Source organism: Melitaea cinxia, chromosome 15, assembly GCF_905220565.1.
Source record: "Melitaea cinxia chromosome 15, ilMelCinx1.1, whole genome shotgun sequence".
NCBI classification, from domain to species: Eukaryota; Metazoa; Arthropoda; class Insecta; order Lepidoptera; family Nymphalidae; genus Melitaea; species Melitaea cinxia.
The window spans coordinates 4,999,953-5,071,955 of NC_059408.1; the positions used below are offsets into that span (position 1 = coordinate 4,999,953).

The following is a 72,003-nucleotide window of genomic DNA, read 5'->3' on the forward strand; positions in this document are numbered from 1 at the left end:
TATTTTTTCCCTTACACCAAAACCGAGAAATTCAAGACTGGTTCCTTCGATTAAACTTTAAAACACGAATGTTTTAACACGACCTTGTGTGCAGAATCGTAGCTATTGCAAAATTTTCGCACACGTAAAGTTGACAAGTTTGTTTAATATTGCAACAATGAGGGAGTTGCGAATTGCGAACGGAAACGATCTATAGACGAACCGGGGCTCCGCGTACGTGAGATCGCGACTGAGGAGAGGCACCGACTGACGTCCTACTGCCCGCCGCGTTGTGTTGAACGGACCATGCCGGTTGAGCATGCACGATACAACGCATATGACCCAGTATATAAGTGTATAATCTATACATATGACACTGCGGTTTGTTATAAGTTTAACCAGCTCAAGATTTGCTTGCAGTGATGTCACTATGACCAATTAGTGAGTAATAAAAGACGCGTCTGTTGATTAGTCGTTAAGTACATTGTTTCTTTAATTATTCGATTAAATGTAAAGTATTAAATGTCTTTTTATTTTCGTTTTATTTTAAAAAACCTTTGAAAGGAAATAATAAAAATGTACCTCAAAAACGGTATGATATTCGACGACAATGATATTATCATTTTATACACAATCATGTGAATTAAATGTGATAATTTTAATTAGGTATGTACCTATTTAATCGTTTATCAAACAGAGTCAAGTTTAGTACAGTTAAAATTAAAAAATAAGACAATATTATTTCTTCTTAATCCATCTTAAGTAATGAAAGTTTTCTGAAACTGAAACATCTGTCGGCTAAACACAAAACGAAAGTGATAATTTAACAAGTTCGAAACACGCAAAACCACTCAGTAAGAACTAATTATAATTAATGCAATCCATTGTCCTGGATTCGAGTTTAGTGAAAGTATTTCAGCTTATTATTGTTATTCGGATAGTGTATCATGGTGAAGTTATTGTATTCTAACAAATTTGTCTAAAAAATATTATGTTGTAAATGATAGGTAATTAGTAATTTTGAATCGTTTTCTATATTAAAAATGTAACTCGTTTTATTTCGTGTTCTCCTTCGCCTTTTTAATATACTCAGTTAGTCAGTCAGTTCAGCCTATTGCAGTCCACTGCTGGACATAGACCTCTCCAAGTTCGCGCCAGACATCCCAGTTTTTACTCACACTTCGTTTCATACAAACGTATTCGACTGTTTACTCCTTGGACAATGACACTAGATCAAATATTTTTTTAACACAAAAACCTACCATGACCGTGCCCCTATGTCTTGGTTTTTTTTTTTTAATATTCTTATTATCATAGGGAGTAGGAGTCTTCAAAAACTAGAAATATTGCCTAATTTTTTATACAGCTTCAGACACACATTAAAGAAAAATTACGCGTATTTACGAAAATCCGAGAACATATAGATGAAAGTTTTTTAGTTACACATAAAATATATATGCAGATATTTTTTGACGATTAAAGGTAGGTACTGCTCGGAGCTTGGAATTTCGTACGTAGTTAGGTACAGATTCAGAATAACGCATATACTGCTATTAAGAAATAAGAAGTTAGACAGACTAAACCGGAGGCGTAATAATATAAATGTTGGATTATCGATTGATTTTTTTTTTTGTCACTGATATTATTATTCATAGTGTGTCCATTATATCAATCATATTCCTTGGAGTAAATATAATCAATATTCCTTGGAAGCAATTAAAATTGTAGAAGGCATTGAACACATTAAAAGTATTTTTTTCGCGCATAAAACAGTCTACAGGTCAAAAGTTCATTGTCCTAAAACTGGTACGTTTCAGACCGCATGATTCAACGGTACCAAGTTAAGAATCACGGTCTATATTTTTGTCTACAGGATGTGCATTGTATGAGTACAGTATATGCACGTGTCTGTTCTAATATTCTAAGGTTAAAGGGATTATTTAGCTTAACACTCTAATTTATAACTAGATGGACCATTGATCGAGGAAGGCTATTGGCTATATAAGATCATACTACGATCAATAGGAGCCATAGGACAAAGAATAATTGTGTTTGCTGGCAAACGAAAAAAAACCGACACCAATTACACCGACAAGTAATACAACGTAGGTAGATGAAAAAAATAGTCAAGTAAACACGCATTATCAAAGATTACTTCAAAAGTTGTAGTCAGATCTCGATGAAAATTAAATATGACCACATGATAAACATTGGCTTTCGATTGAATTAAAAATCATGAAAATCGATACACTCAGTAAAAAGTTATGCGGATTTTCGAGGGTTGCACTCGATTTCTCTAGGATTCCATCATCAGATCCTGGTTTCCTTATCGTGGTACTACACTTAGGATATCTCCTTTCCAACAAAAAAAAAAGAATTATCAAAATCGGTTCATAAACGACGAAGTGATCCCATATATAAATATATATATGAATATATACGGTCGAATTAAGTAACCTCCTCCTTTTTTGAAGTCGGCTAAAAATGGGGAATATTTACTCATTTCGATAACATAATATATGGAATAATATGAAAATTTTTATGCGAACGAAGTTCGTTGCAACTGCTAGTGTATTCAAATTCACTGCCAATGTCTATTTTTAATTGTTAAAAAAGTCAATTAAATGGAGTTTTCCTTTATGAAAGTCGGTCTAAAATCCTCTAAATATATATTAGGTGTTTAGTTAAAAACTTTACTTTGGCGCCGTATTTTACGCTAATTTTAATACGGCGTCTGAACAAATGTCTGAAAAATCAATGCAGAATTCTAAATAAAATGCAAAAGATGCAGGTTCGATCCCCGCTGGAACGGTTGATTTTTGATATGATATTTGTTTACGCTACAACGTTTTGATCGACGGTCTGCGGTCTGCGGAGTGCGGGGCGGGGAACGAGCCCAGCGACGCAGGTGGCGGCCACGGTGAGACACTCCCAATCTGACACCGCGGCGAGGAATAACACGAGATATTTACTCTTCTCCCAATCTATTATTACGGCGAGGAGCAACAGAAACGTTGTAGCGTAAACAATATTAAAAAATGTTTCTAAATAGAAGTTAATAATAATTAATTGCGCTGCGTGGTTACGGTAGTTAAGAATGTAGCCGCCCCTTTTCTTCCCGTGGGTGACGTAAGAGGCGACTAAGGGATAACAGTGGACACAACTGTCCACTACCACCTTGGAACTTATAAAGACGACCGATGGCGGGATAACCATCCAACTGCTGGCATTCAAATACGCAGGCTGAAGACGGGCAGCAGAGTCTTCGGTGCCACAAAGCCAGCCTGGCGGTCGCCAGCCCGCCTGCCCAGCGTAGTGACTATAGGCAAAACACATGAGTTCGCACCACTGTGTCTCGCGTGAACTTGTTGATGCCTATATACAGCAGTAGACTGCTAGTAGTAGGCTGAAGTGAATAATTAATTTGATTTAAAATTTATTTATCAAAAACTGACAAAGAAGATTTATAGTCATTCTTAAAATGTTTTTTCGTTAACAATGAATAAATGAAGACAGTGTCTTAAGACAAAACTGTCATATAATATGAAGCAATGTTTATTAAGGGGGTGATAGACGTGCGAGTAAGTTCGTTGGCGATCCGACAAGTTTGAAATTTTACTCGTAACCCGCCTCCGCTCGTGCGTGTGGCAGCACTGCGAGCCGCGAGCCGCCAATTTTAACTGACTTCCAAAAAAGGAAAAGTTTAAAGTTCTCAAATTCGATTCAGAACCTTAGAACTTTTGACTGGGTAGACCAATTTCCATGTTTTTGGTTTTAATCAAAAGGTGTTGTGTGTCGTGTGTTCCCATTTAAATTTGATTGCGATCTAATAAGTCGTTTTTGGGTTACATCATACATCATTCATCATAATTGGGGTCGGTTTTTTTTTTGTTTGCCAGCAAACACAATTATTATTTTTAAGTATTTGAAAAAAAGAAACAGTTGGGGCAAGAAATAATTTGTAACGCGCGATACCAAGGCCGATTTTCCATCATTTTTTCCAGAGAAAATCAATTCGTTATTATTGAATTTGCAGCCTGAGTGCCCAAAAGTTTGAATAAATGTATCAAAGTTCGTACTTAAAATAAAAATTATATACTTTTTTCTGAGTTGGCTCCGTGTCCCCCCCCCCCCTACAAGCACCTGTGGGGTTATCCATTAATTACTGGACATCCTGTATACTACAAACGAAAAACCTACATAACGAATATTTTAAAACAAAATTCTCTCAAGCCCAGTCAAAAGTTATGAATATAAATACATATATAAGATAAAAGAAGAAGAAAGAGTCAGTAAAAATGACTGCACACCAGCTTATTCTATTGTTTATATCTATATACATATTTATAATTATTTAAACCTGCAAAAGGTGCAATAGGCAACAGTTATTTCAATACTGTAATGAATGCTTAAGAACTCTTTGATAATAATTAATTAAAAAAATTTGCATATAACAGTACAAATAATTAGCTTTTGTATCACATGGGCTAAAATTTGTGACTGTCTTATGTTTTTTAGCACCTATTATTGCCCATATTGTACGTTATCGTTAAATATAAAAAATTACAACTCTCGAATTTATTGGTTACAATATTCAATTCAATACATTTCTATAATGAAAGCAGTACACATAATTGTAGAACAAATTACGGTCAGGTCACACTTATGTTTTATTTTACACTAGCTGCTGACCGCGACGTCGTCTGTGTGAACGCTATACAGCACCAAAAATACCTACGATTCTACCTTTTAAAATAACATTCATTTACCCGTTTCTTCTTTAGATTTCATATTTACAGAAAAGTATCATAGATGGCGCTGCTTTAAAATTGTCTTGTCTACTTATATTCATTTAATTATGTTTATCGGCTTAATTACATATATTGTGTGATTTTTCTAGTGTGAAGCTAGCTTATATAGCATGGTTATTAATGTAATAACAACAACATTCAAATATGCGTCGTTAGATTACACGTTGTTACAGAATGCGTTGAGGAAATAAAGGTTCACTGCTCGTTCTCGGTAGGTGATAGCATGATAATATGTAGCCTATGTAGTGCTGTGTGGCTACGGCACTAAAGAATTTAGCCACCCCCTCTCTTCCCGTGGGTGTCGTAAGAGACGACTAAGGGATAACCAGGTTCCACAACCACCTTGGAACTTAAGAAGCCGACTGATGGCAGGATAACCATCCAACTGCTGGCTTTGAAATACACAGGCCGAAGACGGGCAGCAGCGTCTTCGGTACGACAAAGCCAGTACTGCGGTCACCAACCCGTCTGCCCAGCGTGGTGACTATGGGCAAAACACATGAGTTCACGTTATTTTTGGCGTAAACTTGTGGAGGCCTATGTCCAGCAGTGGACTGTATAGGCTGTAATGATGTAGCCTATATGTTGACCCGACTTCTTAATAATATTCGTGCCAAATTTGAAGTAAATCCATGCAGTACCTTTTGAGTTTATCCCGGACATACATACAGACAAACAGACAAAAATTCTAAAAACTATATTTTTGGCTTCGGTATCGATTGTAAATCATACCCCAAGTATTCTTTTAAAAAAATATTCAATGTACAGTTTTGACTTTCCTACCATTTTATTATATGTATAGATTATTTGCAGATTAGAAATTGGTAAACTACTTTTGTTATTCATTTTATTAATTTTTCTAATAAAATTGTTAAAAACTGTTTAATTATTTTTAAAATATATATGCGTGACAGACACAAACATTGTTGTTGTTGTCACTTTGAAACAATTTCTTTGGAATGTGTGTTAATTGAATGCTCGCTTATCAGATTACAGAAAGCTGAAAAAAGAACTGAAAAACAATCACTAAACGAAAACGACTACAAAAATAATATTTAATTTGTCTTAACACTTCATTATGAATAAAATTTGTGTCCTCATTTGATACTAACTTTTGTAATAGGCATTACTAGAATTTTTTTAATATATAGAAATTTTACACTTCTGTTAAGTTTTTCTATATAAATATTATGGTACACTACATATACAAAAATTATATAGCTACTTTTAAATGTTAACTGAAAAATAATAATATTAATTAATTTTTATGGAAATTTTTCAAATATTGTTTGTTTCATTACAAATTGTAAGTTTATAATTAAACTAATTTTACGTTTGTACGTTTTTTTAATTATATGAAATCTTATTCCACAATGTAAACAAACCTTATTTGAGATAACTTACATATAATAAAATTAATTGTATAAAATATTTATGACATATGTGATAGAAAATTACGTACCTTTCCTCTTCTTCATCGGTTTCTTTGCTTGTACTCGGATGTTTTGCTTTATTTTTGCTATCCATCTTCAAAACACTTATTAATTAGGATTCGCCAATTTAGTATACTACACATTTAACTTACATAACTTCATACAGTCAGTTACAATAAATATTTTAAAGTAGTTTGTATAGTTTCACACAACTATTTTAATCTAAATTATTTTTGCTTTAAAAAATTTAGGTTAGATCTAACGTCTATGAAATTAAGAATCATTAGTGTCAAACGTCAATAGTGTCAACACCTGTTGTCAATGTCAACTCATGTTCACATCACGGTCTTAAATACAGGTCATGCCACTAAGTCCAATTTCAATGATGAGAGATTAGTGAGCATGGAGCTTGGAGAAAAAGAGAACGATCGCTGTAGAAAATAGTGTCCCGGAAATATCGACGAAATAACGTAGCGCTGCGATCGCTAAATTGTGTCAATAAAAACGCGGGCAATTATTATTCAAGTAACTTCATCTACTTGTATTCATAAGCACATGGCATAAACAGCTAACTACACAGACACTATTTACCAACGGCAGCGTGACTGGTGGCTGAAAAATGAACTATTCATTTTATAATTATGTACAAATTTTTAGGGACAGGTGGGCTAAGGCTTTAGTACGTAGCGATCGTTCTCCTTCTCTCCAAGCTCCATGATAGTGAGAATGTCTTTAAGACCTTGGATTGGGGGAAACGAAGCATCAACTTCTACGGCGAATACATATTTCACCTTCGTTTACACTCGTTCTTCCACAAGTTTAAAGTCGATCAACGTGCAATGGAACGGGTTATGCTTGAAGTTTTTCTCAAAGATAGGATTAGAAATAAGACTATCCGCGAGTAGAGCGCGAGCGAAAGTAACCGACATAGCCCACAGAATTAGCGAGTTGAAGTGGCAGTGAGCTGGTCATCTGTGTCGCAGGACCGATGACCGTTGGTGCAGATGTTTCCTGGAGTGGACACCGCGTCTTGGCAAACGCAGTGTGGGATGTCCTCCGACACGCTGGACCGACGAGCTACGTAAGATTGCCGGTGTAGCCTGGATGACGATTGTGGAAAATGTCTGGCGCAAACTTGGGGAGGCCTATGGAAATAGACCAGTGGACTGTAATAGGCTGAACTGTTTGACTGACTGACTGAGATTAGTACGATAGCTGTCGAGATGGGTGCAGTCACGTGGTTCGGTGCACAGTGTGCATTGCGCACTCCGGTTTAGTGACGTTTCGTTGTAATTGATTATACTAAGTGACGTTTCATTGTCATTTGTTATATTGAGTGACGTTTCATTGTAATTGATTATATTTTACGTTTAACGTTACGCGTGATAGAAAAAGTAACAGAATGATATTATGCCATTGTTGCACAGCGCACATGGTGCGATCATCATGCCCCTGGCGATATTACGCCGACGTACTCCTGGCCACTACTGTAGTTGCACGACCTGTGTATAAGACCGTGTAAGAAAAGACCATATCAAATAGTAAATAAACGAATTAAAAACGTAACGGGATTATTCGTTCAGTAGATTTTACTCCTCATATTTTTTCATACCGGGGCCTTACATGAAAATCAATCCTTAAGGAGTAAACTCCAAAAATAAATAAATATCTTATTACATACACATATGGTCGTCTGTTCCTACGGTAAGCAATTTAACGCTTGTTTTTTAGATAACAACCGACTGTTATAGCTGAATATTTTTTAATACCATATCATTGCTGATAGTGATGACTGACACTTAACTTACCCGTGCCTTTTGACTTTAGTCGTAGTTAATTAAAATGTCTTAACTTTAGGTAGGTACTGACACAGTACCTCTATTTTGATCAAACACACAAAAACATTTTAGAAGAGATTTTATTTTAACATATTTAATATTATTTACTTGTGAATTAACATTAGATTATTCAAACTTTATTTTTAACCGACTTCCAAAAAAGGAGGAGGTTCTCAATTCGACTGTATTTTTTTTTCGACAAATTTTTTTTTAATCGAAAGGTGGTGTGTGTCAATTGGTCCCATTTAAATTTATTTGAGATCTAACAACTACTTTTCGAGTTATATCTAATAATGCGTTTTTACTTGACGCTTTTTTCGTCGACCTACGTTGTATTATACCGCATAACTTTCTACTGGATGTACCGATTTTGATAATTCTTTTCTTGTTGGAAAGGGGATATCTCTAGTTTGATACCGTGATAAGGAAACCGGGATCTGATGACGGGATTCCAGAGAAATCGAGGGAAACTCTCGAAAATCCGCAATACCTTTTTACTGGGTGTACCGATTTTGATAATTTTTAATTTAATCGAAAGCTGATGTTTATAATGTGGTAACATATAAATTTTATCGAGATCTGATAACTACTTTTTGAGTAATCTTTGATAACGCGTAGTTACTTGACTATTTTTTCGTCGATCTACGTTGTATTACTCTTCGATGTAATTGAAGTCGGGTTTTTCGTTTGCGAGCAAACACAATTATTATATTGTATAGTGTTTCAAATCTGTCTATCTACTTATTACTTACTTGCTGTCGGTCAATGTGCTGATTAAGAACTGGTATTGTGTATGTTATTAAATTTTATTAAGCTTTATTATCTGCTGGTTTTTATACTACTTCATATCCAACTGAATTTAACAATCTTTCTAAATCATTATGAAATCTATATCTGTTGTTAAATGCTTCTTACAAATCATTCGGACTGAGCTTTGTAATACGGATGCGTAGAAGCTCTCTAAGTCGCAAAAGTAAGTGGTAATAGTCACTAGTGATTTAAACCAGTTCTTAGGGCTCCCGGTTCGGACGTTACCTCGACTAAAAGGCATCTCAGCACAAGGAACGTCATGTCTACATGGGTCGTGGAGCGCTGACCCTTTACCAACCAACCTGCCACAAGTCGGATGTTCTGGGGCTGCTTCAAAGTTTGTCATACCCAATTAATGTCATAGAAATTATGATCTCACAACTATATAAATACCTTTTGATTTTAGTGAGTAATCAAAGTTCAATAAAAAAATTCCAAATAACATATTTTTTGGTACCCAAACAAACGGCCAACTATTTAATAATAATAATCTGCTTCAATACGTGAAGTATCTCATTTACCTAATTATATGCGTTCTTAAGTGATAAAAACGGCCGTTTGTTTTTATTTACGTTGCGCATTTTGTGTTTTTGTTTTTCGCATAGATTTTATTGTTTTATTTATATTTATATGTCAGTATAAATGAGGAAGTTAATCAAGTTTGAGTAAAATACATAAGTAGGTATCTACCTACTTACTTAGTAACTTACATAACTTATTTTTTATGGAACTGATATTTTCAGCCTTGCTGTACAAAGACTCATAATCAAAATAGAAAAAAAAAATTGACGGTAAAGTATTACTTTTGTTGCAGCTCAAAACTATAAATAGTAAAAGAAAACGAAAAAAAAAATTTAAACAAGTTTTTTTTATGAAACAACATGGAAATTTAAGTGACGAAATATATTTTTAACTTCTACTTCCTTACTTTATTTAAAGATAGTGTTAAATTATAATGCTTGCCTGAAAGTATTATGTTTGTCCTCTATTGATAGCGGTGGATTCCTCCTCAGTGGACCTGGTGATCCACCTGGTGAGCTTTCTCTAGAGTCAGCTGCCAAAGCGCGTGCCCAAGCCAGGTCTTGTTCGTTTAACATTCTAAAATAAACAAATATTAAAAAAAATTACACAGTAATCTAAATTAAAATATTAAGTAGGTTACAGGTAGGTAGGTATAAACACAGGTAGGCTTGCCCTAAATATTGTTACAAAAAAAAAAATTTTTTCTATGGCACGTAACATTACCATTACAGTGTGTTAGTTTAAAACATTAATATAACACCATTATAAATATATAAAGCTTATTCGAAGTTGTCTGCATTGGCTTGTAATACAGTTCTTACGTTGAGGCCAGTTACCAATTGAAGCAAGTACTCTTTAGATGGGAAAATTCTTTACTGCCAGTCGTATAGATTGTTTTAGGGACTCCAAATTGACATGGCATTTAGAGCAAGTCATCTTTTAAAATACGCGACATGGTTCTAGGCAAAGTGGTTGTCTTGGTTGTGTGGATGTGAAGAAAGCAATAAATGATTTTGTTTTCCGTATCTGGTGTTTGGAGCTGGGGCCTGCAGTGGTGGTGAATCTGCATCGACGAAATGGATTTCATACACAAGTGTAGACTTTTTACTCTAGTTTTTCGGCTTTTATTTTGTGAACCCGCATCAAAAAATGTCACGACCCGTCTCTGCTTCTAGGTGCTATCTTCATCTCCCGAGAGTTTCTCTTACTGATTTTATCACCTTTTTCGTACGGACACTACGTTGACGGCGAGATCTTTTTCTGCCACAAGCAGAGGAGGTTTCATTATACCTATCAATAGCCCGGTACACAAAAATTTGACTAATACCAAGTGCATGGAGAATTTTAAAACTTGTGTTGAGCTCCATACTTACTTTGCGTTATGCAATCACAGCGATTGGGTTCTCTTTATCACCCCACTCCATTTTAATGTCACAAAATATTTTACAATCAAATGTATTGGCGCGAAAATGAGAGAACACAATGAACAATAATAAAAAAATAACAGATTCCAAATTCAAATGTAATATTTTGTTTATTTTTAATTATAACAGTATTTATGGCCAGACTATGTATATTTATTTAACAAATAATTTTTCATACTTTTTTAACCAACTTCAAAAAAGGAGGAGGTTACTCAATTCGACCATATATAAATATATACCAATATATATATATATATATATATATATAGGTATATGGTCGAATATATATATATTTTAATGTATGTTCAGAGATAACTTCGTCGTTTATGAACCGATTTTGACAATTCTTTTTTCGTTGGTAAGGAGATATTCCAAGTGTCACCAGTGTCAACCAGGATCTGATGATGGGATCCCAGAGAATTTTTTTTTACATTTTTTTTACCATTTTTTTACAATTTTTGTCTGTCTGTCTGTCTCTCTGTTTGTTCCGGCTAATCTCTGAAACGGCCAATTTTAACGGGACTTTCACTGGCTAATACCTGATGTAATACGGAGTAACTTAAGCTATTTTTAGTTTAGAAAGTTATTTTATAACTCTGCGAACTTCTCAAAAACTTTTTTTATTAAATTCGACGTGGACGAAGTCGCGGGCACAGTTATACAATAATATACTTTTCGACGATAACGACTACCTACTGATTTTGCTATCAAAATTTTGAATGAGTGAAGGCAATAATTCAATATAGTCAAATATCAAACCCCTGTTATTATACTTATTATGTTTGCCCGATAGACCGTCTCCTCTCTCCTGTTATGTGAAATGTCTCAAAGTTTAATGCAAATAAATCTTGTTGGACTCTATCACTCGACTCTATGAAATACTTTATGATTTAATACCAAAGATTGCTAAAAAATAACAAAAATTGGCAGACCTGTTTCGGAGGAGTCATAAATACCGTGACACAATTTTTTTATATATTAGTACATTTAAACTAAGGTTAAAATAGGTACTATTGTATTTTGTTATACTAATAATCACATACTTAAATCTTCTTATTTCTAACAAACTACCTGTTTCCACAATCACTACTAAATGAGAAGTGTGAAAAATGACCGTTCATACACGGAAGTTTAATTTTCATATGAATTTTTGACACGTACATCACGTATTAAGGTATTAATTTTATTTTTTGTTTTTTTGAGATGGCCGAATATGTTAGACTTGTTGAAGTAGTCTTCTCAGTCAATGGACTTGAACGCCGATAGATTAATTACACCGTAAAAGGGATAATTTTATTAAAGCATACAAAGGACTATCTTTTTATACTTTGATAACCACTAACACTTTATTTAAGATGAAACACAATTATGAATCCTTCTGGGTTTCCAATATTTTGTTACTTTCGTAAATCTTGTGGTCACCGGTACATTTTCCGTGGATATATTTACCTACGTCTTAATAAAAGAAAGCAAAAAAAGGTTCATTAATTAAGAAACCTTATATCATTTTTAAGGAGTCTTTTATCATCATATAACCCTATGTGATATACCGATTTAAAAAAGGAGGGTCTTTGTTATTCAGTACTTACGTAGGTACAAAAGCATTTTTGGACATCGTCGATAACAATGTTATTATGACAATGTTATTTACAGTTCTCCTACATACAAAAAAATCTCTTCACACTTTGGACTACATAGTCCCTAGTTGGATTTTATATTAGTTATCTTTTCAATGTCATCATTAAAATAACCGCACGTAAAGTAAACAATAGCGTACTTGCCACTTACAAAGTATTTAGCGACTTCGATGCATCTGATTTTGGACGCAAGACAAGAGAAATATTTAACAGAGACTGTCCAGTATTTAATTATATCCACAAAATAGTGACTTGAATTTTTTTGAGCTCATTTGTAGCATTTCCTTCCTTCCTTTCCTTTTTTTGTAGCGTTTTTTATACATTTTTAATAACGGAAGTATGATCACACGCTTTTCATATTAGTGGGATTAGACGATTAGTAGAATGGTAGGAAACAATGTCTAACATGAATATCACATAATCAAGTCTATGACAAACGTTTGTATTAAAAGCTATAGTCTTCTCTATACATTCAAAAACTAGGCATACCTAGATAAAAATATAGGATATACAAGTTCTAAATACTTAAATTTCTGTCTATGATCACACGAGATACATGATATAGAAGCAACAACATCCACGTGACCTCCGTGCTAGCTCCAAGCTAAATTTAGGGATGGGTAAAAGTAAATGTTATGACTTATGATATCTGATAAACCGAATCGAATACTATAATAATCCTAACCTGATACTTGCTAAACCACTAGATTATACATGCACGATTAATCGCTTACAATTTTAACATTTCGCAATGATGAATACATGTAGGTACATATGTATATATTGAACAGGTAACTGACTGGGGAACCTATTTTCTCCAATGTCAATACAAAATTACGTTGTCGGTATATTAAAAGTAACAAACTGTAAGTCGAATATGTCTTGTTGCGTGGTAATAGATATGAAATTGAATTAGCGGGTTGGTGTACATTTTAAAATTATTGGGTTCTTGTTCTCAGCCCAAGGCGAACTCGTTCAATCGTTGTAATCACGAAATGAGAGCAGCATGTGCACGGCTAACGGCTCCAGATTACCACAGACACATGCATGCAGTGTAGTCGGTTACTACTGACATTATAAAGGTAATAACTGAGGATTACCGATGCAATTATTGTGATTGGGAAACGATAATGTCTCGACACAGAAAACTTTTTAAACTATTTAGAAATTGCCAATTTAAGTATCTATTTTTTTTAAATATTTATTACCTTGATAACATATTTATTTTTTGGAAGTTTTTTTATCTTCATTTGTGACCAAAGTAGATGTGACCATTGCAATTTGACCTACTCATATTGTTTCATTGCTATTCTAAATCATGAAAAGGTAACATTTTAAAAATAAAATTATGTGGTAATATACAAAAAAAGCTACGCATGTTTAACAGGTTTTCTAACAAAACAGAATTATTTAAATCGTACCGGTGATGTGCCGGTAAATTCCGAGATTAATGCTCGATAGATTAAAAGTAAAAAAAAAACTTTAAAATAAAAACAAGCTTTTATTCAATAATTGTGTTTGCTGGCAAATGAAAAAAAACCGACTTCAATTGCATCGACAAGTAATACAACGTAGGTAGACTAAAAAATTGTCAAGTAAATTGAGTAAATACGCATATTCAAAGATTACTCCAAAAGCTGTAATCAGATCTCGATAAAATTTAAATGTGACCACATAATAAACATCGGCTTTCGATTAAATTAAAAATCATCAAAATCGGTACACTCAGTAAAAAGTTATGCGGATTTTCGAGAGTTTCTTTCGATTTCTTTGGGATCCCATCACCAGATCCTGGTTTCCTTATCATGGTACTATACTAAGGATATCTTCTTTCCAACAAAAAAAGAATTATCAAAATCGGTTCATAAACGACTGTGTTTTCCCGAACATACATAAATAAATAAAATAATATCGAAATATCATTTTTGAATAATTTTAGCAATAAAAATAACCATGTTAATTTGAAATCTAATATAAAACAAGCTTTTATTTTAAATGCGCTCAAAAATAAAATAAATTTCTCATAAAACTTTTACTATCAACGTCATTACACAATTAATATGATATAAAAGCTTTTCGCGAGATTTAAGTATTTATTTACTTAATTTTGAAAATTATAAAAATTAAAATCAATTACATCAAGTTATTAAATTTACTTGTTTATTTACATAGGTAAATCTGGCAACAAATTGTATATCATCAAGCAATCATCTCTCAGCAAGCCCTTTCATTTGATATTCATATTGTAGAAGTGCATTTGATACTCATACTGTAGAAGTGCATTAAAAATAATCGCCATGTTGGATTTAGAATGACGTCATAGAGCTGGCCCTGCATTGTCATTCGAAAACAACATGGATACAAAATTTCAGCTCAATCGGTTAAAGTTATATGCCTCAAAATTAAGTTGCAAGATTGCACCCTAACAAACATACATACATACAAACTTACATACTGACATTGCAAGGTAAATAAAAGCTCTTAAAAATACAAGCCTTTTATTTAATTATATCGATGCAAGAATAAATACATGTTTTTGTTGTTTTGTTGTAAATGTATTTTTAACTTCATTTTATAATAACAATTATTTAAAATGTAATTTTAATGTTTAGGTATTTTATTGATACCAATTTAATTTAATTGTTTAATTAAACTATACCTACTTACAGGTACATACCTATTGAAATAAAAAAAAATCTTTCCTTTTAATAAATAAGAGTTTTTAAATTTCTAAATAATTAATAAGTTATTGCTTAACGAGAAATGATATTCTAAAATTATTGAATTAGATTAAGAACTTAACTTACTTTACGAAAATGTTTTCGCTCCAAAATTAACACACCAACACAACACTAGACCGTGGGCTCTAAGAAAAGTTTTATGAATAAAAATCTTTTTATAAATAGAACGAACGATGTTCAACAGGCGTGTGCGCGTGATTGCGATTTGTATGACAATGCGCGCGCATTTTCGCTAAGGGGTCGGTGGGCTACGATCAACGATCAGCTAGAGGTGTAGCGTGCTTTTGCCGCCGGGGGCCCACTGAAAATTTGCCGACCCATTATTTATTTATTTTTGCACACTTGACTTGGGGAGTATGCTAGTGAATGCGTGAAAGAGCCTTACGAAAAGATCGGGCGAGGCAAATGAAAGTTGAGGGGGAGATGTAAGTTAGTGAGGATAGAAAATTTTACTTCAGTCGTATGGTCTAAAGCACACTCGTTTTTTTGAAGTATAATTTCTTTACGCACGCTTGAGTTGGGAGTAAGTTAGTAAATGCCTTTATAGAGCGTTTCTAAAAGTGTGATCGGGACGAACGGAAGTTGAGTGGGAGATATAAGTTAGTGAAGATAAAAAGAGAGAGAAAGTTACGTTTCGTAAGTTTTACTTCGGTCGTGTGGTCTAAAGTAAACTTAATCAGAATCAAATAAAGCTCTGTCGAAATTTTGTTATTAAAAATGTCTAGTTTTGATCGGACTATCAATATCATTTATATTATTACGAAAACTAGGACTCGGTGGCAGATTTACAAGTAGGCTATTCAATTTTTACCGCCCCTACTGACCTCGTAATTCGGCAGCTTACACAAAATAATGTTCATTTTATTAACGTTGTTAAATATATTTTACTGCACTAACAGGTAAAAATATAAATATACTATCTTTATTAAATTTTCTATTAACAATTCTGTTAATCATGACAGTGAAATCATTTAAGCTTTGAAAGTTATATGTTAGTTTTATACGTGATTTATATCCGTGAATTCATCAATTATGTTATCGTACATATAAAAAAATCTCATGAATTCTGATTCTATTTAAAGAGGAGGTAAGGTGTTTAGCTAGCTTGACTTAAAGTATATCGTTTATAGTTTTTTCCTATTTAAATTATATTTAATTTTCTTCTTAAGCTCCTCTTACCCGAACAAAATTTGTGGGCATTTTGTCGCCCCTTAAACGTGCCGCCTGGGGCCATGCACCCCCACCCACACTACGCCGCCACTGCGATCAGCATTAACGAAAATAAGTCACGGTCGTAACTCGAACCTCTCACTCAATGGCCGATGGAAAGGTTGCTAAGCAAGAGAATACTATGAACATCGCATTATTATTTTTTTACTGGTTTTCTAGCTTTGAGATAAGAATATGTGTAAGTATATGTTTTAAAATATATAATATCAGTAATAGATATTATCAGTAGTAGAGAGTAAAATGATTGTTATTGTTTTATAGTTATTACACATTCTAATGTAAAACTAGTATAATTTCAGACTATTTTATTTTATATTTTAGATATAATATAGAGAATGTAGAGACATTCATTTTATTTTACACAATTTAGTTAGTATGTGTACAGCTGTACACTTTAGAAACCTACCACCAGTGGTGCTTTATTTATGTATGTTTTTAGATTTAGATGTTTCTAGTAATAACTTCCTCGTGTTAACTAAAGTAGTAATGTTTTCAAAGATATTTTTCCTGTATACAACGCTACTTAAAAATAAAAAGTTTGTGTAGGTACTTATGTATGCACGTAAGAAGTTACACTTCTTTGGCTAGCTAATTTCACGTTGCTAACTTCTTCTTCGTCGACTAACTAACTTCAGGGAGTCGTTTTTTTTCGTGACGGTGAGCGAGCGCATCGTAAAAATCTACTCTCATAATTTTTTCCTGTCGCGCCAAAAGAAGTATAACTTCAATAAATGTTCACTGTTACATAACAGTTGTGTTAATTTAAAAACATAAGACTGTCTGTATAATAATCTAGCCTTTATATTTAGTAGTAGCTGATCGGGCAAACTTCGAACTTTCCGACGACTCGAATCACCTTTTTTTTTAATTTTCTTCTTTAGAAATTTAGTTTAGTTATGAGAATTACGACTACTGTAAAAAAATATTTTGATGTAGCTATTGATTTTTACCTACTATGTATATATATATTAATAGCTGATCGATTGATTCATATTTTTTCATGTAGGAGAAGAACATACTGCTCTACTGTGGGTTGGAGGGTTCAATACTTATCAAGGATTATTTAATACGATCATTTTAAAAAATGTTAACACATAACTAGACAACTTATTGTTTAAGATATGGGGTCGTCCATTAATCACCTGATGTTTTTAACAACTTTTTGACCCCTAGCCTTCTCACCAAATATCACCAGACATTTGGTGAGATTTTAAACTAACCCCATATTATTGTCTTTAAATACATGTATAATTTGATTAAAATTTGAAAAATTAAATATTGTGATACACTAGACAGGCATCAAGGTTGTTGATTGTTTTTTGTTTTCGAAATCGCGCGTTCAACGAAAAATAAATATACCTGATACCTCAATGTTACTCCCCTCCCTCCTTGTCATATTTCGTAATGTTTTCCGACTCCCCGTCTCTCTTCGATCATCACATGATTAATGGACGACCCCATTTTTGGTTTCATGTTCAATGAACTTTAACAAATTTTGTTGAATACATTTAAATAACAACACGTTATACGAGTATAACAATGGTTTCAACTGAAATCAGAGGTCACTATCTAATGTATCTCTGCCAAATCTAATGCGTCCTGTGTCATAGGCTATCAGGAACGTTATTTTTAAGAAAGATGATGCATTGTTATTTTTCCTTAAATTTAACAATGATGTTGTTACGTCTCTACCTAAAACGTTTTTAGAAAAATCTGTTACATTTTAACAATTTACAATAATTTAAATGATTTTCGTCGTTTAGTTTATTTTTTAACTTTTATTTTCACATAAATATACCCACTTATTAGCGAGCAGTATATGGATCGGAAATATTTTTATATTTCTAAAACAATCTGGAAATGTGAAAATGAATTTTTTTTTTACACTAAGTTCCGAAAAAAAAATTTTTTTAAAAAAAGGAACAGAAAATGTGTTAAATTTGGTATTTCGAAAGGCCATAGTTACCATAGCAGAAAATGGAGAGCAAAAGGCCAAAAGCAGGTATTATTATTTAATATATAGTTACCCGATACCCAAATTTTTCTTGTTTTTTTTGGTATCGCAGGGGTACCCATTTACGGGTGATATCCAGCACGACTGGGTTGGCAGTCCTAGACCGTATGTCAGCTTAAGCTTTTGGGGGTGCGATACCGACCAAACTCCTACGGGAGCCTTCAGCTGCTTTGATTGGAGGGTCCCGGATTGGAGACAACAGGATCCCTCCAGCGAAAGGCTGGCCTCGACGAAAAGGCCAGACTTCTCCTCCATGGGGACTGTCTGGCTCACCTCTGAACAATCCTGACGACGTCGTGTCTAATAGGACCGGGTTCCTAACCGGCCCCACACGGGTAGTAGCGCCTCCTACGCACCCCAGTTCGTCGCCTGCGGAGAGAGGCCTCGTTGGCGGCCTGCTCTCTCACCCACTCGTCATTTCTGGGACATTACTGCCTCGCAGAAGGAGACCATCGCCTTCCAGGACTCGTCGCCGAGCATCGCGGTACCCAATACCCGAATAATAAAGCTGTTGCTATAATGTGTAAAAATATACGTTCTAAACATAACTCAACATTATTATCAAGTCGTTTTCTTTCACTCCCGGTCATAGCATAATAATAAAAAAAATCTAATAAAATTTATAAAGCGTCCAGTCATACTTTTGACATAAGTGGTTAGAATAGTTTATACGTTAAATCAATGTTATAAGCAACAGAACAAAGATTACTAGCAATTATTGTTGGTAGATACAACAGTATTCACCATTAATCAGTAATTGTGTTTCCTCGTAAAAGGTTATCACGCATGTCTCAATTTTTTTTACTGGGTGAATCGATTTCCATAATTTTTGTTTTAATCGAAAGGTGCTGCTTGTCATATAGTTTCGTTACAACTGAATCGAGATCACACAAGCACTTTTTGGGTTATATCAATAATAATGCGTATTTAATTGACTGTTTTTTCGTTATTTACCTTATCACTTTTTACTGGGCGATTTGATTTTTTTTAAAACCTAATAGTTGCCATGTAGTCTCATTTAAATATAATCGAAATATAATATGAGTATTTTTTGCGTAATCTTTGATGACACGTATTTACTTGACGATGCGATGGCGTAGGTACCTGTGTTCATGTTAACATCGGCTCTGTTACATAACTGTGTTTTTTAATTAATAAAAGTTTGTAAACTGAATTGAAAAAAACAAATACGGGAAATAAGCCGCGAACTAACCAGGCAGTCCACTACTGGACATAGGCTCCACAAGTCTAAGCCAAAAATAGCGTGAACTCATGTGTTTTGCCCATAGTCACCACTCTGGGCAGGCGGGTTGGTGACCGCAGAGCTGGCTTTGTCGCACAGAAGACGCTGCTGTCCGTCTTCGGCCTGTGTATTTCAAAGCCAGCAGTTGGATGGTTATCCCGCCATCGGTCGGCTTTTTAAGTTCCAAGGTAGTAGTGGAACTGTGTTATCCCTTAGTCACCTCTTACGACACCCACGGGAAGAGAGGGGGTGGCTCTATATTCTTTGATGCCGTAACTACACAACAAGACTACATATTGAATATTCAGGAAAGGAAAAAGTGCAAAACAAAATGTTTGGAAAATTCCGGTTAATATTACAACATTTCATATAACAACATTCATATTGTCACGGTTCCCCTGGTCTATTAGAGATGTAAATAAAACCAGGGTACCATGAACTAAAAAAAAATTTATTAAATTAATTAACCCGGTGAGGTAGAATAAAAATGTATGTATATGGGCGGGGTCGAGCACTCAATTCACACAAGCTCCAAATGCAGTTCGGCTCAGGTACTCTCCTGGTTCGCCGTGCAGGTGATATTCCCGGGAGTCGCGTGGCAGGATTCCGCTATCGACCGGGGGCGGCAGGAACGGGTAGTTCAAGACCCGGCGGAGTGCACTCTCGTCGTTGGGGTTAGGTGGAAACGTCGAAATTGGTGACCTAAACGTCGTAATTGGTGACCCAAACGTCGAAATCGGTGACCCAATCGTCGAACCCTGGAACGCGCCATCAAAATATAAAAATAAGCGTTCCAGCACAATTTGCAAACATCCACGGCACTGCGTTACAAAAGAAAGCACCTAAATTGTAGCAGTAGTGCCGTGGAATCATAAAGCCAGAAGCGGAGATAATTATTTTTAAAAAGAAGGTTAACTGATAATGAATTATACAATTATAATAAAAAATATTAAAAATGAGGGTAGACTTGAAAGATGATGAAATGCAAGAAAATAATTCAAATGAGATTTATGCTACTGAATACAAATGTTATATTTTACATTAGGCATGATTACTTGCATTAACTACATAAATTGCCCGCCATACAAAAACACCACTTACCCAGTTTGGGGGCGATAAACACTGACACTATAATATTTGTTGAATCGAGACAACGCTAAGCAAGGATCACACAATTTTATAAAGTACGGTTACGATGCTTAAATATATATTAGCCACCGTATTAAGAGACCTTAATAAAACAGGTGATGTGCGTTAACTATTTCTTGAGACAAATTTCCAAAAATGAATGACGCGGCGGCGACCAGCAGGCTTACTCTTGAAACTCGATCCTATTTGAAACTTAGGATTGGGACCGAGAACTTGTCAATCGGTACTCTTGAACACTACACTAGCGCGCGATTTGACTCAGTTACAGTGAAATTTTATGTAACTAATAGAAATTGGGATTTCTCGATCTTATACATTTTTTGCACTCTTGACAATATTTTGACGTTGACTATCGACTTGGAAATCGTGTTTGGGATCGAATTTACGCGTTTCAATAAAGTTAACTTTGTAGTGTTCGATTGTGTATCTTAGTGTTGTTTATTATGATAATGGCGCGACTGGCGCTTATTTATATTATCAACAATATCACAATCACAGTATTTATTAAAATAAAACTAATTACGTAATAATTAGTAATTTATCCTCTTTTAACCTAAGGTAGCAATTTTTAAATATAAATCACAGTATTTATCTTTCTAATATTTAAATAAAAAACACAGTATTTAAGTCTCTAATATCTTTTGTTTTAACTATATTAATAAACTTTTGTATTCACTAATTTAAGCTTAACACTGGTAAAATTGCAGAAATTATTACAGAAGTAAATAAAGGAAAAAGATAAGTTAATTGTATTCACTAATTTAAGCTTAACACTGGTAAAATTGCAGAAATTATTACAGAAGTAAATAAAGAAAAAAGATAAGTTAATTATAAATATGTATTAAATTAAGAAAATACGTAATTGAGATAATTTGAAATTTAGAAGTCTCAAAATTGCGTCAGCCATGAGCTTCTTTTTAACAACAACACATTACGCAGAATGTATAATATATCTTCCGTTTTTAGGCTTACAAAAATCAGTTTTAGGTTTAATTTAAGGAATTACAATATAAAAGATAATAATTAATTATTGGAGACACATTATAATTTAAAAAACAAAATTTCATGAATTAAATTTTATTTTCTTATTATTTTTTATTATAATGGCTACACCAGAAACCGATCGTCAATTCGATTTCAATTTCAATTCAATTGAAAGCTCGATTTGGCCAAGAGTACCAAAATATTACAGATTGGAACTGGAACTGTATTGAATTCGTGTTTTTGTGAGATTGGGATTGAAGTCAAGAGTAAGCCTACAGTACTGCCGTTTTTATAAGCAGAGACAAAAGATTCATTTGAATTTTTGAAAAAAAGATAAAATGTTGCCCGTGCGAATATATAAATGCCGGATGATGAATTTATTATTTTTTTTGTAGAAAAAAAAAATAATTTATGATAAAATAGTGTATCATAAATTACTGTAGATTTTAATTTCATTTAATTATAATAAACTAATGTTTTTTTTTTTTTTAAAGAAAAATCATTTCACGTATTAAAATATTAAATTTAAACATATTTTAATTTAGCAGCACAAATAATGTACGTATAACGTTACAATATTAAAACAAAAATTAAGTCCACCCCCCCACTATCTTTAAGTTACAAACCAAATCCTATCCCGTCGTAAATTTGACCAAAGGAGGGACTAACAGTTAGGGATCGACCGACAGTGGGAATTTAATAAAATATAGTAAGGCGAAGACCCCAAGGACTACAAGACCCTGGCCCATTAGGACCGAAACAATGTGACGCCGGAGGCAAAGCCCCGGTGATGAAAGCCCGGGTAAAGAGGGTAACCTCGAGGTCCGTACCCAGATAGGCACTCAGGCCTGCCAGGAAGAGCCACACACACCAAATCCTACGCAAGCAAACAAATTAACACGAGTACTTTGTAGCGACGCCATATATCGAAATCCGGTAAAACTACTTCTTTGGCTATCGATCAAATCGATGGCTCCTAAGTATACTGAGTCAACTCTACTTTTAATAACTTTATTTTTTTGTTACATAGGTAGATAGGAAATCAAGTAAATGTTATTAATATCTTAAAAAATTAAATTATCAAAAGTTGTTAGTTGACTCAGTATACTTAGGAGCCATCGAAATGATGTTACATGGCCACATCTACTATAAGTCAGTAAGTTGTATTATCCACTAGAGGAAAGTAGCAGTTTTTTTTTTTTAATATTTGAGCGTTTAATTTTTAATCGCTAATAATGGGGACTATGTTTTCGTCGAGATACGTTGTATTATGTAATATTTGTACCTAATAACTTTTACTGGGTGTACCGATTTCTGTGATTCTTGTTTTAATCGAAAGCTGATGCTTATCTTGTGGTCCCATATAAATTTGATCGCGATGGGATTACAACTTTTTGGGTAATTTATTTATTTTACACGAAAACTTACAGCTAAATAATCTTTGGTAACACGCTTTTACTTGACTATCGTTTCGTCTACCTATGTTGTGTTAATGGCCCATGTAATTGAAGTCGGTTTTTTTTGTTTGCAAGCAGTACTTTCGTATGAAGTAAAAATATTCAACTGAATCATCTCATCTGACTTAATGTCCTATCTATACAAATAAATAAAATTGGAGTGTCTGTTTGTATTATATTAAAATAACCGCTTTTTACTAAATGCATACGAATGTATACACGATACATATACCAAAATAACATTTTTTACCGTCTGGACCAATTGTAGCGGGACTTTCACTGGCAGATAGCTGATATAGTAAGGAGTAACTTAGGCTACTTTTATTCTAGGAATGTATTTATTTTATTACTCTTCGAAATGAATAATATTTTTTTTTTGTTAAATTCCAACGCGGACGAAGTTGCGGTCACGGCTAGTCAGATATATGACTAAAGAAAAACTACCTTTAAAGAAATATAACCCTATCTTATAAATATAAAACAATATTATCAAGCGATCAAAAGAAAATCTTTAAGATACGAGGGATACATAAAAATAATAGACTGGTTTAAAATCATTATTTTATAATCATAATTTTTTTTTTTTGTTATGTTACAATATTTCTACAAATATTTTTAATCTATGTTGTCATGTCAGCCATTGTTTGAAAGCTGAACATTAAACGTAAATCTATTTTTTTTACGTTCTTTAGATAATTATTCTTACGTGTAATATTATAAAACCTTCTTCATCGTTATATACTTAAAAGTATACATTAGCAAAGCCTATTACCGCAATGCTTCACATTATTAAATGTATTATTTACTATATATATTGATATATCTATGCATTGAGTCCACACCTGCACTTATCTGATAAAGATTATACTAAAATAAAATATGGACACTTAAAATTCGACATAAATTTCGCTACTCCATAGTCTATAATTAACAATTTTATTTAAAAAGCGACAATAATAATAACAATTAATACAAAATAAAAATCTAGATTATAAAAAAAAAAGTTTTTGCTTATGGCATCACTGAATGCGAATAGCTTTTTTACCGACTTCCAAAAAAGGAATAGGTACTGAATTCGACTTGTTTTTTATGTATGATACCTAAAAAAATTTGACTATCTCTATAATGTATCTCTAATAACGCGTATTTGCTTGACAATTTTTCGTCCACCGTCGTTGTATTACAATAACTCATAACTTTTTATCGGATGAACCGATTACAAAGCTTCCTTTTTAATCGATAGCTGGCACTTGTTTCATGGTCCCATTTATATTTCATTAAGATCTGATGACGACTTTTGGAGTAATCTTTAATAATGCGTATTTGCATGACTATTTTATCGTCTACCTACGTTGTTTTCTCGTCGTCAATGTATTTGAAGTCGGTTTTATTTTCGTTTGAGAGCAAATACAATTATCTTTATAATACACACGTGCAGATGATGATTTAATAAATTATATTGAGCATGTTGAAACATTTGTTAGCAATTGTATCTAGTTCATATTTAATTCTTCATATCAAATCTCTATCATATTTAATTGTAGGATTATTAACCTAATTTTGATAATTGAGTTGCGCAATTATATTTAGCCAGTTTGATATTTGATGTTATGATAAAACAAATATTTGTTTATATTATTACAATTTATTCTTGCTATTATTATTTATATTTTTGAAGTGAAACTTCTTCAGAATCACAACGGATTTGGAACTCAATAAAACAAGAGTGCGTTACGATAAGGAAATTAACACATATAGGATTAAGTCGGCGACAGAATGACATAGAATACATTACACGGTATTTTATGTTTTCCGTGAAAATAATCTCTGGTTGGCTACTTTTCAGAAGTTTCACTTCTTCTGTATGTTGCACATTGTAATTGCACATACATACACATACTTTTTTTAGAATATTAAAATTTGTACAAAGATAGAGAGAGATTTGATCAATGACCTCAAAAGCGGGTTTTACATAACAATAAATTGTATAGGAGTTTAGAAGCTACATCATTTTAAAAATATATAGTAAATATACTATTTTACTCAAAATTGACTTTTAAGAATTACGTTATGATAGAATGCTTAAAATAAAACACTTAAGTGTATATCATAATCGTGTAGATCAATAAAATGATTTACATAACTAACAGAAAATGTAAGTTACATTAAAGTAAACATAATCTAATAACTGACAAAAATATACGATAAACATAAAATAACGGAAACCGATCGCTAAAATAAGAACACAAAATACACTGCACGATGCTTCGGACAAATTCCTTCAGTCTTGTAGACGGTTCAAAACATTCATACACCCGTCACATTCTCGCGTACTGCTAAGAAACGAGTCACATAGTTTGATCGCTACACGGCTTCTGTACATCCTTCGCGGTCTATCACAACCGCGAAACGGCCTCGGGACTCTACACACTAGAGGACTCGGACCTCGAACCTCTATACGCTAGACGACTCCGGCCTCAGGCCTCTACACACTAGATGACTCGGGCCAGGGCTACTCACACCGGTGGGCCAGAGTTAATGTAGATCAGGTAGTTAGCGGACCGCAGCCCACGCGGCAGTCTAAAGTTGAGCTTCAGAATTTTGCCAGAGGTTTGAAGGCAACGTGTCGTAGTGAGATGGTACGGTTACGAGTGCGTCCGCTGTGCTGCGGTTGATTGAGCAGTTCTGGGGAAAAAAATGTTTATCTTTTATTTACGTGTAAGTAAACGTGTATAAAGTTAAGTTTCTGGGGGCCTGTTTCATCAGTTGTGGATAGCGCTATTTAACAGATGGTGGTATCCAACGAATAAAAAACGAATAAAAACTTATGATATATTATTCTTTGCCACCATTAAATTCCACTATGCTAATGGCATATTTCGATTCGCAATTGTGTATTTAAAAGTTGTAGTTCTTAATTGTAGCGTAACAGGTTTTAATGGCCTATTTGCTGCTTTTATTATCTGCAACTGATGCAACAGGCCCTGAAGATTTTAATTCATTTTTTTTTTCTTTTTGATTAATAGTTTTAATAATTGTCGAAATAACACGGATGATTTCTCCAACGACACTTAAAAAAGAATTTACTTTTTCCTAAATTATATCAATATAAAATCTAGACTTTGCACATTAGAAAATTTTTAGGACTTATTACAAAATATATATTAGTTTTAGTTGGTCATACTAGCATAACAATAGACAGTTGGTATAGATGTTTGATAAGTGCACAATTATACGCATTACCTCCTTGAAATGTATACCTCATACATTTCAAGCAGGTATTATTAACAAATTAGTGATATAAATAATATAATATATCATGACCAATATCATGACGAATATCAAATTAGAAAACATAATTTTCCTATTAAATTTATCTTATCATTACTTAAATATAAAAAATATATCAAAAACGTTATTGTAGGCTTACTAATAACAATAAAATGCTGTCACCATTTCTTAGTAAGTAAAGTACTATTTTAAAGCATTACGTGTTATTACGAGAACATAACGAAAAACTTTTTTATCACTATCTCCATTGTAAAAATAAAATAAGTCGTCAGTACCTAAAGTGTAATCACAATTAATTTTGAGATATTAATCGTAATTAATTGCGTATATTTTTGCCAAACAGCGTGATCGATAAACTATAAGTACCTACTTATAATAAATAGTTTATTGATATGTGACATTTGTCATGTAGCATGCAACATTATCTCAAAAAATGTTTTCAAATTCAACTGTAAACTGATTATTTCGTTATTAAACTGAACTATTATAACAATATTTTATTTTATTTATTTATACTTATTTAATATAATTACCTTAGGCTGCTTGCGGTGTGTATCCACACAGTCTATGGGCAGCTTTATCATTTCAATATTGTATTTGTATCCGTATGATGTCAGCTTCACTATGGTATGAAGGGGTACATTCATGTACGGTAGTTCATCTGTAAAGAAATTTTTTAAATATTTAATGTACAGGCAAAATTATATATTATTTAAAATATTTATTCGCACGGGTATGTATTGCTAGTTGTTAATATTCTAATATAATAATTCTCGTATTATGACATTTTAGCTTATTTTAAATATTAATAATATAATTATTCTATGTACATGTATGTATGTCATGATAATAGAACAAAAAATCTATTTATAGCTCTTCAAACAAGATAAGCGCTTTTCAATGCAACTTTTAATGAATTCAAGATGTAAGGCGTGATGGATCACCTGTAAGTCTGTATGCATACAAAACTAGCTAAAAAAACATTCGCATAATATGATAACATACTTCAATTTTTGTTAGGTTTTACTCACGCTATACAAAACTAGCTAAATAAAGTGATGAAGACTTTAAAAAGTCGTAAAATATAAACCGTTTTTAGCCGAATTAAAGAAAGCAGGAGGGTCTCAATTCGATGTAATTTTTTTTGTTAGTAACTTCATAATTTTTTCTGGTGAGTTGATGATGTTCTTATTTTATTATTTATCGATGTAAATTGAAGTCAGTTTCTTTTTGTAGCTTTAAAAAACCGGCCAAGTGCGAGTCGGACTCGCGCACCGAGGGTTCCGTACAAACAAAAGAATTAAAAATATTTTTGTTATATGATGTAACTAAAAATTTATGCTTTTCACAATTTTTCCTTTATTTGTGCTATAAAACGTCGATTCGTGCCAAATTTCAAGATTCTGAGTTCACGGGAAGTACCCTGTGAGGTTTTGATTCCTTGCGAATGTTGAAAATTTGCAGCGTAAACGGCTATATCTTTAGATTGCGTTGGCTTAGAAGTTTGATTTTTTCGAAGCTCTAAAGTCTAAAACAAGTCTCAAGTCTAAAACGACAGTCAACTTTAGTATTTGATATAAATTTCAACTTGATACCTCCACGCGTTCCTGAGTAAAAGGGTCTTGACAGACAGTCGGACAACAAATTGACCTATAAGGGTTCCTTTTTTTCCTTTTGAGGTACGGAACCCTAAACATTATCGATATGAACAGTTCTTTTTTAAAATGATTTAACAATATTCTACTTACCAAGCTTAGCATCAAGAAAATATCCCAACATGCATCGCAACACAGCCTGGTGCCCCACTACCACGACATTGTGTTCATCCTCCAACGCAGAGAGAACTGGACGTAGTCTGGTCATGATGTCAATATAGGATTCGCCCCAAGGATACCGGTAGCGCAACTTATCTTGGTCGCGCCATGCGAACTCTTGGGGGAAACGTTCTTGCATTTCCTCGTAAGTCAGACCTTCGCAAATACCCTGATGACAAAATGTTTAATATGGTTAATCCTGTGATGCTAAATGGATGCGTTTGTTTTATTTTAATTCATTTTGTGTTGCAATTCTTCACAAAACTGCCCGCAATATACACATACCTATAAAGTACAAAAGTGTAAAAAGTATGGGTAGGTAGAGTTTGGGGATGTACTAGATGTGGACGTAGCATGCGTGAACAAAGAAAGAAAACTAATCAAACACATTCACATCAAAAACACAGAAAGTAAACATTTCAATACAAACTACAACTATTAATGATCACGCTATACGATGCCTCTTTAAAGCAAAGCAGAAAACACCACATTGAAAGAAATCGTGTAAGTCGTCTAAAATAAAGTAATTGGAATAAAATGTAATAATTGTCTTTTATTACACGCAATTTTTTGCCGCGAACTTGTGGAGGCCTATGTCTAACAGTAGTCAGTAGTCAGTACAGTTGTCTTATGAGAAAAAAAAGTACTTACTGATACCACTCTAACTCAATACATAACGCAAGCTTAAGATCTGGATTTAAGCGGTACATCCGGTTTTTCAAAAATTTCTGAGAACTCTATCGCTTGAACAATCGAAGGTCATTCGCAAAAAAATTATACAGATATAGCAAAATTGGCAACTCATATCGTATCAGATAATCTTTTTATGATAAATTTAAGAGATTTATAAAAATATATGAATCACTAAATCTTTACTGTAATAATATCAATATCAACACGGAAATGATTACGCAACATACGTTATCTCAATTTCAAAAAAAAAATTATATTTAGGCAATCTAGGTACCTACTTAATACTGAGACTAGGGAAAGTTTACTAGAGATTAAACACATTTTTTTGTCTGATGTTACCAATTTATAAATAACATGAAATTTTTCTCAATGTAGAATAATTAGGAATAAGATTTGTACCTAAAAATAATTGTGTTTGGTCGTAAAAGCCGAAAGTTATTACTTGTGATGTCATTTAATTGTATTCAGCGTAGACGTACGAAGTAGACGAAAATAGTCAAAAAAATACACATTACCAAAGATTGATCAAAAAGTAATCAGATTACGATTAAATTTAAATAGGGCCAAATGACAAGAACCACTAATAGATTTAAAAAAAACATCGAAATCGTGGGACCCAGTAAAAAGTTATGAGGTAAAACACATAAAAAATAGTCGAATTGAGAGTCAGTTAATGACCATAAAAGTATAATACTGAAGATGTGAATACACTGCGGTCACCAACCCGCCTGCCCAGCGTGGTGACTATGGGCAAAACACACGAGTTCACGCCATTTTTGGCGCGAACTTGTGGAGGCGTATGTCCAGCAGTGGACTGTGATAGGCTGAAATGATGTTGATAAATACACTTGTGTTCTCCAGTTTTGCGTGTAACAGATGTCGCGAATTTATCTCTATTTGTTTTTCTACAAGTACTTTTCCATGAAGGTTGAAAGGTATAATTTTAACGTATGATAAAATGACAATATTTCTTGTAATGAAGCCAATTGGCCAAATAATAAATAGGTCGAATAAGATTTAAAATAACTGCCAAATCTATATATTTATATTTAGTTATTATTATGTTGTTTTTAATTTCAGTATTGAGAGAAGATCGAGTGCGACCGTAAACTCAAATGATGAAAGTCAGTTAACATTTTTTCCTTTTAAAATAGATGTAAGTACTTAGTATTATCGCTGCACAATTCATTAATGTAGGTCAATGAGAAACGTTATTTTAATTTTAGCTCTACTTTCCAATCTAATTGTAACTAGGATTTTTAGATCTTTCTACTCGACTTCCAAAAAAGGAGGATTGATATTTCTTTTTTGAATCAAAAGCTAATACTTTTCATGTGGTCTTATTTAAATATGATCGAAATATAATAGACCGAGAGCCTAGAAGGGCAAGACTTTCCTCATTTTATAAAAGATGAAAGGAGAATGATACGATTCCACATTACATTACATTCTTGGGCCAAAATGTAATGAAATGAAAATGGTATCAATTAATGCATTTAGGCTTATTGATCCTTCGCTAAAAATTATCTATATTTTGGCTATCTGAGAGTGGAGCTATTAGACTTTTTGTAACAGTGAGGTTATGTTACAATGTCTATAAAAAAACCCGATCATTAATCTTGTAGCACTAATGTTTGTTATATTTAGTGAAGAATGTTTGAAAACTCATTACAAATACTGATATACACTTGAAACCATAAATAAATATCAGGAATGGACTCAGAATGCATCGGAAAACAGTAAACAAGAAACGAATGACGGACACAGTATTATTGTTAGCCAGCTGTCAAGGCTGTCATTAAAAATATGTTTTATTTTAAATCAATATGAAATCGATAATCATTTTGGTTTATCAGATATTAATTGATATTTTCGATATTAATGTAACTTTATTTGAAATGCACATTATTGTTTACAGCTTTAATTGTGCATCTAAATATCTTGAGGTAATTAACTAGTGCAAACATTTTCTTTTTAAATTCTGTAATCGATTATAATTGAATCGATACCCAAATAATTTGATGAAATCTATCTTTCTCAATTTTCTCCGCTTCCAGATTCAGAATTGAGCTGATATTTTATATTTTAAAATAAAAAAATATGACCAATTTTTTAAACTATATCTCTACTCATTACATTTTGGCCCAAAAGTCCCCATCTCCGTTCTCAGCGGTTGCTCCCTTTTTGAATTTATCTATTAAAAACACAGTATTAAATATTAATTTATAAAATATATTCCTATATACAACGTGTTCCGAAACAGGTGTCCTTCCGTTCAGGGGCATAAAAAGATACATTATAGAGATGCATATACGTGTAAGCATTATATGGGATACCTACATGTATATACATGGATACGAAATCGAATCAAAATTGTAAGTGAAAAATGGAAAAAAGAAATTACAGCTCATTACTAAGTAACTTTTAAATTGACATATTTAAAAAAAATGTTGTGAAGGCAAAGCAGTAAAGAGGATTTACCGACATAACCTTAAAACAGCTGACTCGAAACTCAAACTACGTTAGTTCGAAAAATTAAAAAAGAAACTGTTTTCTTTCTATTCAGACTGGTGTCTGAGTTGACATTGCTTACTAGAGCTAATTACTTTGCAACATTAAAACCAATCATCAAATAAATCATTTTTCGATTTTCAATAAAATGAAATAAACAATATTATTATGAAAGGAAATGTCACTATTATTCATACTTATCGGTTATCTGTCAGACATCGAAAGACGTCGATAAACATAGCGATGATATCACGTTGAGAAAACAATAACATTGCGTGAGACATTTAACCAAGACTAACTTTCGAAGGTCACTTATTAGGTATTATTAAATAATAACTAGACTTATGGAAAAACCAGAGTGACATTGAGACTATATTAACAATAATGGCAAAAAATTCTAGCGTGTATAGTCTCAAAGTAATGTATTTAATTGGCCTCTGATTCTGAGTTCACTCCGAGTCTGTATTATGTTTTTCTTTGTATTATCTGTTATCTATAAATAAAACATAATACAGATATAACAATAATAATTGTATATCGGTCCCTTGTTACGTAAAAATTACACGAACGTTGTGTATTTTAAACATAATAATCTATATTAATATTATAAAGCTGAAGAGTTTGTTTGTTTGAACGCGCTAATCTCTGGAACCCCTGGTCGTATTTGAACAATTCTTTCAGTGTTAGATAGCCCATTTATGCCACGCTATGACCAATACAAGCGGGGCACCATTAAGGAATGTTTCAAAATCGGGGCTTTTTTTCCTTTTAAGAGCTTCCGCTGCGGTCGCTGCAGTTTAGCAAAAATCATGTATGACAGAATCCTTTCTATTCCACGCGGACGAAGTCGCGGGCAGAAGCCAGTAAAACATATTGTACATAATCTGACTGGTAAACCTGAGACCGATGTAAGGCATGAAATTAATACAATTAACATAAAAAATGTGTTTTAACATTTTCTTTCAACGTGTTCCAACGTAATTTTTAAACATACGTTTGAATTGACTTAATGTTACGAATGCTAGTATTTCGAAAGTGTGAAATCCGGTATGCGATAAGAGGCTTAGGCGATTTCCACACCATGTAAATGTTGTATACTGTTTCAGCGAACATTATGATTGTGAAGTTAATTATTTGATACAGTCATTATTTATCGTTATTGAACAACTGACGACATTGGAAGAAAAATTGATTTGTGAAAAGAACATTTTTTCTTTTTAATCGTAATAAAATTTGGTATCAAAGTTTGTTAAAGATCGAATAAAAGAAATGGATTAAATATTAATTTAGTAAGATACAACTCATACGTCTACACGATACTGACTCTTGGACAATCAGTAGAGTATCACAATCGCAAATTAACAGTACAGTAGCAAAGTAGCAGGAGTTAATATTAATAATAATCACTGTGTGGTTACAGCAGTAAGAATATAGCCACCCCCTCTCTTCCCGTGGGTGTCGTAAGAGGCGACTAAGGGATAACATAGTTCCACTACCACGTTGGAACTTATAAAGCCGACCGATGGCGGGATAGCCATCCATCTGGTGGCTTTGATATACACAGGCTGAAGACGGGCAGCAGCGTCTTCGGTGCGACAAAGGCAGCCCTGCGGTCACCAACCCGCCTACCCAGCGTGGTGACTATGGGCAAAACACATGAGTTTACGCCATTTTTGGCGCGAGCTTGTGGAGGCCTATATCCAGCAGTAGACTGTATTAGGCTAAAGTGATGATGAATAACTTACAGCATCAAGCTCTTTCGTAGATGACTCGCATGGATCTTAAGATCTCAGTCGCGGTCTCCGTCAAATAGAATGTACGATAGGTGTGTTACGGACGGTTGCTAGAGGTCCTCATTTGTAATTTGGTACTCAATATTAATAGCTTTCTAAAACGACTTACCAAGGGCCCAAAGGCTTCAATAGGAGTCTCTGTTATGCAGTGCAACTCATACGTCCACACGATAGGTAAGCCGCGGATTGTTAGTAGACCACCACAATCAGAATTTAGGAGTAAAAGTAAACAGTGGCGCAGCGAGGGGGGGGGGGGCAAGGGGTGCATCATGATCCGGGCGTTACTTAAAAAGGGGCACCAAATGGTTCGGAAAACAAAAAATTGCTGGACATATTATATGGTTTTCGCATGGGAAGGGGGAGCGTTAAAAACGTATTGTGCCCCGGGCGCCAGTTAAGCTCGTCACTGAAAGTAATAACTTACAGCACCAAGCTCATTCAAACCTCTGACGAATCTCAACTGAATGCTTCGTGGTATATGCAGCCATATGACAAACAATTCATCATCATTTAGTAGAAAGAGTTAAAACTTACAGCATCAAGCTCGTTCAAAGCTCGGACGGCTCTCTTCGGCGCTAGTATCTCGGCCGCGGTCTGCTTCGTGCGCCGCAGCTCGGACGTCCACACAGTGAGCGGCTCGCGGACCGCCAGCCCGTTCATGTGCTCGGCCAGCGCATGCGCGTAGCTCTCACCGCGGGGGGAGAGGACCGCGTCGCCGCCGATACGACCGAGCACATTGTACTCGCTTTCCCCGTGCTGGTGGGATTTATATATTTTTTTAGTATTAAGTTTTAGTTTGATATGTACGATTTTATTTTTGTGTTACCCACACATTAGGGATTCTAAACATTTTTGAATATCATATCAAAAATTGACCGTTCCAGCGGGGATCAAACCCGCGTCTCCGACTGACCGTGTCGGCGCTCTAGCCAATTAAGCTATGGAACGATGTACCCGCTAGATCGAAATTAAATTTAGTTTGATGTTAAACATTTGTTATTTTATGTATAAGGACCTTTGAATACAACAAGAGTAGAAAATACATAACTAGATTTTTTTTGAGAGATTTTTTTCTAGAATTATATTGTAAGCTCAACATCAAGTCTTAAGACAAAGTATTGTTGTGTTGTCGTATTTCATTAACTTAAAGGTTATAAATAATAGCGAATTACATAAAGCAGGTATTCGAGAGATAAGACTGTACTATATTCGTATGAGATACTATACTTAAGTACAAGTGGGCGGGCCAGGTCATCGAGTTTAAAATATATCACAACCTTACGATTAAAGTTCAGTGCCTCAACCTAAATAGTTTAAAAACAAAAATATATATAAATATCGAGAGTTTTATATTTTAAAAAATATTTTTTGTTTTAAATTATTTCAATAATTACACACACACATAAACAGATACCTAACACTCGCACATGTACATTGTTTACACAACATGTTTTTCCAAGTCATAATTACTGCGAAGTACGTATAAACTTGTTTACGGATTTCCAAGTGATAGATCGTCAAAGCGGATTCGAATGCTTATCAAATAGTTATATAAGTTTTATTATCAATTCAACTCACCCGAGTGAAGTATAAGGTTTGGGGTAAAGCCCTCATTCCAGACAGATAACCGAGGATTCCAGACTCCTTCTGTCCATAAACTTTATGCGCCGTTACTATCTCCCCCATGTTTTCAACGCGTACAAAGTTCAGATTGTTTTCCAAATTAGCATCAATTGGTTCATACTGACGCATATAGTGTTCTAATTTCTTACGCAAGTCATCTATGGCTTCCTCCTCAGTCATAGCCTTATAGTCGGCGGAGTAGTGGAGGATCTCTATAATGTTTCTTTCGAGCAATTCTTGATCCTCGCAAACGCACTCGATGAATAAAATCCTGAAGCCCATATCAGTGATACAGTACTCGTTTAGATCCCTACGTTGTTCCCTGGTTATGTTGGTGCCATCGAAAATCTGAAACAAGCAAGATTGATCTTTCAACTAATTTATAGAAACAACAACTAATCTATACAAATAAATAAAATTGCAGTGTCTGTTTCATCACATCAGCCTTTCGCAGTCCACTACTGGATATAGGCCTCCACAAGTTCACGCCAAAAATGACTTGAACTCATGTGTTTGTGTTCATGTGTGTTTGTTTGTAATATTAAAATAATCGCTTTTTACTAAATGCATATGGATGTTTAAACGGTACATATACCAAAATATCATTTATTTACAATTTTTGTCTGTCTGTCTGTCTGTTTGTTCCGGCAATCCCTGAAATAGTTGGACCGATTTTGACGGGACTTTCACTGGCAGATAGCTTATATAGTAAGGAGTAACTTAGGCTACATTTATTTTAGAAATTTATTTTATAACTCTGCGAACTGAAGAATAACTTTTTTGTTATTTTAATAAAAATGGTCTATTAAATTTTATTATAACACAAACTTTAAGCGGAATAGAATCTTGGAAAGATATCGTATAATTATATACGAAAATAAGGCTTATAAAATTTTTAGTTTTAAAAATAGCTTTATCTAGAGTACAATCTAAGGTCTTTAACATTACTTTTTTATATTAAAAAAAACTGATTATATGCTATCGGACAAATATTGCGCATCTAATATGTGCGCTTATCACTTTGCACTTGTATTTGCCTTATAAACGGCTACTATATGTTTGTTGTTGTTGCAGAAAATAGACAATTATAGAGCTATTCTAATCTAAATTATAAGTCTCGACGCTACGTATGCTTTATTGATGTAATAACAAACGACGCTTAATTCTTACAAACTTAGTTCAAGCTTGAAAAACGTAGGTCGACCTCTTCAATTGTTATCAGAATATTCTCGAAACAATGTCGCTTGTACATAATTGTATCGAGTTAGACGAAATATATACAAATGTCCAAACAACGACAAACGCCTATACATGTGGCTAATATTTGTTGGGTAAAAACTAAAAACATATACAAAAATATAGAGTTTTTTTGCATCAACATTTCTAACTGAATTACTTGTCGAAGTTTTTAACCTGAATATACCTAAACTGCCTTTTTATTTAAAGCTTGATATACCAGTTCGGTTTTAAAAGTCGTTCATTGCAGATTATAATCTGACACGGTCACCATTATTTAATTTTTTCATCGGTACACGCTACGACATGTAAGAATCATATCATTAAATACTTGTAAATATTACCCATCCTGAAAATTCTCGTGAAGTGCAGGAAAAGCTGCGTGAGCAGTCTAGTATAACATATAACTTACAGCAACACTATTCCCGTCTTTAAGCCACAGCACGGCGTCTTGTACGGCCTCGCGTGCGCTTTGACGGCGAATGGCTGAACCTTGCTGGTTGTCAGCGCGGAAGATATCATGGCTGCCGTACAAAGCCATATGGCGACGACGGTACTCGCTGCAGTCGAACACTACAACAATAAGATATTGTGGTTACTTTAAGTAGGTACCCATTACGGTAGAACTTTAGACACTGGTTGGACTCGCGTTGGTATATATAACTATTATTCAGGCTTAAGGCGCAACAATACCTATAGCATATACTTCTTCTGGACAATAAGGATTTCAAAATCTAAAAATAAATTGGTAAAATTTGTTGAGAGACTAGGATTTTTATGTCCATAAGATTTTCATTTGACAATAACTTGCTACAGTATCTTTTTTCTTTCAAATATATTATCCTTATCACTTTTTGACTCATATTAAAATAGACTTCGTTATTTCAATTCCTATCTAAATGGCCATTTTTATATCATAAACTCGCTAAAACCTCTATAAATAGCAGGAGAAACTATAGTAGTGTTCGTTATTTATATAGGCCTCTTTCCCCATGTAGGGAAGGATCAGAGCTTAATCCACCACGCTGTTCCAATGCAGGTTGGCGGATATATTCCCTACTATGAGTAACGATCGTTATCAGGTGTACATGATAACAACCGGGACCGACGGCTTAACGTGCACGGCAAACACCTGTATGGCCAATACCAATGTTTGTCATGTGCGGGGATCGAACCCGCAACATACTAAATTAAATAAATTTGATGTAACAGTTCTATGTCAACATTTTATATTAAGTATGTACTTATGTGTAATAAATATCTAGGACAGCCTATCAGTCTAGTTCCGAGACAAGTCAAGATTACCAGCCGTTTAAGCAGGTCAAGGTAGATATGTGAATAAATTTATAAAGTCTGCCTCTCCGTAACGGTTTGTTTATACGCCAACTAAATGATCTCATATATGTAATATGACATGTGTAATACAATAATAGCACCAACTATTTAACGATCTTTATATCATATCATCTCATCAATATTTGTTTTCGAATTTTAATGAATAGGTTAATTTTAAGAGAGTTAATTTTAAAATAGTATCTATTTCATTTTTATTATTTTCTCTACATTAGTAATATTTTGTACAATTTAGTATAATTTGTATATGAATTTCATTATGAAAAGTTATATTTACCTGGATATCAGTGTTGCGTACATGCATATATTTTACATCCAAGTTAATATATTTTTTGCATCCTTATGTTATAAATTAAAGTAAATTGATATCATTTCTTCTTAAAGTATTCATCCTTTGAATGTCTTTTAGATGTCTCATGTGGAGCAGTGACTAGAGCCAGGGGGCACTGGGATAAGCAACAGGAGTTAGGTCTTTGGCTGTGTATCCATAAACAGAGAGAGCACTGCTTATCTTTGGCGATCAAAGCAACATTGTTCTTGTTCTAGAACGCTGACTTAAAAACATTTAACCCTAAGAAACTCATGCTACAACATGGTTCTTATATACCTTTAGTGCTCTCCCCATTCCAGTTGAGGTGCCTGGCGAGGCGGTGAGCCAGCTGGCTTTTGCCCCGCGCCGGCAAACCGACCAGCGCGATCAGCAATGGTGCAAACTGACTGATGCGACGCCTGCGCATCGACACTGCAACAAAAGAACGTCAACAACATTAATATACTTTATTAATAGTACTAAATGAAACTTATATTGACCTTAAAAAACTACTTTTTTAAATAGTTAAATAAATAATATGTTAAAAGGTTATTGTACTCAATTTTCTTTAAGAAATATTTTTATTAAGTCAAAGATTTTGGTCTAGATTTACTGAAAGTTTGATTCTATTCGATAACAAAGCACTCGCGTTAAGCAAAATCTCAAGAATCACACGCGATATTGTGAAAAAATGTAATTTCTTAATAATAGTAATTGTAAAGTGTGTTACATACGTTACAATTACAATAATAATTAGTGCTGAGCATACAAAAACATCTCTACTTGTTATAATTAATGAAATAAATAATATATTCCAAAAAAATAAACTCACTTGGTTGAGATTTAACACCATAAATCATTGTATTATTTAAAATTTATAATATCAGTAGAAACGGTTATGTCTAAACTAATTATCTACGTCTGAGATACTTACGCCGAGTTGCACGAAAAGAAATTAAAATTTAAGTAGTGATTAAACTAATTTAATCGCAAGAATTGTATGAAATTCTTGTGATTAAATTAGTTTAATCTCTACTTAAATTTTAATTTTGTTTCGTGCAACTCGGCGTTAATGAAAATTTAGTTTTAACGACTACTCGTCATATGCAAATGGAAGTAAGCTGCAAGTGAAGCTACTTATAGGGGTGCCTGATTTATTTTGCAAATGTTTTATTGTTACCTCGTATGACCTTATCATGACATCTGAGGGGTCAGAATGAGAGACGCTTTTCATTGGTCGTTCCTATGTATCAGTTCCGCGTAAACAAAATATTCCGCTAATGTATTATAAATATCTACTGTACATTTAATATCATCTTTAAAAAAAAAAAAAAAAAAAAATTAATATCATCACGTTTAATGGATGTGAAATATTATTAGTCTTGCTTGGGCTGTTTTTTCTAGGTATGTTCTGAAATATAGTAATAATAGTAGTAGCTGAACTAAAGATAGTAACATTATCTAAAATAAAATGTTAACAAGCCTCAGTCTACCCAAGAGTCTATAATAAATACTGATTATAGGTTTTTATGAGTGATATAATAACCAAAAAGTTATTTTTACTAATTAGTTGTCAGTATCTGAAATAAAATGTAGGCTTTATAGATCATATACGATAAGAGTTATTACTCTACAAACAGTTGTAGTGATAGTAGTGCAGTCGTAACGAAATCATAATATCCGAACAAATATAGAACAATATTATGAATAGGAACAGCTGTTGTTGTTTAAAAAAATACTCCTTACCTATCTGTCATTATAAACATTATGCTGCACAAGTAGAACTGTAACCATTTAATTCAAAGCGAGGAAACCACACGAACAGTTACAGAAAGATAAATTTATCGTTCAGTGATAAATAATAATATAGTTTATTCACACTCCTCATTGTCTCATTACTCAAGTCCGTCTTGTCTTTATAAATATATCAGCATTCTGGATTCTTCTTTGATATTCAAACAGGTTTCTAGGATGGAATTGTCCACTGTTTGATTTTCTACAAGCTAAACTAAAGATATGAAGCAATTTGATTTGAAAAGAACGATATGAAACAAAGATGAAGTGATAGTGGTTATCGGCATAACTTATTTCTATTGGGTTAAACTTGGATAGCTTAAGAACCTGTTCAACCGATTGCTGACAAAGCTATTTGGCGTATAAACGTATTCTGGTGAAAATATTTGTTTGATTTTTTTTTTTAAAGTCTTCATAATTGCATAAAACTTTTAAAAGAATAAATCCTTATAACTCTGTAGAACTCTGAGTATTGTTTTGGATCGCAAACGAAAATAATTGTGTTTGCTCGCAAACGAAAAAAAACCGACTTCAATTACATCGACGAGTAATACAACGTAGATCGACGAAAAAATAGTCAAGTAACTGCGCGTTATCAAAGATTACTCAAAAAGTAGTTATCAGATCTCAATAAAATTTATATGTGACCACATGACAAACATCAGCTTTCGATTAAATTAAAAATTATTAAAATCGGTACACCCAGTAAAAAGTTATTGCGGATTTTCAAGAAGTTCCCTCGATTTCTCTGGGATCCCATCATCAGATCCTGGTTTTCTTATCATGGTGCTAAACTAAAGATATCTTCTTTCCAACAAAAAAAGAATTATCAAAATCGGCACACCCAGTAAAAAGTTATTGCGGATTTTCAAGAATTTCCATTAATTTCTCTGGGATCCCATCATCAGATCCTGGTTTCCTTATCATGGTACTAAGCTTGGGATATCTCCTTTCCAACAAAAAAAGAATTATCAACATCGGTACATCCAGTAGAAAGTTATGCGGTATAATACAACGTAGGTCGACGAAAAAGCGTCAAGCAAAAACGCATTATTAGATATAGCTCGAAAAGTAGTTGTTAGATCTCAAATAAATTTAAATGGGACTAATTGGCACACACCACCTTTCGATTAAAAGAAAATTTGTCGAAATCGCTCCAACCAGTCAAAAGTTCTGATGTAACATACATAAAAAAAAAATACAGTCGAATTGAGAACCTCCTCCTTTTTTGGAAGTCGGTTAAAAAACAACTTCAATTACATACGCAAGTAATACAACGTAGGTAGACGAAAAAATTGTCAAATAAATACGCGCTATCAAAGATTACATCATATCATCATCAGCTCTCGATAAAGTTTAAACATAACAACCACCTCCTTTTGATAAAAAAAAGACTCATCGAAATCGGTACAACCTGTACAAAGTACTTAAAAAAACACAGTCGAAATGAGAATCTCCTTTTTTGTAAGTCGGTTGAAAAGTGAAATCTCTGAAATTTCGAACTTAATTTAATAGTCGTATAGAGTTATTCAGATGTATAGCAGGGCTTTCTTTATCTCCTGCTACCGGGTAATCTATCTTCATTAGACATAAGTTTAATATTATCATTTATAAAGTCTCCAAAAATAATGTTCAAATAAATTACATCTAATTATGTGGCATATTGTTTTTGCATATGAAGGCGTCGCATGCGTATTTATATCTTTGAAATTCAAATAGCTATTTACGTAAAAGTTTAATATACGTGATATGTTTGAATACCTATCTACGAGTATATTGAAGCGATAAAATTGTCGAGTAATTATTACGTTATCGCTTTTATTTTTTCTTTTGGGTTTTTCCTTACTTTTGTATAGATATCTCTTAATCGTATATAAATATTTGCGTTTGATATATCAAATTATAAAATTTATGTAAATACTTATCGTTTGTTTTTCATCTGTTTTAAGCTATATATAGTAGCATATACATCTTATATATATAAAATTCTCGTGTCGTTCGAAAAACTGGACCGATTTTTATGTTTGTGTGCATATAGGTCTGAGAATCGGCTAAAATCTATTTTCACACCCCTAAGTTATATTTATTATAGGATTAAGAGGGGTTAATAACATATATTTTTTTATTATGTTACTATAGGATTAAGGGGGTTTAATAACATACATGGCAAAACAACGTTTGCGGGGTTAGCTAGTATTTACATAAAGTAGTGACACCCAATGGTCGAAATTCGATCATAATTAAAAGTTTGAACTTCGTTAAGGTTACTTGTTTGGACCGACGATCTACGTAAGATTGCCGTTGTAGGTAGGATGAGAATTGCGGAAAACCGGGATGTCTGGCGCGAACTTGGGGAGGCCTATGTGCAGCAGTGGACTGCAATAGGCTGAACTGACTGACTGACTGACTAGACTTCTATAATAATAAACAAAAGAATACTTTTTTACGTGTGTGTGTGTGTCAAATGGTAGTGTGTGTAATTTTTATATTGATTCAATGTATTCTTATGCATAATATAATAAAATATTAGCATTCTGCACTCCTTCTCTATATAAACTATAAGTGTGCGAAATTTCATCCTCCTCCGTCTTCGCAATTTTCGTAAAAAGTGGTACAAAGTTTTTGCTTCACGTAATATTATTATATAAGATTAGTATCCTGGAAAATGTCGTTTTCTACTTCTTGAATTTATTTTCGTCCCCTATGGGTCCCCTACCCTCTTAGACTTTATTTTGATATTTATGTCAGCTGCTCTACTCCATATAAATTACTTACGACTGTATTTTGAATTTTAAATTATACATTAATGCTATGAAATATTTTACCAAAAGTTACTAATTTATTTATTTACTCTTTCGCACACCAATACAAGGTTTTAACACTATTACAAATGATATATAAAAATGGAATTTGTATCAGTAGCAACGGGCGGCCTTATCGCTAATACAACGATCTCTTCCAGGCAACCTTTGGTTTTTGCAGTTGTTACAATAAGTGCTTCACACTCAAACGCTTCATACTCAACGGCCTTCAGTAGCATTTTCTCCTGTGTCCCGACACAGGAGAAGATGTGCTGTGACCGCTGTGCCAACGCGTCGACAATATGTAGAATGTTATCAAAGTTTTACCCTAGTGAAGACATGAGGCACATTTGTCAATGATAAATTTAATACATTTTATATGAAACTCGACCTATGTATGCTCCGGTCAAGACGACCTTAATTCACTGCGAGTAGCAACGAGATATACGAAACGTGCGGTTTTTATGTCAACCAATAAAAATTGTTCGAACCGGCACGCCTCTCTCGGTAATGTTGTATACAAAACAAACTATTACGTCAATCGATTAAAACACACCTATAAAATATATTACTACAAAGATATGATACGAATAAGTAATTAAATTTAAATGTATTTGATGTCACAAGTCATATAATGTCGAAAGAAAATATGTTTTCTTTAGGCAAATAATTGCTGTTTTTTATCTAAAACGATTATCACAAAATTTGATATATATCATAACCAATATATTATTGTCTTTATTGTTGTTACCGTTATTGTGTCTATTTGAGTTTTGAATTAGGAAACATAAGTTTTATACAAATACCTCTATAAGGAATCCATATTAAGTTATCTATAATTAATAAAGCTAATTATTTTGTTTGCTTTTTTTTAGTTTAAACGAGGTAATCGAAAGAACTACTACTTAGTTCAATTTGAATTTTTTTTTTTGTGTTGGATAGTCCATTTATCGAGGGAGGCTATATAACATCACGCTTCGCTAACATGACGCTGCGCTGCTTAAGCGGTTAAAGCCACCTAGATATGGTATAAAAGAATGGATCACCACTACAAGTTTAAAAAAAGTCCATTTTTAAGATTAACTCATTAGAACCTTTTTTTTTTTTGGTACCTACTCAATTTTTTGTAAAATAATCCATTATTTGCGAAGGTCCTTTTATAGATATGATATAAATCCCTATCTGAATAAATACGTTATTCATCTGAAATATTACTTTTTGAGCAAAATTGTCCTTGACATCATTCGATTTGAATATATCATCAATATCTTAGAAGATGTCATAGTTGCGAAACAGTATTACAGTAAGTGGTAGGGTAAAACGGAGGCTGAAAGATACCTAATATTACCTATTTTTTAAATCGAGCCGGAATAACTTCTATTATTTTCTTTACAAAACGGTTGTTTAGTAATGAAAGAAACACCTTTCTTGTGGCCTTAACCGAAATTGAGTAAAAAGGCGCAATAACAACTTTATAATTTTTGATACAGAGCACTTTAAGGATTAGCTCTATTGACCTGGATAATATAACTAATTAATAGTGGAATTATTACCTTTATTTTAGTACATTTTCAACCCTATCAACCTGCAGGAACAAATTTTTTTCTATTTACAACATTAAGCACAAAAAACATCACGATATGTCTCAGTCGGGTACAGGTCAAGTGGGCAATAGGGTAACAGAGGGCACAGTAACACTTCAAGAATAGCTTTATTTTGCCAGCAACATACACATCATCATAAACAGCTATCAAACTACTGGATGAACGGAAAATTACCCTAATTTGTATTTTTTCTGCGGAAGAATTTTAGGTCACGCATTGTATTTAATATCTATCATTGATATTATAGCTATTCTGCTTAATGCTTGATATGTCTACTTATTAAGTGTAATATTGCTGAGATTAACCATTCTTTTTAAATTAAAAAATACATAATTTTTCGATTTCTAATATATAAGTCCGCGAAAATCATAAACCTGAAATCTTTTAAAAGGAACATCATCCAGGTCAGGAAATTTATAATCATTATTAATATTTAATGGAGCTTTTAGTTAACTGGCCGTTGTATAACATTAATTTATTCGTATATTTTAATGTTATGTTAACATTTATTATAGTTACTAAATATTTACCTACTTTTATATTTAGCTAATTAGTATATCGGTTATATATCGGCACGAGTTAAAGAATGTGCCTTATTTAATAGTTCTTCAAATATTTGGTTATTGACCTCTTTGAAATTTAATAGTTATATACATTAACAAACAACAACCACAAACAATATAAACTGATGTAGTTCTATTTTGTCTTCTCTTCTCTCTCCAATACGCACCCAAATACATATTATTTTGTACCTAATATAATAGTCATTACCTATATTTTAATATTTATTTCCAAAAATATGTAGGTACTAATAGTGTATATTTTGTTAAATTATAACATAATAGGAAAATTTTATTTGGATATTAAATTCTAAATATGTTGTTATTGTATGTCTGTATAGTAATTAGACGCAAAATCAATCATACTTCGGCATTGGAACTACATAATGTTAGTTCTGAAATTTTAATCGCTAGAAAAATTTATATAGAAGATAAATATATGCGTAAAAACAATGTATATATTGTAGTTAATAATAGATACATATATAATTATATGTAGGTTTAACAACTGGTGGCCCCAAGCACGGTGAACGTTCGCGTGCCGACATCCATTGGACTTTGTACCCTCGCTCAAGGAAACGTACTTACGGTCTATTCGAGAGCAGAAGCCGCTAGTTTTATATAAGCTGGGGTTTATTTATTGCAATTATGTAATCAATGTTATTGAATATTATACCTAAAATAGAAAAGTATGCAGCACAAATAAATAAAATTGGAGTGGCTGTTTGTAATATTAAAATAACCGCTTTTTACGAAATGCATACGTATGTATGTATACACGGTACAGATACCAAAATAACATTTTTTAAAATTTTTGTCTGTCTGTTTGTTACGGCTAATCTCTGAAACAGCTAGACCGATTTTGACGGGACGAATCACTGGCAGATAGCTGGTGTAATAAGGAGTAACTTAGGCTATTTTTATTTTAGGAATTAAATTTATTTTTAACCGACTTCCAAAAGAGGAGGAGGTTCTCAATTCGACTGTTTTTTTTTTTTTTTTTTTTAATGTATCATGTAATGTGTACATCAGAACTTTTGACCGTGTGGACCGATTTCGACAATTTTTTTTTTAATCGAAAGGTAGTGTGTGCCAATTGGTCCCATTTAAATTTATTTGAGATCTAACAACTACTTTTCGAGTTATATCTAATAATGCGTTTTTACTTGACGCTTTTTTCGTCGACCTACGTTGTATTATACCGCATAACTTTCTACTGGATGTACCGATTTTAATAATTCTTTTTTTGTTGGAAAGGGGATATCCCTAGTTTGGTACCATGATAACGAAACTAGGATCTGATGATGGGATCCCAGAGAAATCGAGGGAAACTCTCGAAAATTCCCAATAACTTTCTACTGGATGTACCGATTTTGATAATTCTTTTTTTATTGGAAAGGAGATATCACTAGTTTAGTACCATGATAAGGAAACCAGGATCTGATGATGGGATCTCAGAGAAAACGAGGGAAACTTTTGAAAATCCGCAATAACTTTTTACTGGGTGAACCGATTTTGATAATTTTTAATTTAATCAAAAGCTGATATTTATCATGTGGTCACATATAAATTTTATCGAGATCTGATAACTACTTTTTGAGTAATCTTTGATAACGCGTAGTTACTTGACAATTTTTTCGTCGATCTACGTTGTATTACTCGTCGATGTAATTGAAGTCGGTTTTTTTTTTCGTTTGCGAGCAAACACAATTATATAACTCTGCAAACTGAACAATATTTTTTTTAATTACACGCGGACGCAGTCGCGGGTACAGCTAGTATATCTTGAAAACAAAAATTTAAGAGAATTTATTTATAAAAACTATTACCATTGGCTCGTTGGGCGACGGATGCCTAACTATTATTAGCGACGTGATCTCAACGTAATGCGTTTGTCAAAAGCGAAATCTTTAACTAAGATATACCAAAGTATCCACAAGATAAATAAATTGTGTGAAAAAATTTAAACCGCGATATTACTATTTCCCAAGAACTTTATCTTTTACAAAATTACCTACTTATTATTTTTTTTCAAATAATATGACAAAACTCGAGAAATACGAAAGTCTAACGTATCAATGATGTTCACTTATTTAATTGTAATAGTTTCTAGATAATTCTAACACAGTAAACATAGACTATATATTTTTATCATTGTATTATCTCAATTAGTGTATTTTTGATCAAACCTGCCTAATTTGCATTCAAATAATGATAAAAAATTATAACAAATTATCATATTTGACATCATTGGGAAAGATTTTAAATTGGACTATCTAATTAGAAATTTTAGACATGTTTGTTGGTATACGATAATTTTAAGATCACTATCCTGGAGGTTCTGAAACATAATTATCCAACTTAAGTTAGAGTTATAGAAAATAATCTTTTTGTAATGTTTGCACTCATATACTTTATATGGGAAAAAATACCCGATTAAACTTAATAATAAAGACGCCAAATTATGCAATACAAGGTTATGACACAGTCTAATGATCAGGGTGAATGAATGACGTCAAAGTTCACGCATGCAAGCCGTGCAAGCAATTGCACATGCAATCATCGAAGAATCATGACGCTCTAATACTCACTATCACACTACTGTTTTGCTAAAGATAACTAAATCTGGAAAACCAAAACAAAGTAGTCATATCTCTTAAATTTCTACGTAAAGTGAAATTTTGAGTAATAGTTTATGAGTCAGACTTATAAAAATAGATAACTAGGATTCTTAGAGGACTTTGAACAATGAAATGAATTTCGTCAGTCTGAAACTTAGGCAAATGTAAATAAAAATTAAACAAAAATATTAATTTTCTGTAAGGATTAGGTAATATTCAGTATATAGGCAACTAATGCCGTTTAATCCTTCGTATAAAATTGTTGGAATTGTAGATCTTTCTTTAAAAATTAACACAAGATTAACGTTTAAAAATCTACACTAAAAGCATCCAATTTTGTCAGAATGTCCACACTATTTTGAACATTTGCCAATCCTCGTAGTTAACGGGTTTCTATTTTATTGGATATCTTAACCCAAAATATGTTGATAATTCTCAAATTTTTTTATGTCTAAGATAAAATATTTGGTATGGAAAAAAATTCTATACAGTAATGTAGGCCCGGAGACTTCTATAAATCTAGAACAAAGAAACCTCTCGCTTAGTTCACCACAGACAAGTTATTTTTTATATTTCTTCATGTTTCTCTTTTGTGTAGCTGATGATGACATAGAGTAACATAATTCAAGTAAATAAACGCCTAACAATCAAATGATACTAAAAATAAAGTTTCCTTAATTAATGAATTGCGTACTAGACTTAGAATAATAACTGCCTAGTTACTCTAAGCTTAAAGCTTAAACTCTTTTTTTTAGTTTGGCGGCTAAAACAAAAGCGCGTTTAGCAAAAAACTGGATTTTTATTTTTATAAATAATAGATTTATTATAATACTAGCTGCCCGGACAGACTTCGTTCTGTCAAAAGTTAATAGTAAAATTAAAAAAAAAAATTAGTATTAAAATCTTCCGAACCTATCCCTGTCGAGTTATGCGCTTAGCAACATTCATTTTTATTTATATAGATATTCCTAAAGTCATGATAAAACTTTAAACAATATTTATTTTTAGACTATTTAACGTATCAACTTTCACTCACAGATAAATTACCAGGGGGCGTGATAAAAGCAAATAAACAAGTTTTTATCGTAGCTATATTTGGAACCGCTAGGTAGGTATTTAATTTATTATTTATTGAAATTTCTGTAATCTTTTTTTAAATTTTATCATTTTTATAATTTTACGCAATTAGGTAATGATAATGACGTAACTGCCAAATATTTTCAACAAATAATCAAGTAAAAATTTATCGTTTGTAAGTATAATATTATGGCTGGAATATTAAACATTTAATTAATATGATAAGGAACAAAAACGTGACATCAATCGTCAGCAAGGGTTCATGGTATCAGCAAAGTATCATAACATGTGTAACGTTACCAGACTAATAATTATAAGATAATCGTATTGAATATCAGTTCTAATGTTCACAATTAAAATTAAAGTTCCTATAGAGTAACACGAGGAATCCGTTTGACACCATTCTCCATAATAAATTGTCTGCCAAAGGCAATAGTTGCTTTGTTGATAGATAAGCTACAGTTTGACTGTGATCTTGTTGCTGGGGGCGTGGCACGGCGTGGTTTGACGTCACGGCGACCACAACATGCTCGTTTCACAACTGTAGCCTGTTAACGAGCTTATTACGTCTCATCATGGAGTTTAATTGGTGAGGCACATGAGCATACAACAATCAGCCTGCGATTTTATAGTTAAACAAGTCCATTGCATTTCATTATCACTTAAATGGTCATGATTGTTATTGATTTCGTTTTCTTTCAAAAAAAAAATATCTTTGTATCGATGGGTGAAAATAATGAAGTGCAAAAAAAAAGCGTAAATTTGTATCATAATATGCCTTTACGATTTATTTTTAACTTTATGCTTTAGTTTTAACTTTTTCCTATCCTTTAAAATTGATTTCATTTCATTTTTTTTTTATTCGACAAACAGATGATTAAGGCCTGCAAAAGAACAAAACAATCAGGAGTTCGTCATGGATCTATTTTAGAATGCTTTTTGAAATTGTCTTTTAAATTGAAATAAAGCTGTTCTTTATTTACAATTATTATGTCATCGTAAATCAAATTCGAAAAGTACAATTTTAATGCGTAACAATGATGCAGCAAAACAATTTTACCCATAGTATTTTTGATATTTTTTTAAATCAAATAAACTTTTAGCATATTGTGTAAAATTACTTATTCACTTAAAAAACAAAAGACTATAAATATACTTGTTATATATGAATTTATATATGAATTCTTATTTTTTTTTTCTCAAGAGATAATAGAGATATAAGAACTTGACATAATAAGAATAATATCAAATATAAGTGGATCAATTTTGGTATTTTCGGCGGCGAAATCACGGGGACTTAGGTATAATAGTTTTGCTTGATAACTAGCTAACTTGTTAGTTATGTATTTTTTGTCCCCATGAAAACCTAGTATTGTAAATTTCATCGAAAGCGTAAAATCCGATATAATTTGTTAATGCAACAGTACAGAATTTACTTTTTTCAACTACTAACGTTTAAACAAAATTACTAATCGTTGTCTAAATTTGGAAAGGAATTAATTGAAACTATTGAAATTGTCAATTTCAATACACAAAAACCTTAACTTTTTTATCTTCCGCATTTGAATAACCCTGAATCTGATTTTAAATTATGTTGTTGTGTTTGATTCATCGTTGATAGATACAAGAAAATATAGTACTATTTAAAAGTAAAAAAAAGGACAGAATTATTCTTAAGTATTCCATTTCCTTAAGTGACACACGCTATTCTACAGGAAAATTTTAATGAAAAATTTTTGATGACTTGCCAAGTGTGTCTTAAGGAGAAATTAATAATATATTATTGGACTTTGTTCGTGTTTACACCGTTCAATAATACACAATAACACGTGTTTTAATTAAGGTCGTTAATTGCAATCACGAGAGATCGATACACCTATACAAATTATATATGTTGAATACAGGATAATATTAGATAATTTCGATCGAGCGGGTACATCGTTCCAAGCTTAATTGGCTAGAGCACCGACACGGTCAGTCAGAGGTGCACGTTCGATCCCCGCTGGAACAGTCGATTTATGATATGATATTAAAAAAAGAATGTTCAAGATAATGTTTTTAGAAAAAAGCATTATCCTTTATTTTTTATTTCAATCCTCAATTTCTAATTTTGAGGCTCAGTCTGAAGCTCGTTGTAATAAGAGTATTTATATAGTATTGCTGACATATTGATGTTTTATATATGTTTATTTTGCTTAGTATAACGTATTAGTAGAATAAAAGTAAGTCATTTAAGTAATCAATCTTACAAAATAAGTAGGTTTTAAGCACCTTAGGACGTTGATCCTTATGACCTTTAAATATAATATTTGTTACTGAAACCGTGTTACATTAATCTTTCATTGAAGCTGACATGAAAAAATTAAAATGTGAATATCTTTGCCAATTTTTATGAAAAAAGTTTTCTTGGAGCTTACCATTCGAAAGAGTTTTCTCTTTGTCCTCCATCATGGTGTGGGCAGTGCTAGCTCCGGGTGCCATCACTATTCTTCTCAAGGAAGGTCTCCTCACTAGTGCGATATGCTTAACACGGTGCTGTTGTAATTTTCTGCGACGCGACCGCACTCTGTGGAGGCTTCCAATCGACTGGCTGTTAACACCGGCGCTTATCACAGACCGGCCCTTATCACTTCGGCAGTGATTGCCAAGCAACCATATAATGGCTGAATAGATTTTACGATATATGAGCCAAATATACAAATACCAATCACCGCGGATGCTCAGTAACGCCATTAAGCGATCTGAAACAAAAAATAAATAAACTGTAATATTCTTATAACCTATAGTAATTGCAGTATGCCGGAAGTGATCAATTATTATTCAATGCAATATCTGCTACTAATAATATCATATGATAAGAATATTCTTAATATATGATGATACATATATAATCAAAAACACGGTTATGTAGGGACTAGTTTTGTTTTTAATAACAATAATATTTATAAAATAATACTTCTTCATGTTATATCTTGCAGCTTCTAAAAGTTTAACATTGTAGCACAAATTCAAACTACTTTAATCATTAATAGGTGCTGAAGACGAGTTACTGAACTAAAAAGGAATTTATAAAATTATCCACAGATATTGAGATATCTTCCTTCATAGAAGAAATGAAGTTTAAAATAAAACTGGTCGCCAAGAGGTCGGCCATAATTAAAAATTTAAATTAAAGAAAACCAAAAAATTATGCAAATAAAGAACCTTTTTAAAAAAAAATTCAATTTGACTACAAACTTTGACAATCAACAAAAGAGTATAATATGCGTCAAATACATAGTAGTGTGTGTAATGTTTTTTTTTTTATTGATTTAATATATTTTTATGCATAATTTTATTAACATATTAGCATTCTGCACTCCTTCTCTGTATAAACTACTAGCGACCCGCTCCGGCTTCGCACGGGTATAAAATATAATTATAGCCTATGTCATTCACTGAAAAAAAATGATTATAATCGATCCAGTAGTTTTGATTTATTCATTACTGCCCGTGGCCCGCACGCGTTAACTTTAGAGTAAAAGCCGGCCGGAATTATTACGACATCACATTAGAAACCTCAAAAATAAGAGTATTTCACCACTATTTAATGGATGTTATTTTACATATAAACCTTCCTCTTCAATCAATCTATCTATTAAAAAAAAACCGCATCAAAATCCGTTGGGGAGTTTTAAAGATTTAAGCATACATTAGGGACATAGGGACATAGGGAAAGAGGGACAGAGAAAGCGACTTTGTTTTATACTATGTAGTGATGATGATAAGTGTGCGAAATTTCATACACCTCCGTCCGCGCAATTTTCGTAAAAAGGGGTACAAAGTTTTTGCTTCACGTATAAATATATAGATTATTGATCTGAAATATATAATAGATATAGGTATGCAGTAGGTACACCATTTATGCAGTGCTAAAATAGCAGCTTAACAACCCTAATACTAAAATTAGACTGTGGGTCGAGCAAAGTTCAAAAAACTGTGCTAGCTAAAATGTTCTCACTTTTAAAAAGCGCTTAGCTGGGAAATTACTACTAGAGTTGACATATTTGAATTAAAAAATATAGGATAAGCCTTGAACATAAAAAAATCAAAAGAGTTCTTTTGTTATAATTAGCTTTTAGGAAGTCGTGCTTTGTATATAATGTTACAATTCCAAGGAAGCTTTAAGATATTTAAAAGGTCATTCCTCTGTCAATTTCATTGGCAGAAATTCATGCTGACTCATTATCTTTTCTAAATTAGGATACACCTTAAACAACTTGTTTCCCTTACTTTATTATAAATACTGTCTCCCCTTTTTCTGCAGTACACGGAAAAAAGGATATTTTTAAAGTCATCGGACCAAATCGATTATTATTTTTTGTTTGAGTAGTATGCTTTGCAACTAATAATAACAAACAATTTATCTTTATACAAAGAATATAACACGCATTTCTTAACAAGGAAGATATTATTTACATAACAATCGATAAACAAAAATAAAACTCTCAATAACGATGAATAAGAATATTTTCTATACTAATATGTATTTGTTGAAAATACTCGATATGGACGACGCGTTGGCGCAGAGATCATAACAATGTGCTAGACGTTCGACGCGGGTTCGATCACCGCACGTGACAAACGTTACTATAGGTTATACTTATAGAACTATTTCTCATGCTCTGGGCGTTTGTAGATGTGTATTATTTGTGTTTCCGGATCCGTCACATAAAAGTAAATTGTTGTGGGTGCCGTTGACTGCAAGACCTTTATTTACTTTTTATTATTTTAGTAACAAAGGACAGGAACCAAATATCATCATTGAAATTCGGCAACAAAATTTAAATTAAATACTCACTTCTAATGGTAAAAAAGTTTTATTTATAATAATTGTACAGGGTTCCTTAAAATGGACAACGGAATATTAGGCCACCAAAATAAAGCGTTTTCAGAAGCTTATCATTTTCGCAGCTGATATGATGACGTGAGGTTAAATTATAAATACAAAGTCCATGCACATTTATTTATACACACAGATATATCTAAATATTTATAAATTATTGTTAACTTTGCAAGCATTCTTGATTATTTCATCACGCTATAAAAAACTTTAAAATAGTACGTATTATCATAATAAAACGTTTAGTTGAATAGAATGCTTAACGAAAGGAATACTTTTGTCGTAACTATGAAATACTACTTGCAAACCTTGGAAATGACATCGACATAACGAGTGGTACTGGACGGCAGTGTTTTTTTGTATATTTTATTTTAAACAACAATCTATAATAATAATATAAAACTGAAAAGTTTATTTGTTTGTTTAAACGCCCTAATCTCGGAATGTACTGTGTCAAATTGAAATTTTTTTTTGTGTTAGATAGTGCCTTAACATAGGAAGGCTATAGGCTATATTTTTCTTCACACTATCGCGTGTGAAACGGCGGGGCACAGCTAGTAACTTTATAAACAAACAAACTATATATACCTATGCATTTTATGACACTTTTTGAGCAATTTTTGTTGCCCTTTCTTGACATGTAAATGAAAATTTCAAATAAAAAGACAAAAACAACCAACTTTTCCAATTTAGATTTTAGTTTGAATATGGTAATTAGTTTCCACCAATTTCCAGTGAAGAAGTATTGCGAATTTCTTTTAAATTAATCAAATAACCATATTCTACATCACAACAGCCTATCGCAGTCCACTGGTGGACGTAGGCCTCCCCCAGTTCGTGCCAGATATCCCAGTTTCCCGCAACCGTCATCCAGCCTCCACCGGCAATCTTACGTAGATCATCGGTCAAGCGGGCTCCAGCCCCACACTGCGTATGCAACACGCGGTCTCCACTCTAGGACACGTTTGCTCATCATTGGTCCTGCGACACAGGTGACCAGGTCACTGTTATTTTAACTTGCTAATTCTGTGGGCTATGTTGGTTACTTTTGTTCTTTCGCGGATAATCTCATTTCTGATCCTATCTTTGAGAGAGACCCCAAGCATAGCCCGTTCCATTGCACATTGAGCGATTTGAAACTTGTGGACCCTTCGTCAGTGTTGACGTCTTGGCACCGTATGTTAACAAGCAGTATAATCAAAATATAATAAATGTATAATAATATATAGTATGTAAAATATTCTACAACGTTCTGTAAATATAATTTCAAAAGGATTTTCTGTAGAGACTGTACTTACCTATACCACTACCACTTACGTATAAAGGAGGTTTACAAACCCCTTATGTCGTATACAAACTTTTGAGAAAGGGATAGTTCTATACAGTAATTTTGGAATAACATCTCGTTTGGGTATTTCATTCTTTGCTACAAAATATATACAATAGATAAATTGTTTAAAAAAATTAAATATAAATTTTAAATTATTTGTATATATTTAAAAGGTCACTCACAGTGTCATTCATCAACTGATCAACACGTCGATTTAATTTGTGACCGATAAGTAGGACTACGTACTAACTATTACTACCATTTTACTTGTTCTTATGTAATTTTCGTATTAAATTAGCTTTGGAAAATTTTGATTTTATACCGTAACAAATAAGGAATATTACTGTTTAAAGTTTACTTTCACTGTGTTAAAACAATGAACAAAATAGACAATAATATTTAGAATTTTCACGTAGCAAATGCGTGAAACAAATGTAGGTACTAATCTATGTGTAACGTTCGTTATTTCTTATAATAATATCACTTATCTTTCTTGTGAAATATTAATCATTTAAATCTATAAATAAATCCTTCAATCACGCTCCCCCTTTCGCTATAGCCAACAAATCAACTGCTCGTAATATTATTTGGGAGTACTGTAATAGCATTTAAATGTCTTATTATTGTGCTAAGTGTAAGAGAAATATTAATTTATCGACACAAACATATGTAATAATTTCTTCTGAAATATACCGATTTTATTCACAATGTTTAAATCATAGCAGAGTTTAATGTGATAAATTACAATATACACTTTTTGGCGGTCTTTCAGGTCTAGCAAAGATTTAGACCTGTCAGTTAAGATATTTATGCAAATGATTGTAAATAGTAGAATCCGGTTTTAACCGGAGATGTATTTTTTAAATATGTGAATAGAAAAATTTAAGAAGCATTCGGTTTTTAGTATTATGATATTTCTTAGGCCCTTTACTCGTATAATTTGTTTTGTGGTCATTATTTGTGTGCCCGTCATAAAGCGCCCTCGAAGCGGTCAAATGCATTTGACAATGTTACATGATTAATAACTTAGTATATATTTAGAAATACACTATATTGATATACGATAAGTCTTCTATTGGTGTGAATATTTGTATCTTATTTAATCCACTTAATACTCTTTTTTTTCAAATCTTGTAGCACAATACACAAGTAAGAATTTCTGCTATTTTAATATTAGATGAAACGATTTTACTATCAATTTAAATACATTCAAACTATATAAAATTGTTTAACCACATCCATCTTAAATTACGTAAAAGGATTTTAGCAGTATTCAAACTCCTACAAAATGAAAGCTTAAGAAATATGACCAAATCTCAAACACATAAGCTTCTCCTTCTTCTTTAGGGTTCAAATAGCGCCAAATGAGCACAGATGTTTTCGCCAATGTCCCGCAGTAAACATATAAAGTTAAGCCTTATCTTTGGAAGACGAGAGTGACACATACAGACACAGATGTTAGAATAGACTATACGTACATAAAGCTGTCGATATGTCAAATTGATGGCTTGCCAACTTCTGTAACCAAACTAGTGTAAACTTCTTAACAATATGGTATCCCTCTTTAGTCTAACTTATCTGTCCTGCTATTCGTTTTCAAGAACTTGTATCCCTACACGTGTGCTATGCACTAAAGTGTCAATGGGATAGCACAAGACTTTAAATCTATTAGTAGGTATCAAATGCTCCAGCTGTTAAAATCTCTATGTAGTCTGATCTGTGTTTCTTACATTAGGATACCAATCAATATACTCATAGTACAATAGTTTTTTCATTGATAAAACTTTCCGTGAATTGACAAACAAACAGCAACGCAACGTTTTATTCATTAACAGTCGTTACTAGTCAATAAACTGGCTTCTCAAGTTTTACGATCTAACTAGGGAAAAATGTTTTGTTATTGATTCCGATCAATTTTATGTGTTTTGATAGAGGAGAATATCTAATAGATAAAATATAATTGTGTTTGCAGGCAAACAAAGAAAAACCGACTTCAATTATATCGACAAGTAATACAACGAAGGTAGACAAAAAAAAATGTCAAATAAATACGCATTATCAAAGATTACTCCAAAAATTGTAATCAGATCTCGATGAAATTTAAATATGACCACATGATAAACATCGGCTTTCGATTAAATTAAAAATCATCAAAATCGGTACACCCAGTAAAAAGTTATGCGGATTTTTGAAATGTTTCCCTCGATTTCTTTAGGATCCCATCATCAGATCCTGGTTTCCTTATCATGGTACCAAACTAGGGATATCTCCTTTCCAACAAAAAAAGAATTATCGAAATCGGTCCATAAACGACGGAGTTATCCGCGAACATACATTAAAAAAAAACATATATACGGTCGAATTGAGTAACCTCCTCCTTTTTTTGAAGTCGGTTAAAAATGAATCTGATTTAATATATAATATACAGTAAATTATATATTAGTATGTAGTAAATTTCTGTAATTTGATGTCTTATTATTGTCATGGCGTATAATTTATTATATTACATATATAAATATAGTTTGAAATAAGATACTAATTGCAGGATGCGATTACAATAACAACTAAGTAGTTATACTTTACTGATATATTTGTAGAATAATACACAAAGTTGGAAAAGTAAGAGAGATAATTGAAAATAAATGTTGTTTAATCTAAACTGGACGGCAAGGAAAAAGGGTCAGTTAGAAAATCCTGAATATCTTCAAAACTACCTTTTTTTCTTTTTCACGTGGGGAAAATCCATCATGGATACCCTTCGGCGCGGGGGGCGCCAGAGGGTTATTTCAGACTCTTACTGGCTAAAAAAATACCACGTGTGAACAGTCGTCCGCCTGGGTAGGGCGAAATGGGATCGCACTAGCACACACCACCGCGCCCTGGATCTTTAAAACTACCTGACCTAGCTTTAAAAAATAAAAACTAAATGAGATAATGTTTTAATGTGCCCTGTGTGTTAAATGAAAAAAAAATTAATTCAAGCTTTTTATTTTTAAAAAATGTAAAAATAAAAATAAAAAATCGTAGTTATTCCAGTATTTTCGTAAATGTAGATTGGTTACAGATGTGCCGTTTTCACGTATTTTAGTATTTTGTGTTGCTTCCACGAGCTCGCAATACTGCTGTTATGCGAATTGGCATATGTCTACTAGTTTTTTGAGGCGATGCTGCGGAATATTCTGCCATTCCTCTTCTAGAGCTTCTTGCATTTCACGTAGCGCGACTGACTACGAATTCCATGGTGTTTAACAAACGCGAACTCCATTTTTATACAATTTTCAATAATAAATAAAAATTGTTTTATACATTATTTTATGTGGCATTAAATATTATTTAGTTTAGTCCTTATTTCATAAAGTTAGGTTAGGTAATTTGCTGGATCTCTTACTGGGCGCTTATCCCGGGTGGCGGATGTGGTCATGCCACTTGCTTGCCCTGCTTGCAAGTGGTAGGGGTTCTAGTTTGGGACCCTTTTCCTTTGCGGTCCAGTGTTTTTATTGCCACGATAAGGTTGAAAGCTTCACATTTGAGACAAATTTCTTTGTTTATTGTTAAAATTAATTTCGTTATTACATAATTTTTTTAAGGTTTGTTTTCGTTAGATATCTGATATATTATAATTAATTTTGCCTGTCATTTGAATTTACCCATTTGGCATCTCTAACAGAGCTTAAAACAGTCGTAGGCAAAACATGTTTGTGAATTAACCCCTTAAATTAAGTAATGTTATAAATATATTTATCAAAATCACCGTTGGAAACAAGGCATTATCTAAACAAACATAGCTGGCCATCATTTAATGTAAATTATGATTAGATATTTAAAATTTATTGATTTATAACTTTTTTATATCCAGAGCATAGCAACAGCATAAAAATATATAGGTAAGCTTCCTTAAATGTTTAAGTTCTACCAATACAAGTTGATTTTTTTTGAAACCTGTTTTTGAAATCGGATGATCTACCCAAACCGACTCGATCGACGCGGTCTGTAAATATAGCAAGAGGCTGGAAAAATTTCCATGGAAAATCATTAAGTAATACTTACTTAGTTTTTTCTACCACCGATTACCGATAAAAAGTTATCGGGGCTATTTTATCTTTTATTTATTTCACTCATTCCATGTGTGAGTATGCTTATATTTGGTGTGAGGTGATAACACTTTGTATCGATTCTAGAAGCTTTTTCTCTACTTAATAGCTGTTTTAACTTGATAAATTAACAAGAACGCATAAGAATGAATTACATATATGCAATTAAAAATGGAAACAAGCTTATTAAAATTTATGTATGTAAGTGCGTCGTGCTACCGTATATTAATTAGATACTTACGTTTATAAACATTTAAAATATTTCTACTCTTATTTCTTACTATAGATTATACCTATAGTGGCGCTATACATTACAGCATTAAATTTTAGTAATTTTTTTAAGTTCCTGTATGTTATGATAATCTTGTTTCGACATTTACTCAAATTTGGAGTATTTTAGCATGCATGTGGCATCTTACCTGCCTCAGAAACTAAAGTCTTCCTTCGCAGTAGTGGTCAGAAGATGTGTGTCTTATAAAATGCACTAAATCGTGGCGCATAGCAGTGCGCCCGTGGATAGCGATGAACGTTTCAATACACATTCGCAATAATTGCCAGCAGACGATCAGATCCAACTTGTTAAACAAAACTTTCCCCCAACATCGCACAGGAAAGATAACACAGTAATTATACAGTTTTGAGCTGTCTTTTTCTCCGCAGCGATAAAAATATAATTCCGAAGATGCCTATTTCACCCCGGATCTTATTTTTTTCATTTTAATACAAAGCAGGACAGACGTCGATAAATCTTTTCTTTATTGTGGTAGCGTTTGTACAATGTTTACTATGTAGCAGCACAATAATAACGTGGACTGAAGCTTGAAGCTTGGCGAAAGCGAGTATCGTTCTCGTTGGGAGGGATTGGACCGGCGATGAGGCAAGCTGACACGAACTAACGCATTCGGGCGACATCGATTCCCGCTCGGCTAGTTTCGGTAACCACTCGTGTTTATATATGTTGCTGTCCTTTTTCTTCACTGGTGCTGTATCTGTTTATAAAGTTGTTTACAAACCTCATATAGATGCACATATTACTGCAACACAAATAATACGTAGGTCAGTGGAATGTAGGTACTTGTTGTCCTTACCTTAGCAATATTACATATCACAATAATATTAATACACCCCGTAAAGTCATTGCATGAAACAATTGGTGTTTAATACCAACAATTATACCAACAATTATTATTAAATACAAACATTATCATAAAGTTTAGATCAATTTATAAACGTAACTGATGATAATGATGATGATGTGATGATATCACTAAACTCACTAAATCTTACCTATGTAGATGTAGACTAATTCTTTTCTAATGTACTTGAAAATTAATATATCATTTATTTCTTATCAAGTCACATTTTTACACACACACAAAGAAAAAAAATTAACGGTCAAGATCATCATTACCCTGAGCATACAGCGGACTAGAGATCGGGGATTGTTAAGAAAAAGAGTAGTAGATATTTCAGGACATTTGGCTTCCTACATTCTTACACTATTAATATTTATTTATTTATTAATACTTTATTGCACACTACATTAAAGAATTGTACAAATGGCGGGCTTAATGCTAAAAACATTCTCTACCAGCCAACCTTAGGACGTACAAGAGCAGAGGTTAGTAGGTGTGCAAAATCGAGTATTAGTAAAATTCAGATAAAAAAAGGGAGGAAATATAAAGTAACGTTAGTGACTTAGTATATACATGAAAATGAATATTGTCAAGCAGACAGATATAAATGCTTTCTGCTGCGGGGGTTGAGGGTTTGATTCCCACCTCGAGTCTGGGTGTAATACGTGTATTTATTTATTTATAAGAATTATTTTTATGTATTTATAGAAAAAAAAAATATGTTGCTATATCAGTCGGCTGTTTCAACAATTATATTTGCTCGTAGACGAAAAAAAACCGACTTCAGTTGCATCGACAAGTAATACAACTTAGGGAGACGAAAATATAGTGAAGTAAATACGTGTTAGCAAAGATTACTCAAAAATTTGTTATCAGATCTCGATGAAATTTAAATATGACCACACGATAAACACCAGCTTTCGATTAAATTAAAAATCATCAAAATCGGTATATCCAGTAAAAAGTTATGCGGTATAATACAACGTAGGTCGACGAAAAAATAGTCAAGTAAAAACGCATTATTAGATATAACTCGAAAAGTTGTTGTTAGATCTCAAATAAATTTATGTGGGACCAAATGATACACACCTCCTTTCGATTAAAAAAAATGTCGAAATTGGTCCACCCAGTCAAAAGTTCTGAAGTAACATATATAAAAAAAATACAGTCGATTGAGAACCTCCTCCTTTTTTTGGAAGTCGCTTAAAAACACAAGCATTAACTTACTTATCACAGGTACAGACGGCCGTGTGTATATGTTATAGATATTTATTTATTATTATTAAATTCATAGACAAAAAAAAAAACAGTTTATTATTTAAAAAAGAAGTACAATAAACTTTTCAATCACACTCACTCACTTCAGCCTATCGCAGTCCACAAGTCGCGCCAAAAATGGCGGGAACTCATGTGTTTTGAGCATAGTGACCACGCTAGGCAGCCGGGTTGGTAACCGCAGGGCTGGCTTTGTTGCAATGAATACGCTGCTGCCCGTCTTCGGCATGTGTATTACAAAGCCAGCAGTTGGATGGTTATCCCGCCCATCGGTTGGCTTTTTAAGTTGCAAGATGGTATTGGATTGTATTATCCCTTAATCGCTTCTTATAACACAAAACTTTAACACGTTTGCTCTAACTTTTAACACGATTTGAATAAAATATATATTTTACTCAAATTGTGTTCTAACTTTTAATGTAATGAAAGTAAAAAAGCGAGCATTTTAATACGTAATTCAACTATTTACTAGTGTTCATTAAACGTAGAATTTTACACCGTTATCTTCTTTACATATAATAAAATGGTAGCAAAATCAAAACTGTACATTAAATATTTTTTTAAAAGAATACTTGGGGTGTTATCTAAAATCGATACCATTGCCAAAAATATAGTTTTAGAATTTTTGTCTTTTTGTCTGTTTGTCCGGGATAAATTAAAAAAGTACCGCATGGATTTACCTAAAATTTGGCACGAATATTATTAAGAAGTCGGGTCAACATATAAGCTACATATTATCATGCTATCACCTACCGGGAACGAGCAGTGAACCTTTATTTCCTCAACGCATTCTCTGTATGCATGTCCGGGATAAACTCAAAAAGTACCGCATGAATTTACTTTAAATTTGGCACGAATATTATTAAGAACTCGGGTCAACATATAGGCTACATATTATTATGCTATCACCTACTGGGAACGAGCAGTGAACCTTTATTTCCTCAACGCATTCTGTAACAACGTGTAATCTAACGACGCTATTTGAATGTTGTTGTTATTATGTTAATAACCATGCTATATAAGCTAGTTTCACACTATAAAAATCACGCAATAGAAGTGACTAAGCCGATAAACATTATTAAATGAATATAAGTAGACAAGACAATTTCAAAGCAGCGCCATCTATGAGATTTTTCTGTAGATATGAAATGTAAAGAAGAAACGGGTAAATAAATGTTATTTTAAAAGGCATAATCGTAGGTATTTTTGTTGCTGTATACCTTTTACGCAGACGACGTCGCGGGTAATAGCTAGTATAAAATAAATTATTTGTAGTTATATCACATTACTTTAATTTTTTATTTTTTCTGTGCTGTTATTACAAATAAAATTAAGTTTAATAGTAAAGCAATGTTGTAACTGCAGGGTTTAAAATAACTAGTACTAAATTTCGAACCCTGACCGCCTTCCGGAAATTATAAATAAGTCGCTCCACTTAAAGAATAGGGGCAATGATAAATTGCCAAACGTCACTCCACACCTTCGCTCTATTTGATATTTGATACTTTTTAAAATAATTTTTAAGGGAAGCTATGGGGAAATCAATTGAAAGAAAATAGGCTTAAAAAGTAAGCTACTAGTCTCGCTCTTACGTACGATCTCCAAGAACAGAAACTGCAATGGCCTTTAATATGTTATAATCGCCTCGAAATATATTTTTAGTCTACAACTAACTTTCTAATACTGGCATAAGCATCGTGCGTGCAGTATAATAATTAATAACGCATAAGTCTTTTGGGAATGATCTGCACTCATAAAAAAGGTCATTTTGACCAATAAGCCCAATATCGTGATTGATACCTCTCGATTGTCAATACTAGGTACATACTAGGTACCTACATGGTGCTTGACACATGGTTGTGGTTCTTTTTACTGAAGCTTTTGAAAGACGAAAGAAAAAAATTTGTCTGATCGTTGGATCTAGAACAAAAGCTTGTCAATAGGTACGAATAGTTTCAGAGGTACTTGGTAGATAGGCACTTGGCAGTCATAGAGCAGCTGAGAAGATTACTGTTTGGTGACAGCAACTTTGCAGGCAGTCTGACCCCGTACCGTAAGGTTCTCTATACGGAAGCCTGATTCTCCTTTTTGTCTCAAAAACGTAGCTGATTCTGTTCTAATTACGTAATTTAATGGGTACGTTTAAACAATGCTACGTAGTTTTCAAGTTTGACATTTAAACAATAAACTTTTAGTCATGTTATTTTATAATCTCTAAATCTATACAAATAAATAAAATTGGAGTGTCTGTTTGTATTAAATAATCGCTTTTTACTAGATGCATATGGATATATAAACGGGACATATACCAAAATATCATTTTTTACAATTATTGTCTGTCTGTCTGTTTGTTCCATCTAATCTCCGAAACGGCAGGACAGATTTTGACGGGCTTTTCACTGGCAGATTATAGCTGATGTAATAAAGTGTAACTTAGTCTATTTTTATTTTAGATTTTTTTCTTTTATAACTCTGCGAACTAAAAAATAGCTTTTTTTTATTAAATTCCACGCGGACGAAGTTGCGGGCACAGCTAGTCGTCAATAAAAAGCGATATAATACCTATTAGCACTTACAACGTAGCAGGTGTAAGAAAAACCAGGTAATCATGAACTTTCCAATAAAAAAAAACAAGATAATTACGAACTTTCCAATAAGATAACTTACATGAAATTTTAATAAATTTCCACTGCCTCTAGTCCTCTGCTAACTTAATTTGAATGCGTGAACCATACATTTATAAGTATAAATTGTTTCGGTTAATAAAGACTAGTTTATTAAATATTACTATTGATATAAAATACTCTTCAATAGAAATGTATATTAAATTTCTTTAATATTATCAAAGAAATTCTATATTATAATGAAACTCTTTCGGATTTTTCGCTCGCACACAGTCACGAAAAAAAACGACTCCCTGAAGTTGCTAGTCAACGAAGAAGAAGTTAGCAACGTGAAGTTAGCTAGCCAATGAAGTATAACTTCTTACGTGCGTACATAAGTACACACAGTGTGAAATTCGTGTAAACATTAGAAAAGAAATTCTATATTAAGAATGTATATATACAATAACAATACTGATTTTGTCACATCAGTAATATTATTTTGTATGTACAAAATTATGTACATGGATATGTATATGGATATGTATATCCATACACATAATACCTATATTTAAGTTAGTACACCTCTATGCTGCTTAATTTTTTCACGTCCTTTCCTGAAGGTTGTTTGGATGAGATAGCTCTGTTAACGATATTAGTTCATTTTCGATTTTGTACCGATAAATCTTTTGTAGTTTTGTGTCTTTATTACGTTTGTTTTTTTTTTTGGTTTTTTTTTATTATTTTAACATATAGTTCAAAGATTTTTTACTAGATTATTAAACAATGAATAGTACTAATATTTTATAATTAATTATAAAAAAATAGGTAAAAAAACTTTTTAAGTTAAACGGTTTTATGTTAAACATACATTGCAATGTTTAAGATAAATGTACTAAAAACCAAAAAATAATAAAATAGATACAGTCGTGGGAATTATAAACATATGCATAGACTAGACTAAAATAAAACCGTGGGGCACGTCAATTGTCTACAATCGTTGATTAAAATGTTTGTTTTGTAATGTTACACTATAATTAGGCAGTTGTTCAACCGACAACGATGGACGTGTGATAAGTAGGGCTAGAATGTGAAAACAAGCTAGCAAGCTCGATTACAAGCGAGTTTTAGGGTTTCATAGTGGTGAGCGAGTAGTACTTTTATCATATGTTTTGTCGATTAAAGACAAACTACGAGCAGTGAAACGATTCCTCGCCAGCCAGCAGTGTGAATGTCCAACGATAAACTAGTTGAAACATCTCTTTTATTTACATGGAGTGTATAACTATTGGAATTTCCATGAGCAAGAAAATAGTAAGTAATTTCCTCACCGTCTGCGGGCCAACTGCCTATTTTAACGACGAATTAAACGATTCTTCTATCGCACATTAAGTCGATAATTTGTAGACAATTGACGTGCCCCACGGTTTTATTTTAGTCTAGTCTATGCATATGTTTATAATTCCCACGACTGTATCTATTTTATTATTTTTTGGTTTTTAGTACATTTATCTTAAACATTGCAATGTATGTTTAACATAAAACCGTTTAACTTAAAAAGTTTTTTTACCTATTTTTATTTTCTAGTTTTTAGTTTTTATTTCGCATTCTGTTTAATTCATTTAGTGCTTCATTATTGCAAGGCCCATCTTAAATATTGAGGTTGTATAGTGCACTGTATTCTTCTTGTCAAGCCCTTTTATTTGATACCCATATTGGTGGGATTGATAAAAAATTGTTATCAGACATTTGGTAGCGGCGGCCAGCTTAGATTTCAATTTTGCATAGTAAATTGTATTCTCCTTGTTGAGACCTTTCATTTGATACCCATGTTGATGGGATTGATAAAACCTAAGTTATCCGCCATTTTGTAGAGGCCGCCATCTTGGATTTTAATTTTATATAGTAAATTGATTATACTGGTTGAGCACTTTCATTTGATACCCATATTGATGGGATCGATAAAACCTACGTTATCCGCCATTTTGTAGCGGCCGCCATCTTGTATTTAAATTTTTTATAGTATATTGTATTCTGCTTGTTGAGTCCTTTCATTTGATACCCATATTGATGGGATTGATAAAACCTACGTTATCCGCCATTTTGTAGCGGCCGCCATCTTGGATTTCAATTTTTTATGGTATATTGTATTCTGCTTGTTGAACCCTTTCATTTGATACCCATATTGATGGGATTAATAAAACATACATTATCCGCCGTTTTGTAGCGACGGCCATCTTGCATTTATAATGATAATGAATAAACATAATTGTATTCTCACCAAAATCCAAAGTGTATACAAAATTTCAGATTAATCGGTTGACAGGAAGAGGGTGAAATTTGAATTACTAAATTTGACCCAAGAATAAAAAATAAAACAAACGGGGTGAGCTAAATAAAACCGTTTAATTAAATATTATGTAACACAAAACTTAGTAGACGTTTTCTGGATAAAGTCAACGTCCAAGATTATTTCTTATTAACCAACTTCAAAAAAGGAGGAGGTTTCTCAATTCGACCGCATATATATACATATTTTTTATGTGTGTTCGCGGATAACCTCTAAGGTATCTATTACCAAACTAAACAGATTTAGTAATAGATAACTTAGGATCTGCCCTAACCCCTGTACTGGCCCAAAATCGAGACACGAACATTTGAACAAATATTCAACACAAACGCTCTATCTATTAGTGTTAGCGAACATAATAACTAATAAGAGTAAAGAAAAAAACAATACACCTTTGCTCCAAAAAACCTCATTTACATCATAATCGAGGCTTACAATTTTAGGCCTCGATCATGCATATAAGTAGTTGCGTTAAGGTCGGATAAAATTAATATATTCTAATAATTTGGAACGTCACATCCTGCAACGAATATGCTCTATATTACAAAGACCGTTTACGTTATTATTTTTATAATCAATCGTTTAGTAGAATGGAATTTTAAAATTATGGATCCAAAATAATTTACCTAATTGATTACTTATTGTAAATTCTGTTTGTAATTGATTGATATTTGCAATTACATACGGCGCCTACCAAAATGGCCCAATATACTTTACTGCATTTTCTTAACTTGGGGAGTAAGCTGGTGAATGCGTGACGAGAGCGTTACGAAATGTGTAATCGGGCGAGGCCAACGGAGCAAGAGAGAGAGGCGCGAGCATACATTTCCTTTCTCTCTTTCTCGCATAGCCAGTTACGTTTCGTATAATATCTAAGACACAGTGCAGGCCTATGCTGTGTGGTTAGGGCAGTAAGACATAGCCACCCCCTCTCTTCCCGTGGGTGTCGTAAGAGGCGACTAAAGGATATCACAGTTCCACCACTGTCGACCGCGCGATGGCGGGATAACCATCTAAATGCTGGCTTTGCAATACACAGTCCGATGACGGGCAACAGCGTCACCGGTGCGACAAATCCAGCCCTGCGGTCACCAACCCGCCTGCCTAGCGTGGTGACTATGGGCAAAATACACGAGTTCACGCCATTTTTGGCGCGAACTTGTGGAGGCCTATGTCCCTACTGTATTAGGCTGAAGTGATGAGTGCAGGCCTATTGTGCAGAAGTTTAACTTCAGTCGTGTAGTCTACAGCACACTCGTTCTTTTATATATTAAAAACTTTAAAAAAATGCTACCAACAGTAGAGAAAAAGCTTTATATATAATAAAAAAAAGCTTAATTAGGCTCGTTAATAAATTATGGACTATCGTATATGTATCTATACCTATAAGTAATTGTGTTTGCTCGCAAATGAATAAAAACTTATTTCAAGTTACAACGACAAGTAGGTAAGTAATACAACGTTGGTAAAACTAAAATCAATTAAATAGGCATTATTAGGCGCAACTCGAAAAGTATTCGTCTGATCTCGATGGGATCACATCATCACACGATAAGCACCAGCTTTCGATTAAAAAAGAGTTATCTAAATCGGCACATCTAGTACCTAAAAAGTTATGAGGTAACACACATAAAACATACATAAATACAGTCCAATTCAGAACCTCTTCCTAATTTTTAATTCTGTCAAAAACAAAATGTTTCCCGAAAAATTCATATTCCCCTCACGATCATTCATTTAAGATCTATAGTTTGTACCGACTGCGCTATCTCAGCTACATTATAACGAAATGAGTTATTTATAATATATCTATGAGATATATGCTTATCACTCAACATTTATTAATAATACACTGCATATCAATACCATAGAAATTCAGTTACAGCGTGAAAAGGAAGGGTTATAATTGTATCAGAAATAATTATCAACAAGTTATTTCTAATTTTTTAAATGGTATCTCAAAATGGGATAAAAAAAGACAAGGTTAAAATCGAGCTAAATACGGTATCAAAAAAAAAAAAAACAGAAACCTAATCCTTTCACCTATCGGCTATGACACGCATTAGTTGATATAAAGTCCCGAAACAAAGCAATCGCGATTACACCAATAACACACATTTGCTACTTTTTGCATTTATTAGTTTTAAGATTGTTTGCACTGAATCGCAGGCAAGATTGCCAAGTTCATTCTTAGAGACGTGTCGAGTAACTCGTTTTGCAAACATTAATTTATAATATTTCCGAGATAACCGTTAACAGTGACAATTTTATAACTAGCTATTCAGTGATAAATTTAATGTGATCGTTGGAGATGTATCTCGCTATCTTCTTTGTTATAGGTGGGTATCCTTTTTCAAACTAATAGAGATTTATTGTCAACGAAATTTAATAAAGGTTAGGTATTTAGCTAGTTTCAAAATAAGTTTAAAAGTAAATTACTTTAAACATTCAACGAAAAAAAATTTGTATGATTTTTGGGATTAACAAAGACAAAATTATTTATTAATTATTATAATAAAAAGATTATTATTTTATTAAAATTATTTCAAAGTAAGGAACGACCGACATAAAACTTTAAATAACCGATAAAATTCATACTTGACCGACACTGAAAAAAAAATTTAGTATAAATTTAAGACTAGACGTACCTATTTCGTTAATAAAATAAATACGAATCCATTAAGGTTAATTAATTTACTGTTTGTTACAAGAAATGATCATTATAATAACAGTAGCTAGTTATAACATCTCAAATACACAAAACCGCTACTAAAAGCCGTTTAAAATGCAATTAAAAATACTAATAACATTTAAAGATGTAAATTCAACTCCCACCTAAGTAAATACTGGTTTAGTTACAATTTTAGTTTTCGTATATTTTATACTATTAAACGAGACATTCTTGTATATATATACATATATTAGATATTATACATTTTATATATTAGATATATATATCTAATATATCTCTATAATATATCTAATAAACTCCTCCGAAATGACTTGAACGATTCTCATGAAATTTTGTGTGCATATCGGGGAGGTCTGAGAATCGAACAACATCTATTTTTCATACCCCTAAGCTATAAGGGGGGGAGGGGTTGAGAAGGTTAATAAAATATATGGCAAAACAACGTTTGCGGGGTCAGCTTGTCTAATATATAAAGTTCTCATGTCGCGGTGTTTGTAGTTAAACTCCTTCTAAACGGTTTGACCGATTCTCATGAAATTTTGTGTGCATATCATGGATTTTGAAGGAGATAAATTGATCTAGCTAAGATTCATTTTTAGAAAATGTCGTTTTATCCCTGTTTTTAGGCAATGAAAAAATGGCTACAATATCGTTAGAATACGAAGGTAAATTTTGCACTCGTCAATAAAGTTGTAATAGCTCGGGTGGGAAATCGGCCGGTCACGATCGACCGAAAAGACCACGATGCAAATCCTCAAATTATCAGATCAATTATTATTTATTCGTTTTTTTTCTAATTGCACTCGTTATTTTTTATTTAAATAGCCAGTTCTTATTTTTTATTAAAAACGGTAAAATCGAAATATATTATTTATATTTTATAATTATTATTTTTTAAATATTTTTATTTTTTTTTTTGTTTTTTTTTTTTTATTTATTTATATTTTTTATTATTGTCGGTAAAAAAAATACTATTCATATTTTATAAATATGTAATTCGTATTTAAATATGATTTCCAAATAATTGTGTTTGCTCGCAAACGAAAAAAACCGACTTCAATTACATCGACGAGTAATACAACGTAGATTCACGAAAAAATAGTCAAGTAACTACGCGTTATCAAAAATTACTCAAAAAGTAGTAATCAGATCTCGATAAAATTTATATGTGCCCACATGATAAACATCAGCTTTCGATTAATTAAAAAATTATCAAAATCGGTACACCCAGTAAAAAGTGATTACGGATTTTCGAGAGTTTCCCTCGATTTCTCTGGGATTCCACCATCAGATCCTGGTTTCCTTATCACGGTACCAAACTAGGGATATCCCCTTTACAACAAAAAAAGAATTATCAAAATCGGTACATCCAGTAAAAAGTTATGCGGTACAGTACAACGTAGGTCGACGAAAAAAGCGTCAAGTAAAAACGAATTATTAGATATAACTCAAAAAGTAGTTGTTAGATCTCAAATAAATTTAAATGGGACCAATTGGCACACACCACCTTTCGATTAAAACAAAATTTGTCGAAATCGGTCTACCCGGTCAAAAGTTCTGATGTAACATACATAAAAAAAAAAAATACAGTCGAATTGAGAACCTCCTCCTTTTTTGGAAGTCGGTTAAAAACACGATTTACTAAAAATACCGAGCTAAGCTCGGTCACCCAGGTATTAGTTTTAAGTTTTAGTAATTTCGAATTTGCTTGTATAAGTATTCACTGTATGCATTTATTTAAAAAAACAGTCAGGTACACTAAACTTTTATGTATAAAAATAATAATTCTTAAGTTCCAATGACGCGAATACTAACTACAAAATGTTAGCATAGATTTGTAATAAACAAAAGCCTTAGTAGATATGTATTTGAGACTTACAAGTAGAATATTACAAATATAGTATTTTTACCAATACTTGCTTAATACCATTATAAAAAAAATGTTAGAGTTACAAGCGATTTTTTCATATTCAAGAGATTCGTAGGTCGAGTTTAATGACTAATATATCACCAAGCTTGATTGAGAGATAAAAACTTTACCGAGAATTTTTAATAAAAAAAAACCAAGAAACAAGTATTTTTTTCTTATTCGAAGTAAATTGAAATACAAACGGGAGTACAGCACTGATGTAGCTGTATAGATCGGCTAGTTTTAAATATGTACATTACTTACGAACAATATTACTGTACTTTTTTTTGACCCAGAGGAAGTCCCTAACGGATGCCTCCAGCCCGGGGGAGCTAGAGGGTAGGTCCGATTCGCATGGACTAAAACCTCTAGGGTATTCCTTCGCTCGCCCGGGGTCGCGCGACTATATTACTGTACTCGTGTACTGCTATAATAAAGTGTAACTAGCTAGCTATTATTAGTTTTTTAGTAACCTTTCTAGATTATTTGTAAAATTTATTACTATTTCTAATCTTTATTATATAAGAAAGAGAGAAATAAATATATAAATAAATATAAATAAAAAGTAATCGATGACATGTAAATATTTATAGTAATTTATGCATTCTGTGCATAACTTTTAAACGACTGCACCGAAGACTATTCTACACAAGGTTTGTACAAAGGAAAACAAAATAATAAGAAAAACCTGCAGTGCAAAGCCCATCGGAAATTTTAGTTTCAAGCTCTTTTATCTAAATTATCTTATTTTTAATTATATAAGTTATTTAGTTCTAAATTTATATACATTTTAATATGATTATCTTTTTAGGGTTAAGAAATAAATAATAATAAAAAAAAATAATAATAATTAGATAAATTACATTAAACTAAAAAACTTAAGTACATATATACATATACATAATATACTAACTAAAAAATATTATTAAAAGGAGTCCCTTTAGGCAAGGTTCCGAAGATACTGGCAGCGTTCCCCCTTTGAATAGCTAGACTAATTCTTTGTCCGAAGGAGCTGCCAGCTCTTCGGTCTCCTGTGATGTCGAATAACCTTTTTGCTATTTCCTTAAAAATACTAATTCTAAATAACATATTTAAGAATTGATTTTTGATGATCGATAATATCGATAATATCGATCATCAAAAATATTCGATATTACATAATTATAGTAACCTATTTCATCTATTATTATAACTGACCAAAATTTGAAATACCATGAAATGGAACGCAGAACCAACATTCAAAACTGTCAGTTAATGTTGACGTCTGACGTGAGACGTCTTTTGATCATGATTTTTCTGTTAAAACAAACAATGTTCTTACGAAATGTATTTGCAAAATAAAAAGTTGCATCTACGTAATAATGAAAATAATGCCCATCCCG

At 32.7% G+C, this 72,003-nt stretch overlaps 1 protein-coding gene across 1 annotated transcript; it reads right to left on the reverse strand.

Annotated features, from left to right (window-relative positions):
- Positions 1–25,373: 25,373 nt before the first annotated feature.
- LOC123660407 (6-phosphofructo-2-kinase/fructose-2,6-bisphosphatase) lies at positions 25,374–59,549 on the reverse strand. The gene is made up of 10 exons (XM_045595495.1): positions 59,076–59,549; positions 50,771–51,094; positions 41,105–41,116; positions 38,194–38,328; positions 36,646–36,806; positions 34,953–35,345; positions 33,909–34,130; positions 28,312–28,546; positions 27,097–27,224; positions 25,374–25,957 (listed from the first exon to the last, which is right to left on the reverse strand). Exons 2-10 carry the CDS (start codon positions 51,084–51,086, stop codon positions 25,853–25,855), a joined length of 1,707 nt encoding a protein of 568 aa, XP_045451451.1. The 5' UTR covers positions 51,087–51,094; positions 59,076–59,549; the 3' UTR covers positions 25,374–25,852.
- Between the last annotated feature and the right edge of the window lie 12,454 nt (positions 59,550–72,003).

What these genes read in the sequence shown, in the direction of transcription:
- LOC123660407 (XM_045595495.1), bottom strand. Translation starts at nt 51,086, where the DNA reads ATGGCGTTACTGAGCATCCGCGGTGATTGGTATTTGTATATTTGGCTC. An exon ending in AAACCTTATACTTCACTCGG is followed by an intron (nt 34,131 to 34,952) that starts GTGAGTTGAATT and finishes AAATCCCACCAG; the next exon opens with CACGGGGAAAGCGAGTACAA. An exon ending in CTTTGAACGAGCTTGATGCT is followed by an intron (nt 28,547 to 33,908) that starts GTAAGTTTTAAC and finishes TTTTGTCATCAG; the next exon opens with GGTATTTGCGAAGGTCTGAC.